Genomic DNA, 66,985 nt, shown 5'->3' with positions numbered 1-66,985 from the left:
CTCCTGCGCCTTTAAGATTTCCTTCATGAAGCCTGTCAAGCCTTCCTGGATCCCTTTGTCCTTCAGGATTGTCTCCCAAGGACTTTTTCAGTGACGTGAACAGGCTGAAGTCTGCCCTCTGGTAGTCCATGGTAGCAGTTTTGCTGACCCCTCTCCTTACTTCACCAAGAATTGAGAATTCTATCATGTCATGGTCGCTAAGCCCAAGACGACCTCCGACCACCACATCTCTCACCAGTCCTTCTCTGTTTGTAAACAGCAGGTCCAGCAAGGCACCTCCCCTGGTGGGCTCCCTCACCAGCTGTGTCAGGAAGTTATCCTCCACACACTCCAGGAACCTCCCAGATTGTTTCCTCTCTGCCGTGTTATACTTCCAGCAGATGTCCAGTAGATTGAAGTCCCCCACGAGAACAAGGGCCAGTGAATGCGAGACTTCTGCCAGTCGCTTATAGACAGTCTCATCTGTCTCTTTGTCCTGGTTGGGTGGTCTGTAACAGACTCCCAGGAAGATATCTGCCTCATTGGCCTTCCCTCTCATCCTTACCCCTAAGTACTCTACAATGTATGTTGTACCTAAAGACTTCTCTTCTTAAATAAATATTTTCTTTGTTTTACTCTTAAGCTTGTCTGATGTGATGAATCCCTGTAAGTCAACACCAGGTGATTCAGAGGCTAAATCTTGCACAGCTGTTTCCTAATCAAAGAAGCCAGCTTGATACGTTCTTGCAGGGCTGCTCCCATGTATTTAAAGATTTAAAAGGCAGATGACTGTTAATTAGGTAGTGTAGCTCAATTAAATTTACAGGAGGTTGGTTGTTTGGTTGTGTGAGTTTTGTTTTTTGGGTTTTTTTTACTGTTTCTGTTAAGGTTTTTAGCTTTGGCTCCTTGCTGAGTTGGGTTTTTTTAAGTAACTTAAGAAGGAAGACAGCCCAGGATGAATCAGCATAAAGCAAACTTCAGTACTGTATATGAATGGCCTTGACAGATATATAGGAAGTGGCATATGCAAGTATTTTTTAATTATGGCTAGGTAACTAAGTAAGAAGAGCAGGTAGATGAAGCTGAGAGTAAGGAGTTTAGGTTTGTAAAAATGCCAAGTTGAATAGGAATCTTCCTCTTGTAAGCCAAGAGCTAGTGCTCTTCTTGCAAGATGCAGTTAGTTAACTACAAGGTATGTTAATGCCCTGAGTCTACTTTTAACCTTCATATGAAATATGAGGAATGGTGTAAATATTTAGTCTCCTTTGAAAGTGGAAAAGAGCATCTATATTTGTTTTAATCTAAATTTCTCCCAGGTGAAGGCCTTAGCATATTAAACTAAAGGCAGGGCAAACTCAATTGATCCTAGTAGCACTGTCAGTCTCATATTGTTTCTAACTTGAACATGGCAATTGAGATGAGGTTTCTTTGCATAAAGTTTAATTGCTATGCTTTTCTCTTGTATGCAAAGCTGTTTGTATGTGGCTGAAGAAATAGTGAATGTTTACTTAAATCAGGGTTGTAATTCAGATTGACTACTAATCTTGCCCCTTAGCCAGGTCCCAGTTTTTGGAACAAAGGCAGACGCAGGGACTATTATAGACCTGTTTGCTGTGACTGGTACAGATGATTTGGCTGACTCTGTCAGCTGAACCCTTAGCAGGGCTGAAGGCCAGCTGTGACACTCCCGTGTTTCCTCTGCATTAAGATTCCAATAGATTATTACTCATAAATAATAGTCCTTTAGGCCGATTTTGGAGGGATCCCGCGGTAGTCCCACAGATCTTTTCCTGAATATGCCTAGATTGTCTCAGAGCGAAAGGGGCATAAGAATCCCTTAGAACTGATTGACTCAGCAGAACCAACATCTTTCTGGTTTTATTTCGTTTTGTTGACGTTACAAAAGTGTCACGGATGGATGTTGTGTAAGTTTTTTCATCTGCTTGAATTCAAGGAGTTCGCTACAAAAAGCTGGTCCACAAAGCATTTATTATAGTGTTCTCTTGCATCCCCAGCAACAGCATTCATGTCTCTCACTTTTGTAATCCATGCACGGTATTGTTCCTATGTGTAAATGCGTCTTATCAAATCCAGATGTTACATAATCTCCTTTTATAAACTTGCCAAGACATCTGATGCTAGAGCTGTGATGGCATCCATCCTCTATCCACAAGCACATTAGTACGTTGCTCTCTTAATCATATGGCTAACCACCTTTTCAACTCACATTCGTACTAAACCAACTTCTACAAAATTGTAATTTTTGAGAATGTTTTTTTCTTCGCTGTTGATCTTGCACACTGAGTGTAGATGGTTTGATACTGGGGAATGGCTTGCCTAGCTCAAAATTAGGCTAGTAAGGGTGATCTGTTGTGTAGTCCTGACACAAGCTTGCAACCACTGGCTTTCCTGTGTACTCAGGTCCTCTGTGCCCTATGTGGGGCATGGGCAGGTAAAGTGGTTTAAAGACAGCTTTTAGACAGCTGTTCAAAGACAATACCACTGCTGCTTTACCCCCTTGAAAACAGTGAAGTTAGAACACTGCTGAATTCCTTCATGGTGACTTACTTGCATCTTGAAACATTTAAGAATCTGACTCTTTGAATTAGGAAATTAATTTAATAAATAACACAAACAAACCAGCTATGCTTTCCTCAGAACAGAGCAGATATTTATGCCCTCTTTAATAAACATTAGATCACCAGAGAAACAGCAAAAAATAAAAGTTCCTCTGAAAAACAACATAATATTTTTCATTTTTTATATGAAACTGTAATATTACGTTTCTGGCACAATGGGATGCTGTTCAAAGCAGAGAACTAACTGTACTTCCTGTATCACTCTGTCCCTCAGGAATCTGCCCTTGAGCAAAAACTGATTTTTCTCCAAATTTTTAGTGCAGATGAAATCCAGAGCACCCAGAAAAAAGGAGCGGGCAATACTGTCCTGCAGGAATGTATTATAGTTAGTTTCCCATCTCTCCTGGAACCCCTTACTAAACTTCAGACTCAAGTTTTCATGTTATCCAGATCATTTTTTTCTGCCTTTTTCCATTGAGCTCTCTCTTGTTGTGATGGAAAATCCCTTCCTTACTAAGTGTCTGTGGCTTATGTTTCTATTTATCTGTCTGTCTGTCTAGCTATACATGTGTGGGTATGTAATATATGGAAACATAAACCAAGGAGTTTTCATCTAGATTTGTTATGTAATACATTGAATTTATACATTTTGTTACTTGGATTTTATTACCTTAAGCTAGCATGAAAGAACTTAGTGGTTACAGATAGAAATTTTAGTCTGATCAACTATAGACATTTCATTTTCTACTATTTTTTCCTCAGTATCTTCACCTTGAAGAAATGTTTGGGATGCCTTCATATTTGAAGGTGTTGATAGTGAGGACAGCTGTTTACATACCTGTTATGATTTTTTTTTTCATTTAGTACACAGCTACTTATGAAAAGTACATGAATGTGAATTGACCAAAGACACAGACAAGTGAGCTTAGTACTATTTTACACCCTAATCTTACACAGACACCCTCAGGAGTAAAACACATAATTCCTCTGTGTTATCCACATAATTGCACACACTCTGTCAGAAGAAATACGGGGCAAATTGATGAACCAATATTTTTTATTATATTGCATATTTTACAGTGAACAGTTATCAAATAAGCTTTCTGAACTGTATTTCTTAGTGTGAAAATAAATACTGATTTATTTATTTAGCATCTATGGTGGCATGCGAGCTCAGAACTGTGCAAGTCCTCATTCTTAAAGTAGACTTGCCCTTCTGAAATTACTGTAAGTCTGACAATACTAAAGAAAAGGAATTGCCCATGTGATGATTTATTTTCTTCATACAGAACTCATGTACATCAGCAGAATGATGTACATTTTTCATAATTGTTAATAATGGTATAGGAACCAAATTTAGGCAGGTCAATAAAATTTCAATGTTTGTTAACCCTAATAATGAGAATCAGTAATAAAAATGTGCAAGTCTCAGGACTTCAGTTAAAACAACTGAGAAACTGAGCAAGTGCAAACGGCAGAGTCTACAGGGTATAATTTCATTACATGCAGCCCTTTATAAACTCAACCTCTTACAAAGTACTAGAGTTAATTGAAAAGTAAAGACAGAGAAGATTCCTCAAGCTTATTTTCCCCTTTCCTTTAAATTTTTAATGTGAAATCTACATTTTCTTGTCAAACTTAAAAATCCAAACACCGATGATTTTTCTACTTTAGGAAACTGAAAACTAGACATTTTTGTCTATAAACTTTCAAAATTTGTGCATGTTGCTGGCTAAAAAGTCAGCATTCTTGCCAAACTCAGTTGTTGGTCAAAAGAGTGTTTGAGGTAAATATGCACTTTTTTAATTTAATTGAAAACTAATTTTGTTATTGAAAAAATTTTGATAGAAAATATTTCTTAGCACCAATAATAAGCCAAATACTGTTTGATTTAAGTTGTCCACCCAAAGGAGCAACCACTTATTAATGTCTCTGCCATCAAACATAGTTTTGAAAGTATTTAATGACAGTAGTGGCCAGAATAATAAGTTTTCATGTTCTGCAATTCTATTCTGATTTATTAAAGAGCCTTAGAACCTTTCTCCTTATTTCCCTGCAGCTGAAACACTTCAGGGAAAAACTGGCTTCAAAAAGAAGGGAAAAAAAAAAAAAAGCAAGCCATTATAATGAAACTTTTGATTGCACACAAACACCAATTTGATGTTTCATTTTGTTTTAAAGTAAATACTATAATCCTAGAAAGCAAAGATATTTCTGAGTTTTTAGGTTATATAGTTATCTATCTAAAGTCCGTATAAGAACTTGACTTAAACCTGTATTTTGCTGTTATAAAAAAAGTGATAATTTAATTTAGTTTTTTCTTAAATAAACATTTTAAAAGCAACCATTTGTCAGTTTATAGAAGTACAAATACTAAACCCCACAATAAAAAAAAAATCTTTACAGTTTTGACCTTAAGAAACGTTTCACTGTGTGGTCTAGACAGGTCCTTCTGATGAAATTGTAATAATGTGAGGCAGATTTCATCTCTGCTTTGTGGTGTGAATGGGAAAAGCAATTAATGTGGAATTAAGCTGGGAGTCATCCTGTATAAAGCAATGTACTGTGCTACAGGAGGCTGCAAAAGATATGAATTAATTTAATGCATTGTTAATGAGACATATTCACCCATTCTGCCTCATGGCATGAAGGCTGGATAAACCATGCTGCTACACCCAGGCAATATAACTTTCATTTATGCTGTAGTTTTGGGAACACCTGTGTACCAACTTCATCATGCCAATAAAGCTTAAAGGTCAAAATGCTTAAATAATTAACCTGTTTTTCACCAGAAAGAGAGATATTCTGACACTATGATATAAGCTGAAATAAACAGAATATAGAGGACAACAGGAATTTCCTGTAGAATTCACTGATTACTCCAGATGTCATTGTGCAATTATAATCTAACAAACAAAAGCAGGGATCAGTTTAATGTCCAGTAAAATAAGTTGGAATATTTCCTTTGAACATCGTCCCCTGTCCCATGTTGCACAATGTGTATTCACCACTACATTGCCAGGTTCAGTATTAAATCCACTTCCTTTCCAAATGATGTGAAACTGAAATCTAAAAGGAAATACAGTGTTGTAGTAAGTGTAGATGAAATGCTTCTTAGACTTCAGAAATGGTTAATAAAATGCAGTCTTGAAATAGAAAATAGATTTAGAAAACAGGAATATAAGATCTTTGTCTAAGTCAAGAGGACTTTTCCAAAAAGTGTGAAATGTAACAGAGAACAAGGTTATTTCTTTGTCTCATTTTTAACAGCTTGAAAAAAAAGCAGTAGAGCCAAAATGTTGCTTTTAATGTTATTTTCAATATTCCATCACGATTTTTATCAGTCCTCTCCCTTCATAACAAGGCCTTTTTTCTCTTTCCATGGTGGGGCCAATTTTAATACAAAACCAGATTCTCATTTCCTTTTTCATTTTTAACACAGTGAAAATGGTGAGAAAAAACATGCCAGACAGACTGATATGTTCCCACCCTCTCTTTTTTCTTTTTTAAAATGAGATGTCAATAAAATTCTAAACTGTTTCAAAGAGTTAGTTACAGAAAAGCTAGCTACCTTACATGCTAAACATAATACGAAAATCATAAATGCTGTTTTAAAGAGCATCAGTTTTCGACTTTTCAAAAGCACTAGGCAAAGCAGCTGAAAATAAAACAAACTAAGTTCAAAAATAAGAAAAAAATATTGAAGGAAGGCTTCTTCCAGCATGGGGGAAAAAAGCTAATACAGTAAAAAACAAGTTTTTTTAATAGGTGTGGGGGAGGTACTTCCAAGCAGCTGAAAAGAATTGGAAAATGAGCAATCACAGGGTGAAAAAAGTTTAAAAGGTGAAAATAATGAAATGTAAATAAATGAAACATAAATCAGAACCAGACTGCCTAGAATAAATTGAGCGGAATTTACAAGGGAAGGAGGAAATAAAAAGAGGCAGATTTACTTCAGAACTAAAGGCCCTTCAAAGGAATCTGAAATGTAAAAGAAAGTTGACCTAAGTGAAATGACGTGTAGTTAAAACTGGAAACATAGTTAAAAGTAATGTGGTTGGAAATATTATTATGAAAAAAAATCTGAAGACTTAAAAATTGAAAAGAACTAAAGAAAAAAATTAATACTGGTGACTGAAATATAAAACCCCGAGTAAATAAAATTAGAATTTGATTCAGAGTGCAAAAATAATATGGCATGGAAAGCTGCAAAAGACTTGAGTTTGTTCATTTCTAAAACCTGCCCCAGTGGAATAGTTCTGACCTTCATTATAAATATACAAATGAAAATGGGAAACCATTCTTTTTCATAGGCAAAAAGAAAAGTTGTCATTTTTTTATTTGCCGTAAAGTTAAGATTTTTTTTCCTTACAATTTGGGAAACATAGAAGTTGAAGAAAGTCACAGTAAAAACACTGATTTCTTCTTTTATTGTTGTTGGCATTACATGGGCAAATAGTACCCTGAAAAAAAACCAAGATAATACTATTTCAAACCTAATTTAGGATAAGAGAGTATCCTCTTCCCTAGCACATGGTAATATCAGGCTCTATGTCTGTAATATTCACCTTTTCAGGGCAGTCACCTGCACAGAACCCTCTTGACTGTCAAGCAGCTACACATGGGCACAGGAGTTTGTTATAGGAGGTGGTGTTTCCTTTGCATGTGTTTTTATACCAAAGGACAAAATTATTATTCTGCTCATTAAGTGGAAGGATAAGTGAGAAAAAAAATCAAAGTTTTAGCAACTTTTCTGAAGACCCATGCAAGATGCTACTTAAATTAGACAGTTCCTTAACTGACCAAATGGGCAGGATCAAGTTCATTTTTATTTTACATAGTTTTATAGGCTACCTGATGTAGAAGCCTGTTCTTTTCCTGTACTCAGTAATTCACGGAGAGCTCTGAAGATTGCATATCTTTCTGAAGGTTCCTGTGGAGGAAGACTAGACTTTTAACTCATCATCAAAGACTTAGAGGTATGCATCTGGGCTTAAATGTCTTTTCACTTAAACTCTGTATTAACTTCAATTTGAAATCAGTGAAAAATAATAAACTGCAGTGTGAGTTTGGCGAAATGAACCTGCCAGAGTGTGTTTCAGATATTTTTACTTATTCTGTTTTTAAAGCTTTAAATTTGCCAGTGGTTTTTTTTATTCATAGCATTGCCTTGAATCTACTGCCTATATTAAGTATCTCTACAATAAATAGCTTTACTTCTTGTTTCAGTGTCATTTTCATGTTATAATATATGGATCAGAACTAAGGAAAAGCAACACTTCCAGAATTAAAATAACATGCCACCTTCATTTTCTTAAAATACCTTTAAGGATACAGCATGAAGTTATTCTGAGCCACATTTACAGTAAGTATGTGTGTGCGAAAGAAACTTTCAAGACATAAAATCTTATTAATGAGTATTGTATTTCCTACTATTGGAATAATAATATACCATTCTCTTTTTAAATAGAGTATTTTGTTTCAAAGAGTATTAACTTTGGTTACAATTATAGAAGCAACCCCAAAGGCTTTAAAGACCCTTTTAAAACTCGTTCTGATGACAATAACAGTGAACATGTGTTTCCTTTGAAAACTCTGAAATATATGGAACAAGGAGTTACTTGAGTAGATATCCTTAAATAGGAAAGATTACCTAATCCAACATGGAACAGATGATAGCTACTCTCCATTCCATGGAAACACTTTCTACCTTCATAGAAACAAAATGGGAGGGACACTGTTCTTTATGTTTGTATCCTTAAATGTACAATACCATATTCTAGGCTGGCACTGAGCAATGGAATTAGAGAATTGAACATTGCCTGATGATTTCGCTAACATTTTCATACTAAGAGTCAACTTCTTTCCTGTTCACTGCAATTCAGCTGGCACAAAGACTCATGATGGAGAAAAATGGTAGCCTTTCCTTTTTTTGAAAAAGACAAACTTCAAGGAGACCCTACACTGAGATTGCAAATCCTTCATGAATCATAGGGCTGACATATAGAGTCATAGGGTTGTCACAGCGATAAAAGCATTGGCATAGTAACAGGGCTAAGAAAAGAAGATTCTTACAAGGAGGGAAAGGAAAGATGGACATCTGTCAGTGCAGCCAAAGGCTGCATTGCTGTGGATTCCTGGACAAAATCCTACAGACTGTATTTCACAAGATATCAGACTAGGTGTCAGGGACATTCAGCTTTTTCTTGGTTTCCTTTTGTCATACAGTTATTATTTTAACAGTGTTAATGCTGCTGGGGTTTGACCTATTCAGACAGGGATTCTGCGTCCCTAAGTTAGATCCTTCACTGGGGAGGGGAGGGGGTGTTTTCTATGGACACTATGCAGCCTCCCTTGCCTCAAACACAGTTGCTGAAAAACTTTTGTGAAAATGAACTTTTCCTAAGCACAGGAGGGAAAAAAAAACATTCTTTGCCCTTCTGTCCATACTTATTGGGCCAGAGAGGGTTTTTGCACACAGTTTCACATTCTTAATAAGTCTGCCAGTTAAAATACGGCCCTATGCTTTAACATAATTTTGGTACTGTGTTTTCTTATCCATAGTAAGTTAAATCATCTGTATCAAATGTTATTATGTCGGATGAAAACTGTCTGAGGGAACACTTTCAAAGGTTTATGAAAAAAGGTATTGAAGTTCTAGAAAGATGATTAACTGCTGCTTGTCACAAAACTGGTGTGTGATTTGGAAGTCTTAAACAGATTTATTAGTTATTTAGGAAAAATGAGCAGATATGAATACAACATGCATTTGTCATTAAGCTGAGAGGACGGTTAAAAATAAAGAATGAGAATAAAGGGTACAAAGGAATCTAGTTAATATGTATGGGGCTAACGATATTTAGTATGTTTATCACTGAAATTAGAGAAAATATAACATTGCTCTTTATGAAATTTTTAAATGACACACAAAAAAAAAAGAGAAAAAGTATTTGTATGGGATTCACATGGCAGGGTTTTGGCAGCAGGAGGGCTGCAGGGGTGGCTGCTGTGAGAAGAGAGCAGGTTAACCCACCACGGTCCTTTCTGGTGCCACACGTGGGCTTTGGAAAAATTCCAGATAAGAACAGTTGTTGGGAGAGGTGATGAGCAAAACTCAGTCTGGACATTGCCTGAAAGTGGACCATTTGTGGGGGACTTTTTGTTGTTGTAATGTGGTGAAGGGACGAGGGGTGGAGTGTGTGTGCATTGTCCACCTTTGCTGGTGCAGTGATGATACTAGCTTGACTTTGGTGTGGGGAACTGTTTTTATTGAAGGAAGTGAAGTTTGTGCAGACTGTGTGATGAATGCATATTGTAATGACTATCCTTAAATATGTGTTTCTCAGAGGTGAGGGTGGATGTACGGGGTGCAGGTGCACAGGTTTTGTCAGCGGGGGCTGCAGGGACCTCTGTCAGGAGAGGCCAGGGCTGCCCCGTGCTGGTCACAGGCAGTTCCAGATGGCTCCAACGGACTCACCGCAGGGCACAGCTGAGCCCCACAACCAAGGTGGTAGTGCCTCTGGGAAAACAGATTTAAAGGAGGGTAAAAGATGCTACGTGGTAGCTGGGAGAGAGGACTGAGAAAAACGTGAGAGAAACAGCCATGCAGACACCAAGGTCAGTGAAGAAGAAGGTAGAGGAGCTGCTCCAGGTGCCAGAGCAGAGCATTCCCCTGCAGCATGTGGAGGACACCATAGTGGGGCAGGCTGTCCACCTGCAGCCCATAAAAGACCACATTGGAGCAGTTATCCACTCTGCAGCCCATGGAGGACCTGGTACTGCAGCAGGTGGAATTGACCTGAAGGAAGCGGCAGCATGTAGAAAGCCCATGCAGGAGCAGGCTCCTGGCAGGAGCTGCAGCCTGTGGAAGGAGCTGGAGCAGTTCTGGAAGAAGTGCACCCCGTGGGAAGGACCCACAGTGAAGAAGTTCACGAAGGACTGTATCCCTTGGGAGAGACCCCACAACGGAGCAGGGGAAGAACATAAGGAGGAAGGAGCAGCAGAGTTGAAGCGTTACGAACTGAGTGCAACCCCATTCTGCATCTCCCTGCACCACTTGGCAGGGAGCAGGTAGAGGAGTCAGGAGAGAAGTTGAGCCAGGAAAGAAGGTGGGGTGGTGGGAAGGTGTGTTTATTTTGGTTTGGTTTCTCACTATCCTACTTTGTTTTTAATTGGCAATAAACTGAATTAATCTTCCTCAAATTGAGTCTGTTTTGACTGTGAGAGTAATTGGTGAGAGATCTCCCTCGTTCAACCCACAAACTTATTAATCTTGTATTATTGAAGAGGAGGAGGGAGAAAGTTGACTGGCACCTGGCAGCCAGCCAAGGTCATCCCATTGCAGTATTGAATAATGAAAATTAGTCCTTCTTGATATCCACGTTGAAACACATCTATGCAAAGCCTGTGCACATAAAAACCAAGACAATAAGCTACACAATCTGGAGGGCAATTTTTAAAAAGTAGTGACTAAGATACTGAGATAAGCAGCTGAAGAATAATTGGTTGAAATTGCCTTCTGGCAAATGCAATTTTTGGGAATGTCACAGTGAATCTCTTAAGCAGAACATAAGAATTGGAAGGTGCAAGGGTAGATACTGTGATTTCCTACTGCATTTCTCAGCATGACATTTGTGAAATCATTATTTGACGATGATGTTCACATCTGGTGTTTATTCAAGAGAAAAATAAAGATGATTTTGCTACATTCTGTAGGTAAGTGTGGAATAAATTTCTTAAAGTATAAGCATCTTTAATCTAACAGGCAGAAACTTCACAGTATGCAATGGCTGAGGGCTAATGTAAGACAAATTCAGACAAATATTGAGGAATACATTTTTTAACACAGAATAGCTAACCATTGAAATAGCTTTCCTAGTGAGGCAATGAATTCTATATAATCTGCAGTCTTTAAATAAAGGCTAGACCGTTTTCTAAAAAATTCTCTAGCTCAGAAGTTGTAGACTGGATATATCATTTACCAGTTTAAAGTCGACAGCTTCTGCAAAGCAGGTCAAGCTATGATGATTCCTTATAGACTTGAAATCTATGCTAATTCTTAAGAGGGATAGTGAATGTGAGCAATGGGTTGGAAAAGCAATTGCCAAGAAGACCAAGGAAAGTTAGGCACGTATTTACAGCGAGGTGCTTGCACAGGTGAAAAAGGCATACACAGATTTGTTTTACAAACACAGAAGTCTGCATCCAAACAAAATGTGTGGATTCCGTGCATGACTATTGATTTCCTTTTAATACACCTTATTCTGGGCATTATCTTGTAAGACAAACTGGAAAGATTTTGGAGAAAATCAACAATTCCATAGAGTAGGGATTCTTTTTTATTGAGGTATTTGAATTTAATTAATCATGTACATTGCATGTCTGAATGGTAATTATGAAGTAAAGGAACATTTTACTAAATGGGTACAAATGGCAAGGAAAGTAAAGCTGAGATGGTTCAGGATACTCATCAACCCATTCTTTCTGTATAATTACCCTTACACAAACCTGCTTTAAAAGTAGGATCGCTAGCATTTCAGCATGTACAGATTCCTGATATCTTCAATTTTCTTAATTTAAGTGAGATTCATTGGTGAAACAGCTCCAAAAAAAGGGTGAAACCACATGCTTATCACCAATGGTATTGCATATATAGTCACAGGTTGTTTATTCTGATTCTAGATGGCCATGTACCTCCGTTCAGGCTGAAACTTTCACTGATCTGTGGAGAAGTTTACAGAATGCTTTGAGTAGTTACTAATGTGTCCAGCTCTGAATAACGAGCACAGAATTTCTCCCTGACCTTTTAGACAACAAGAAGCTGACTTTTATGCAGTTGCTGACAGCAGCAGCAGAAACCAGCAAAAATAAGGTGTCTACCATTAAACCTGGAGCAAATTTACAATTAAGCAAGTAATCCTAATAGACTGTTATGGTTGGCACCATGCAAATGTTTTCTTGCTTTCCAGTCAACGTCTTCCATCAGAGTAATCGTATGCTGTTATTATATTAACAATAATTTTCTGCTCCAGAAAATAAGAGCAATTAACAATTGATTAGCCATTGTTCCATATGCTACCATGTTGTTCTTACTCTGCTTCAATCTAAATGCAGGCTTTATTGCCAACAGCTTTTTTCCAGTTCTCTCAAAGCTTGCTTTTGCACAGTAGGAATCGCAAGGAAAAATGCCAGAGGAAGGCCAAGAAGAGCTGCACACCACTAGGCTGTCACAGGGCTGACCGAGCTGGTCAATACAGTTCCCTGTTCTTTTAAAGACACTGTGCCTTGCAGAAAAGCAGTGTCTGAAGTTTTACTGAATCTCTTTTGACCTCCTGTTATGCAGTTCCTAGTCTGACAAATAGAAATGAGAGTACTTCCCAGTTTATATCACGGCTGTTCAGATTTGGGAATCACATATATCGCAAGTTAGTTGGTATCAAGTCCATTTTCAACGAGTTCTGGTTCGATTCTTCCCCTCTCTGTCTTCCCCCAGGTGTTAGTAGCCTACCTGGTCTAGCCAACTGTGATCTCTCCTTTTCTGGATGGCATTTACAGGCAGCTCATTTTTCACCTCCATGCTGGAATAGAGGTTTCCTGGAACTGTTCTCGTTTCTCAGAATTGAGGATGACAGCTCAAATGTTCCTAGAGCCTTTGTTAAATGGATTTTGGATGGTCTCAAGAATAGGCAGAACTGGATACTCATCACGATGTCTTGCTCTACTAAACTAAGATGCATGAGTGTAGTAACCTTAACCCTTTTTTCATTTTCTCCTTGGCTGCAGGGAAAAGGCGTTGTGTTAAACCACAGCAATGTAGGCTCAAATACAGGCAGAGTCTGGTGTAATTTTATGGTAAGTATCACCTGATTCTCCCACTTCTTGTGCGGCCTATCAGTTCTGCCTCTTAACTAACCTGACACCAAATCCCCATCCCCGCATCCCTTAGAATACAAGAATTACTTTGAACAAGTTGAGCTGATGTTTCCCTTGTGCAATAGGTGGAGCAGCAGCCGCTGACATATTCCAATATTATATCCTAATTCTACACAATGTTTACCCTGCAAAGCACGTTCACCAGACAGAATCCTACATCATCATGAAGTGTTTTAGCATTCATATTCTATATCAGCTGATTTCCAATATCTTTTTCCCATTAAAAAAAAAAAAAAAAAAAGAAATCTCTTACATATGTGTTTACCCTGATTGCTGGGTGTTGATTATGTGGGAGTCACCGGGGGAAAGTATATCACTACTTGTGAAATTTAAAAAGATACACTAGGGTTCTCATTGGGTGATTTTATGAAAAACAGTGAATTGGTTTACTTCAAATTATTTATTATTTGTCCCTTGTTGTACATGAGGGTACAAGTACAAGAACAGAACAGACCATTTTCATATCAAATCATTCATCTCCCTCCACAAAACCAAAAAAACTATTTCCCTAGAAAAGTTGCAAAACAGACCATACAGTCAATTTAGGATAATTGAGTTTTGTTCATAGCAAAATGTGACCAGCTGGTAAGTATGTGTTTCTTTGCAGCAGCAGAGAGAATGGTATCTCTTTCTGCTTTATGCTTGTGGATTGAAATGAAAAGCTGCAAAGTTTTCAAGGTGAGGGTGTTGTTCACCTTTAGAAAAATGTCTTCTTTCATACCTTACAATTAAATTAATTTTCTGAATATGGAGAAAAGAAATTGAAGATCCACTGATAACTGGCTTCTTCTGTGTTTTGATGGGTTTCTCTAATCCCTTTTTACTAGACAGAATGAGACACCACAGCACTACATGTAATTATTTTTCTGCTTAACTTATTTGGCTAGCAGTACTGTACATTTTCAGCAGCTGCATGACTATGCTGCACTGTGTCTTTTCGTGTCCATGAGTTGGATCTTTCCAAAGCTCAGAAGTCTGATTCAAAGAAACTATTAAAATGCACAGGCAGCAGAAATGGCAACCTGCAGTATCTTCTGTGGTTCGTGATGAATTTGAGCCATGACTTCTGACTCCTATTACTTTGTGTGGGTGGTCATTCGACAAGTTATCTGCAGGGATATTACTAATACACTGATACTTTTATTTGAAGTCCAAGCCTATCAGTTAGAATGAAATCATTCTGAAGAACAAACACATTTTACGAGGGCAGGGAAAACTTACTTTCTAATGAAATTTAACCTCATGAAATCCACAGCTCTGGCAAGTGTCTCCAATTGGCTGACCTACCTATCACCGGCAGTTTCTGTAGTGGGTTGAGGAAAACTATCAACAAAACACCTCATTCCCATAAGCATCAAAACATCCCAGCTGCCAAAAATAGCCTCATTTTTATGACTGTATAACCTGCCAGAGTCTAAATATGACTATTAGCCACACCACTGTGGAGAAAACAACTGCTTTGATTTTGTGAGGAGCTGAGTACTCAGAGTTCCCCATGATATAATAGTCCTAATAGGAAAATCAGGCCTGATATGGCTTGCGGTTGTCTAAGAGCTACTCCAGCCGAGGTCTCAACATCTGCATGTACATTAACTATAGGGGTACTATTTCACTGAATACAAAAACCACCACAACTGCTTGCATCAGTCTACACATGGTAGAGTTTTTTTTAAAAAGAGAAATATAATCTCCCGTTATGAATAAAATCAGGCCTTAGTACAAGGTTGCAAAACCTGTTGTTCTCACCCTGTTTTTTTGAATGGTTCTTACCAGAAATAGCTGGAAAAAATGGGATATTTTCAAGAAAATTTCAGTACCAAATGAGCATCTTTCTTCCACAAAGAATTTCCAAGCAACTACCAACTTCAGCTTGTGATCTTTGCAAAACTACTACAAAAACCCAAGCCCTCCTTGAAACCTGTACATAGACTTTTATTTTGGTTCTGTAGTCCTCAATGAAAGCAGCCTTGCCTGCCTTCCCCTCACTCTATGTGACGTTGACTGAATCATATCTGGAGTAAGAGTGCCAAATTATGGTGTTAAAGTGCTTGAGAAGAGCTCCAGCTAATGTCCCTGATGTACTTTTTCAAGAGCTCCAGCTAACGTCCCTGATGTACTTTTTCTAGCTTTTTCAAGTTCCCATCCTGTATGGGCAGCAGTATGCATCATTCTAATTCACTTTATGCTTGATTTCCTCAAGCCTGTTTCCATAAAACTGAAATATTATGCACCACGTTGTATTGAATGGGCTGGATGCACACTTATGACTACACTTGAGAGAAAGAAATAGGTAAACACTGCCCAGAATATAGCGGTCTATACTACCGTAATAGAAAAAACAGATCAGTGTCGTAGGCCACACTGAGGCATTTCTGTGGCCTGAGAGAAATGGTTTTCATGGGGATTGACCTATCTCTGTACCTACCCATATTTCTGTCTCCATTAATCTATTTCCCAAGAGCTATGCAGTGTTCTGCCAGATGTGTCGCACAGATTGGAATCACCGCTCTTTTCAGCAAATCTTTGGACCAGAAGCACTTTAACAGTGTACAATGAAGGACTCGCCTACAAGAAATGGAAATGTACTTCTGTTAACAAATCTGCTAATCTCAGCTGCTATTTCAATATTTTGATTAGAATTTATGAGCAAGCTTTTGACTCTTAAAATCTACTTGAATTTCCCTCTGCCTATGAAAGGGCATAATTTTATTATTCTGCAGATCAGGTCATTATTATTGTTATTACAGTGATTGGATTCATGGTTGTACTATTCCACTCCCAATGTAGTAATATTAGTAGAAAATTGGAACCATATATCAATGACTTCTGCCCTTACGAAGAGGATTTCTGTCCTGACCAGCCATGGCCTAATTAAAAAGGAAAGTGAAAAGAAATAAACACCTAATTGCAACAGTACAAAGCCAGTTTCCTTCAGAGGAAGAAGGAGCATATATTCATCTCTCCAAGAGGCCTCCAGCATATCTGGCTTAAGATATAAACAATGTGAGCATCACCTGAGATACCAGGCTACAAAAAGTCTATGTTTTGACCAAGTTAGATAGTGGTGAATCTTTTCTGTGGAGAATAAATGTCAAAAGAATCCCTACTGTCTATGGAGCCTGATACTGACTGTAAGATACCTAGCACTTTATCACTGCTGATCCAATATAACTTTCCTTCACTTGAGTATAGCTGGAGTCCCTTATGCCTTCTTGAGAAGAAACTTTTAATGCTAAAAATAGTAAACTTTTGTTAACTAGAAAAAGAATACTCACTATCCTATTTTGACTGCCTTCAAAATATCAATGAAAAATTTAGTGTTATGGGAATGTTAAGATATGGGTTGCAACATATTCATACTTTATAGAGAAAATAACAGATATGAAGAGAGGTGAATTAAACGCTGTCACACAAGAAATCTGTGTCAAAGTTAGGTTTAGAATTGGTATTCCCTGATGCATGATTCTGTACTTGAACCTTAACAAATTCTGTCCTGTCAGTTATTTATAGCAATTGTTTTTAGATACTTGTTGCATATGCAAAATGGGCTTCAAGCTTGCATTGGATGCCTGTCATGGTATTCTTGGTGCTCAGCTATTTGGACGTTTATTCACCTTATGTGACATGCTCCACATGTACATCATCTCTATAGCATCTGCTGCTACACAATCTCATTCTCCCAAAGGACAGACAAGTACTATACATAGCAACACACCATCAGGAAATGTCAACATGCATTTAAATTTTCTACTTTTAATGCAAAAAGCCCCAATTATTTTTTTTCCACTTTAAAAGAAAAAGCAATTGGAAAAATTATACTTAAAATCCTCAATTGAACTAGGTAACTGCCTGCTTTTGCTGTTAGTTCAAAAAAGCTATAAAACAAGCACAGAAGAAAACCTAAGGTAAACACATCAACCAAGGGCTATAGCACTAGCCTGCTCTGCCCTAGCCACATGAAATTGTACCAGCACCCAGCATCTACTAATCCCAGCAAAATACATTTTAAAGTAAGGATACCGGTCACAAGCAGTGTTCCCCAGGGCTCAGTTTTGGGGTTGGTCTCGTTAAATATCTTTATTGATGACCTGGATGAGGGGATCGAGTGCTCCCTCAGTAAGTTTGCAGATGACACCAAGCTGGGTGGGAGTGTTGATCTGCTGGAGGGTAGGAGGACTCTGCAGAGGGATCTGGACAGGCCGGATCGATGGGCAGAGGTCAACTGTATGAGGTTTAACAAGGCCAAGTGCCAGGTCCTGCACTTCGGCCACAACAACCCCATGCAACGCTACAGGCTTGGGGAGGAGTGGCTGGAGAGCTGCCCAGCGGAAAGGGACCTGAGGGTGCTGGTTGACAACTGGCTGAACATGAGCCGGCAGTGGGCCCAGGTGGCAAAGAAGGCCAACAGCGTCCTGGCCTGTATCAGGAATAGTGTGGCCAGCAGGAGTAGGGAAGTGATCGTGCCCCTGTACTCGGCACTGGTGAGGCCGCACCTTGAATATTGTGTTCAGTTTTGGGCCCCTCACTACAAGGACATTGACTTGCTAGAGCATGTCCAAAGAAGGGCAACAAAGCTGGTGAGGGGGCTGGAGAACAAGTCTTATGAGGAGTGGCTGAGGGAACTGGGGTAATTCAGTTTGGAGGAGGCTTAGGGGAGACCTTATCGCTCTCTACAACAACCTGAAAGGGGGTTGTGGTGAGGTGGGTGTTGGTCTCTTCTCCCAAGTAACTAGTGATAGGACGAGAGGAAATGGCCTCAAGTTGCACTAGAGGAGTTTTAGACTAGATTTTAGGAAAAAATTCTTTACGGAGAGAGTGGTCAAACATTGGAACAGGCTTCCCAGGGAGGTGGTGGAGTCACCATATCTGGAAGTCTTCAAAACACGTGTGGATGTGGCACTTCGGGACATGGTTTAGTGGGCGTGGTGGTGTTGGGTTGGTGGTTGGACTTGATGGTCTTGGAGGTCTTTTCCAACCTTAATGATTTTACAATTCTATGATTCTTTCTTTAGCGTCATAAGGAAAGTGTCAGCTCCTTCCTTTCCTTTCCAGTGAGTATGATCGATCTTTGTGTCTAGATCTGTCACAAACTTCATTTGTGATCTTTCTAGTCTTTGTCTTCCCTGCAAAATGGAGATCACGCATTCTATTTCATGGGAGCTTTTGCAAGTACAGATTTAAAGTGAAAAAGAAGAATTAAAAAAAAAAAACCAACCAAAATGTGCATCACTGGCCTCACTGTTCTGGAAAGGAGCTAAAATGATATAAACTGTTCTTGCATTCTCCCAAGTTTGAACCGGTGGAGAGTCATTGTCATAATTCCAACAAACAAGGAAGTCTGATGTAGGTTGTGCAACCCCCTTTGCACTCCACTGTTGTTTTCAGCAGCTCTCGCAACCCTCATTCCTTCATTCCCAATTGCTGGCAGTGCCCTGTCTCCCAGAGGCTGGTACCTGACCCTTTCCAGGGCTAGTGTATTTGCTGGGAAGGAGGTGTACCTCATGGAAATAGGAAAGCTCTGTCTGCACCAGAAGAATCCTTATCCATGCTGGTTTGGAGGTTTTTGCATTACCAGGCATGAAGGACTCATAACAAAGATAGCAATCTCAGAGCTTTGGTAACAAATCTGCCCTCATTGGAATCACTTCCCAAATCTGTTTTTATTCCTATCTTTAAAAAAAAAAGATAGAGATGAAAAGTTAAAGGTGGGGAAATGCCACGTATACAGCCAATCTACAAGTTATACTCTTCTTCCCTCCCATATAACATATAGTCTTGGCAAAAGTGTTTTGGGTTTTTTTTACAAATAGAATAATTTAGTCTTAATAGCACCTACCAATAAGTAGAACTTACTCCTCCATGCAGAAAGGAAGCACTTGCCAGCACTGATGAATTTTTTCTAATGCTGTTGATGATGCAGCTATATTAGTTCAAAGCTAGACTGTCAACCTAAATTAGGGCCCAGAACACTGAAAATGAAAAAGATACTGGCACATACTGCACAGTTTGGCTTAAATATGTGACATGTGAGCCAGGATGCATAGTACATGAAAGATTCAAAAATGAAAATCTTCTTCCTTAATGGTTGCACAGGGACACGTTTTCACAGGGTTAAGCTGCATGACACCCATTAAAGTAAACAGAAGTTTAAAGCTTAAATCTTCTGTCCCACTTTCAAGACTTTCCTCATTGTAGCATATACAGAGCATGAAATATCACATTTTCCCCTTAAGACCTGCAGTTAACAAAACGAGAGATTAATTAATTTGTTTTATTATGCACCACCTGACTCACCTTAACATCACACAAGCAATAAAAAACTGAATAGAGGACTCCTTTTCTCAATTTTTGGGGGGTTTAATCCCGTACTTTGTCTGCTAAAAAAGGAAAGTGGAGAGGAATATAACTGAGCAGCCCATTTAGTGTCTCATTTTGTTGCTGTCACATTTCCCTCCCTTTTTCAACAACTGTCATAAATCTTCTGGGGTTAGGGAAACGCAGGCTGGGAGGACAGAGTGATGCTATCCCACAAGTTACTTCTGTCATAAAAGGCAATTGTAAGAATGTTCAAAATCTCTGAGACCAGATGAGGTTTCCTTGGCTTTTGTTCTGCTCACATTAAAGAATCACAAGTCTCACTAAAACCGAATATTTGTTTCTCTTTGCTCGGTAAAACATTATCATGAGAGAATAGTAGGTATCTCCCACTGTATCTGTTTACCTATACCACTGTCTGCTAGGCCAGACTGTGAACTGTAGGCTACAACCCTTTGTTAGCAGAGTAGACTTTAAGACAAGGGACCGACCTTTTTGTGCCTGTGTGTGTTGGGGGGGTATTTATGGCTTTATACTGCTTTCAGCAGCGCAGTTTGTACCCTAGCCAGGCTGCTGAGACATGCCAAGAGAATGAATAAATAGCTGTCTGGATGTGTTTGTCCCCTGTGAGGTTGCATTTTGATGAAGGAGGGTCCGGAAGCATGCACAGTGCATCATGCATGTAGTGTACGTGAGGGTGTACGAAGGTAGAGCACAAAGCCAATTTTTGCCCTCTCTGTTGCTGTTTTCTTGTTCCAAGCAAGAAATACTTATAAAATGCCCTTTATTTCTGATGATGACAAAAGTTAGAAACGTTGGAAATTTTTGACTCATTAATCAAATTGAAGCAAATTATTTTCAGGTCTATATCTGATGGTTTTGCCTGGGACAGAGTTAGTGCTGGTTTTGTCTGGGATAGAGTTAATTTTGTTCATAGTAGCTGGTATGGGGCTATATTTTGGAGTTATGCTGAAAACAGTGTTGATAATATAGGTGTTTTCATTATTGTTCAGCCGTGCTTACACAGAGTCAAGGCCTTTTCTGCTTCTCACACCACCCCCCCAGGCTGGGGCTGCACAAGAAGCTGGAAGGGGACACAGCTGGGACAGCTAACCCCAACTGACCAAAGGGGTATTCCATACCATATGACAGCATGCTCAGCATCTAAAGCTGAGGGAAGAAGAAGGAAGGGGGGGACGTTTCGAGTTACGGCATTTGTCTTCCCAAGTAATCTTTACACGTAATCATTGAATCATAGAATCTTTGGGTTGGAAGGGACCTTTTAAAGTCATCTAGTCCAGCCCCCAAGCAGTGAGCAGGGACATCTTCAACTAGATCAGGTTGCTCAGAGCCCGATCCAACCTGACCTTGAATTTTTCCAGAGACGGGGCATGTACCATCTCTCTGGGCAACCTGTTCCAATGTTTTACCATCCCTCATTGTGAAAAATGTCTTCCTTATACCTAGTCTAAATCTGCCCTCTTCCAGTTTAAAACCATTACCCCTTGTCCTATTGCTACAGGCCCTGCTAAAATGTTTGTCCCCATCTTTCTTATAAGCCTCCCTTAAGTACTGAATGCTGCAGTATAATCTCCCCGGAGCCTTCTCTTCTCCAGGCTGAACAACCTCAACTCTCTCAGCCTGTCCTCACAGGAGAGGTGTTCCATCCCTCTGATCATTTTTGTGGCCCTCTGGACCCTCTCCAACAAGTCCACGTCTTTCCTGTGCTGAGGGCTCCAGAGCTGGACGCAGGACTGCAGGTGGGGTCTCACCAGAGCGGAGTAGAGGGGCAGAATCACCTCCCTCAACCTGCTGGCCACGCTGCTTTTGATGCAGCCCAGGATACAGTCGGCCTTCTGGGCTGTGAGATCGAGCCCTGCTTTCCTGGAGATGCCTGCGGTTGGGAAGTGGTGAATGAATTGCTTATTTTACTTTGCTTGTGTGGCTTTTGCTTTACCTATTAAACTGCCTTTGCCTCAACCCACAAATTTTCTCACTTTTACTTTTCTGATTCTTTCCCCCATTCCCCTTTGGAGGAGTGTGCAAGCAGTTGCATGGTGCATAGTTGCCAGCTGGGATTAAACCAGGACAATATCATTGAGATATTAACGTTTGAACACCATTTTTTTCTCTGCATTTTTTTTTCCACAACATTACTTCATAGCTCCCTTTTTATTAGTTGGCATTGTCCAGTCATCTGAATGTTTACCTAAGTACTTTTTAACTTCACCAGCATAGGGTGTCTTGTTGTCTAAAGATCACAATATTGTGATCTCAGTGAATTTCTGGCTATTTGCACACTTTCCACAGAGAACATGCTCTTGAGGAACTGATTCACTCTATGGTGATAAAACGGTTAACCTTCTGCCCAATATCTGCTCATGAAGCTGCTAAGACAGGGTAGGCTTATACCTCTGTGAATAATGCGATACTTTTTGACATTTTTCTTCAAATCTTCCTTCTGACAAAACTCAACTGTCTGACATAGCTGCAAACCTTTCCAGTTTTATTCCTGATGTTGTGTCTTCAAGTAAGATCTTCTACATGTTGTATAGCATATAAATAATTATGCATAGAGCCAGCAAGGACAATGAATAGCATATAAATAATTATGCATAGAGCCAGCAAGGACACTGAAGTGTTACATTTTCATTATGCATTTTTCTTCATCTCCAGATGCAGTCTTAAAATCTGTTACACCACATGCTGAGTTTCTCAAGTATTTTGCCTGGGCAGCACTCAAAACTTCATGTATGCCTGTAAATTTGCTAGGAGTCAAATCTAAGCTATGACTTAGACACATTTTCATTGTCTCTGAAGAAATGGGTTCCTATAGCTAAATAATAATACTCTGTAAAATAAAGTTAGTCATTCAGTATTATGACTGTGATGATGAGAGCTCAGCAGCACACCCAAGCACACATCAGTACTGGGAAACCTACTGAGGCAATTCAGCAGCAGCAAGTAAGCAGAGTTGAAAACTAAAGGAGTGGCAAGTTATTATATTCACATTAAAGGCATGATAAGGCACTAACATTTCCCTCACAATTTGTTCTAGAAGATTATTAACCTGCTTTAATAAGAATGAGCTTTATGAATTCAATTCGTAACACATCCTGTGAAAGTTCATGTACACATAATATAGACTTTTTAATGATACAGTGGATCTGAGAATTGTTCCTACTAGGCCAAAATTCAGATTACCCAGTCATGCATCTCCATCTTGGGATAATGTTACTGTTAATGATCGAGCAATATAATAATTTCATTACTACCAAAGAGAGAGGTCCATCCCCCATCCCACTCCAACTATCTATTGCTCTCCTGACTGTACAGTCACCTCTTCCCTCCTGCATCTGTGCTTGCACTCATTTCATCCTTTGACAAATCACTTTAATTCACCACTTAACAAAAAATAAACTGGAATAAAAATTGAAGCATTTTGCTTTGTATCTGTTCTATGAAGGTCTGATGAGTGCCAAAGAGGGCAGGAGTGAGAGTAAGAAGATAAAAACACCCTCCTCTTCCTCCTCACTAAATTGCTAGATTTGTTCATTGCTCTTTGATATCACAACATCCCACAAGAAGTGCTTGGCCTAAAAAGTGTTTCAGAGAATGAGTAGATCCTCAGGTCTTTTACAAGCCATTTCAGAGAGATGCAGCATGCGCACACAGTGTGATCTGGACCCGCACAGTATTGGCGTGTTGTCTGGCCAGCATAGCAATGCAGACCGAGCTTCTCTGCATTCAAACTGCAAAGGCAATTAAGAAATCCAATGCAGATAGTTAGAATGTAATTTGTATGTGTGTGATAAATGTTGTTAGGCTGCTTCTGCAAATTCCAGGTACTTCACCAAACTGTTAAGTGAGTCCTGAATGTTGGTGATTGTGTAATGGGAAAAAGACACATATGGAAGGCAGAAAAGGTTATCCCAAATAACAGAAGGAAAAGGCTGTGAAAAGAAGTTTAAGAATTGCAGTTCAGTCCATTTGGTTGTTTTTTAATGATTGTGATGAACTCATGATTTAGCGTCACCAGTGCTTTTTGTACAGATATATGGCCATGTATACGTATGTACACCATGTGTTGGCTAATTTTCAGCTACCTGCCAACAGTAAATTACATAAAACCCTTAAGAGACTGCGGATATTGTTTAGTTGTTCATATCACAGTTTTCATACAGAGAACTGAATATTTCTAAGGTTGAAAGCGAAATTACACGTTTCTTTTTTCAGTGGCAGTGCAGGTTTAAGCAATTTCCTCTCCCAGACCTTCCTTCCTGTCTCCACACCACCACATCCATTGTGCCAGAACAGCTGTTTGTGCAGCCTGTGGTGAAAATGGGAACCATCTGAGAAGTCCTGGGGCGGCAGGGAGGAGTCAAAATCAAAATGAACCTTATAACAACATGTGAATTCAGGTATGAGGCATCTGCGACGTATATAGAGGCCTTGTTAAACTGACCCTTAGAGGATCTGAGGTCCGGACAAGATTTTACAGTTTCTTAGGAAATTTCAAAATGTGTCTCAAGAATCCTCTAATTTCTCTAATTCAAAAGCTCTTTCTTTATCTAGTGACCCTACTCTTAGCCATTTGCCGCTTGTAAAACTCTTTATGGAATAACCTCAATGTTACCTGAAAACAAATCTTCTTGAGGAGTAAAGACAGATCCTAAAGCACCAACTGTTCCATCCCTCTTTTGCTTTTCTCTCAGGAAGCAAATTTAATTGAGGCTAGATGTATAGCTATAGGTATAGTGTACATATATGGCTTACAACATTTTTGAAAGCCACTCTATTTTTTATGTCAGGTAAGCAATTTGTCTTTTATGTTTTTGCTGCCCAGGAGAGAGCATAACATTCATGACATCTTCGTTAAATACAACGTCCATGTTATTAAACACTTTTTTATTCAAAATATTTTATACTTGAACAGATCTGAACACTCAATTTCTGTAAAGACCTACAGACACTAAGACACTAATGTCTCACCTGTCTGATTTGGCAGTTTCTCCAGAGTGCTTCAGTTTCTCCTTTTTTGAGAACAAGGGGTTCTGTCACACTTAAGTGCCACACCAAATATTGCCCATTTATAGATCTATGATTTTGGAACACTTCACTCTCCAGATGCATTGCATATGGGAGGCTGGGTATCTGGTTTCCATTCCAGGGACCAGGCAGTAAAATGCACATCATTTAGGTGCTTTTGAGTTTTTGGCTAATTTCAAGTCTGTGAGTAATGGCTGGGACTATTCATATCCCTGACACTAGGCAAATGCTCAGGAGATTTACTACAATGTTAAATCACAGTAACACAGTGGTCTCCGACTCAGAGCTTTTAGTCACAAACTCTCTTTTTATCCCCACCTCATATCCTCATATATTGAGATTTCTGTGCTTTTAAGTAATTATCTTTCTTCTTAAACCTTAAATTCATGGCACAATTTACCTGTTACTTTACCCTGATAGTTTTGTCTTCAGATCAGACAGCTAAAATAAAATAATTTTGGAAGGCTGCATTTCTTTAACATCTTTCCCCAGACCATCTCAAAATGCTTTATGAAAAATAACCAAGCTTTTCAGAATGTAAAGATACGTAAGTACTTAAAGGGAAATTGATTCTGACACAGCCCAAGTCTTTCTTCCCAGACCAGCATTCTCTTGTCCTGATTTATTCGTCCTCTCTCGCTCTCCTCCTATGCTAACAAAACTTCAATGAATCTTGATTAATACTTCTCTTCAACAGCTATATCTAACTGTAGACTATTTCTTCTAAAGGCTTGATTACACCCTACTTCACATAGCCACCAAACCCTGTTGTCTTTCTGAAGTCTTTTTTTTTCCCCATACCTCTTTATCTTTCTGGTCACCTACTACCTATTCAATTTACACTCTCTCAAAAATTGAGCGAGTCTTACTTCTGCGGTATCTTTTTCCTCCTTCCTTCTTTTAATGAGTTCCATTTCAGTTCCACCCCCTTTCACCACTCTTTTAACATTTTTCTTAATTATTTATTCTTTGGATTGCAAACCTGACTCTTCCTTTGCCTGTATTTCCTTTTTGCTTTAATCAAAAATCGAAAATAAGCTAGACTTGCTTTGAAGCAAATTTCTTTTTTCTTTCCACACCACTTTTCTTTTTCCTAATCAGTTCTACTTCTTTTAGTTAAAAGAGTATTTCTTATCCTTGAACTTCTAGTGATGGAAAACATATTCTTCTTTTTCCACCTGTTGAGTTTGGATTGAATATGAGACATCCAGAGGACATCTCAAAAGCAGAAAAAGATATGGGACTGAATAAAAAGGGAGAATGTCTAGATCTGTTTTTCACTGAATATATTATTTCTATTAACACCATAATCTAAAGACTATGGCATGGGAGCTTGCATTGCCATTCTGTGTACTTTGCTGGGAAAAAATCAACAACAAACACATGTATTGATGCTGTTGAGAGAAGTGTCTTAGCTGATATTTTCACTCATTTAGTGCTAAGTAATGATGAATTCAGTACAGATGGAAGACATGGTGGTTCTGTCAGACTGACTGAGCAATTTTTTACACACTCTTTACGAAAAGGGTTAAACAGCTGCCCAAGGCATGTTTTAGTAGTCGTGCTACTTTTAAAACACTACCAGATATCACAGTAGTTGCTTTCTTGAGAAGCAAAGTTACAGGCTTGAGTCAATCCTTCAGCTGCTGTCCCTTCTTGGTGCTTCTTGCTGCCCCCTCAGCTCTCATCTACCTCATTGCAACTTTCAGCATTTAATGATGATGGCAGTGAGAAGCATTGATGCCTTTAATATTATTATTAGTGTAAGTGTTCGTAGTAATATTATAGCCTGAGATTCTCTTATTCCACTAATTAATTTGCCAACTAGTTAATATGCTAATTTCAGAAATAAGAATGGCAAGTAATAGTACATTTGAAAAGACGTTTTGAAAATTACTGATTTCAAAATATTGAATCAAGCAGATGCTGCTTGCTCTCAAGACCCAAAAGTGTACCACTTGGCACTGGGATATTGGCAGTGTGTTGTTGCTTTTACCAGCGTTAAAGGTTTGTTGCATCTTTCTATCTTGGGTATAAAAAATCGAATATCTATGAAAGCAGCTGAAGGTACAGAAGATTAGTAGAGTTCTGAGTTTTAGCAAGACCGTGATCATTCTGAAGAGTTCTCTGTCTTGGTAGAGAGTAAAAATACAGCTTTCTCCCCTTTTAAAAACTCCTGAACATGCCATTTTACCAACACACATGAAATAGGAGCACCATCCAGTGGCAAAGCAAGTAAATCACATCTTATATTTCCAATTTCCTTCTCTTTTTCCTCAAACTACAGAATATAACAACACATTTAAACGTTTATATTAAATTTCCTGCATTTTTTAAAACTGGCATAACTATATTTCTGCTAATTTCTCGAAGATGTTGTAGGATTAGGAAGCTACTTCTGAGTACACTGCATCTCAGCTTGAATAGTATGTGTTAGTCTTTCATGGAGGTCAATACAGTTAAGTATTTTCAGGGTTTCTACAACCCTTTTGCAAACACATTCTTCTTTTCTCTGCTACTGCTATCACAAACATGACTGATTCCTCTCTAGTGTGATGAGATCATTGTTCCCCTTATGCCAGCATGAGGATTCATCAGCTGAGACGTATCTCTTGCTCCCTGAGAGTAGGGGTATGATTGTTCCAGGTTTTTTTGTTGGTTTTTTTTTTTTTTTTTTTTTGCTTTTTATTCTTAACTTTTTTTTTCTCCTCTTTTTTTCTTATCTGCATCACACTCAGTAGGGTATTGATAAAATTTTGATACAACAGAAAAGACTAAAAACAGGCAACAAGACTGTATAATCTCTGTCCTGCACTTCACTGAATTTGAGAACCTCTGTTGAACAGTATGGAGGTAATGACATGGCCTTCGTTTGTGCCCTACTGACACTGACTGACTGTTATCTTTTTTTTTGGAAATCAGATCTCACAAAACATACTGTTTTCAGAAACCTTAGGCTTTCTGCAATAAATTATATTTGAAATGTATTTTCACTTTCCACATGGATGATTTTGTTCTTAGGCTATTTCTGATTGTGTAAAACGCAATTAGGATTTTATTTAACTGTAAGCATGACTGCCTTTTGGAATGATCTTTTCCTTAGAAGACAAATTAATTGTGGTTTTGACTGACATGACACACAGACATTCTGGCTTTTAATAAATATCTGAACCCTCTCTCTCCTGCCCTCTTTTACTTCCATAAGGACAGCAAGTAGCAACTTGCTCCCAAAGTTGAAATATGAAAGCGGTGTGAATTCCCTTGGTTTTAACAGCAACTGTACATACAATTTCATACTTTGCTTCAGCAGTTCTTTAAAAAGAAAAGTCCATTAAAATCCAAGGACTTGGATGTTACATTTTATAGTAATTATTTTTATGTTTTTAAACCTCCGCATCTAGCTATTTTTTGGACCAGCCTTGCTTCTTTAGGCAGGACAGACAGTGCCTTCATTTTTAGCCCATCCGACTAAACCAGGTTAAAGGAATTTGTGCACTCCAGGGTGTTCAATCACGGTTGAGATCAAACTATGAATCAAAAATCCATCAGCAGACAGGACATATATTCTGGGCTTTCTCAAGCCTGAAAAATTTCATGAAGTGAGACGTGCTAATTGCGGCTATTAGGAAGCAACTGATTGAACAGCAGTGGTTTAAATGAGTGGAAAATCTAAATACTCATTAAAAGTGTTCAAGGAGACAGGCAAAAGGGCAGAAACAAGACATACATTCCCCAGCAGAATAATCTTCAGCAGTCTGCTTAAGCACCATTAGTCCCCTTTGTGATGCTTTAAACAGAAGTAGCTATCGCACTTTGATGTAAGATCTTGCTCACATTTTAACAGGTCTTGCATAGCAGTAGGCATTTGGCCATCACCTCACATTTAAAACTAGGGTCTATGTAACTAAAAGCATGCGTCACTACAGGCAAGAAGTCAGTAACAAGACTTCTGCACTCTGCCTGGGCACAGAGGGGATGCATGACAACTACCCTGAGCAGTCACTTGCTTTAGAAGCTTGATGTGATATCATGGTGGAAATCTGCTGCTGCTCTGCCACAGAAGGAATATTTTGTACATGCTTCCTGTGTCGTTAATGCTGATCTATTATACAAATACTAATATTCCCAGTGGATCAGCTATGAATGCACAACCTAATGAAATTACACCAGCCCTCTCCCATATAATACATGCATTTTTAAGGACTACTTTAAACTCTATTTTATATGCACAACTTTTAACAAATGTAAGATAAGACTGGTAATTAAATATAGCTTTTTCTTAACTAATACTACTAGTTCAACTTTCAGATCATAGCGAATAACTTCAAAAGCTCCCAGGTTAGAAAAATTATCTGGGATTATCCTCCCAAAGACAAAAGAGTTATCCCTAAGAAATTATATCGGGTTACTAAGATATTTTGATTTGTTTAAGATTTTGCTCCTTTTCATTTGTTTGGCATTGCTTTTCCATATTGACGTGCTCAAAGCTGTACTCTTGAAGCACACAGGTACAGCGTGTTCATACACCATTGCTTCCCATGTGGGCAAGCAGAAGGCATTTACCTCTTGGGCCACCAGCATCCCAAATCAGCCTTCACAATTTTTCTTCCTATGTCAGAGGGCAACAGGAGGGCAATGAATGATAGGGAATAATCAGAGCTGTGTAAGAGATCTGTTTCAGTTTTTGCCCTCTGAAATAGGGTTAAACGAGAGTGATGGACAGTAGGATAGTGGGACATCCATAACATAAGGGTTATGATTCTTGCATTTATCTTGGATGAAGTAATTTGGTTCTTTGATCCTGGGACAATGTAACTAGGTTCTGCCCTTTGCTTATTACAGAGAGTGAAACCAGAATTTATGCCTAACTTTAAAGCTCTTCAAGGTAAGGAATAAATCATGTACTATCTTCCAGAGTATTATGCCAGTTTACAGTGTTACATCAACTACTGTATTCACAGTAAAAGTACTTGTCCAATAGTTTATTAAGATGGCTGATTTAGCATTTCTTGTTTTCAGGTTCTTTTAGCATCTCTATTCAGCTGGTAAATGTTATCCTTTCAGATAGTTCAACTGAGGGAAAAGTGTGCTGGTTTATAGTAAGTGTATTGGGAAACTACAGAGAAAAACCTTGTCAATCTCTTTATTCATAGGTTAAAATGTAATGCCATACAGTTCTTAACAATTACTGACTGAAAAAAATTATCTGCATAAAACAGAAGCAAAACTGAAGGAGACTAATTAAAAAAGCCATCTTGCTTCAACTTTTGAAACGATTACATACAGAATAATATACATATTTACATTACAAGTATATTATATAAATATAATATATATGTAATCTTGTAACCACAATAAATATCAAGAAGGTCTTTTTTAGGCACACAGCATAGAAAAAAATGCAGAATCTGCACAATCCTTAAGATTCTTGGAGTGACTCACTCTTACATTGTTTTCACACTGAAAAAGCAAATATTTTACACAAAATATACAGCCTGTTTATGCAGTCCCCAGTGAACAGGGAATCTTTCCTCACCTTCCTGTAAGTCTACTCCTTGATTTTCTAATACTATTGCTCTATACAGCTATTACATAAGAAAATAGTTTGCAGGTTTGTTTTTTACTCAGCTAGTAGCCTAAGTAATTATCAGTGCTAACAAAATAAGTACAGCGTATCTACATAAGGTATATACAAGTGTTTGCACAAACACGGGTTTGGTGAACTACTTCTGAGCTCACTTTCAATACTGGGGAGTTAACCTGAAATAAAAAACAAAAAAAAAAAGGATTTGCAGTCTTATTACCTCAGAAGTATTTGAGTGAGACCTGGGCTTCAGAGATAGAAAGCTTTAAATTTAGAAATTAATTAGAAAATCAAATTCTTGGCTATGCTGGCAGATGTAGACTTCCACTGATTTTGAATGTGTTCCCTTCAGTGCAAATGAAAACCCAGAGAATTAATCCAAGGGGAGTTTTCTCAACCTGTATGTACAGTCACGACATTTTAAAGACTGTCACTATGGAGCACCTGAGATTGCACCCTAGTAAGTGAAGCTGACCACTTCTCGTAGGACAGCCATGATCAATGAGAGAGAAGAAACAAACAGCATATTTTAAATGCAGTTACAAATCAGACTCTGGCATATCAGGCATATCTGCCATCAGGTACCCAATACCATAACGTCCATTTGGAGCAGTGTCCAGAGTTGGTGACCCAGTCTGTTTTCGGTATATGTTTTTGCCAAAATTCGGAGATGGCACTTCACTCGGACTCTTCCCATGAATCAGACTTGTATTATCTCCCTCCAGATTAACAGGTTCCTTTATTATCCGGCCTCTTTTGTAGGATACTGATGCTAAACTACCAGAGCTGTCATCAATAAGGTTGCAACGGCGCACCATGAAGACTATTGGAACCGGCAGTATGGCCAATACCATCAGCGATATACAGACAATCATTCCCCACGTTGGATAGCTGTGGAACTCTTCCGTAGCCTGAGCAACCCAAGAGAAAAACTATTAACACATCTTTTACTTAAAAAAGAGCAAACATGCAGTCCTCACCAAGACCTGTAATTTTCAAACACATACTTATCTTTTTGTAACCTTGCACCCACAATGTGGGCACCACCACGGATCTCAAATTTGAACAGTCATGGAGATGTAGGATTGCTGTCTTTCTGCCAGTGAAACCAAAACACTGTCCCACAGTTTCTGAAACACTCAGAGCACTCTAGCAGAGTCCAAATAAAGATTTTCACATGAGGCCTTCTGCTACATTTTTCTGTAGTTGTTCCCTGATCCTTTAAGGGATGTTCAGAACAGACAGGTGTGCAGTGGTATCTGTAACTATGCCTGCAAAATAAGTCCTTGCTCTGTAGGCTAATAGCTGGTCTGGAGAAGGACTGTCTCAGATCATCCTGTGGAACTGTTCCACTTTGTATAAACTTCATGTAAACTATAACACATTTACTGGGGCAGGGAGACTGCACCCCACACTTCTACTGCATCCATGAATCACTGACCAACAGACTCAGTTTGCTGTAGTAAATCAACTGACATTTAATTTTATACATGGAAAGGAACAGTCTGTTTGGTATTCTAAGGTATTTCTCTTCATGATTTTTGAGGGCAAGAATCAAACATAACAAGAGCGTTTTCTGAAAATCCCGAGAAAGTAGTAGTGGTTCTCTGGTTCGAGGCAGGTGTCTACCTATAGTAAAGCCAATCTCTTGTATTTACACTTTACCTGTCTTTGCCGTTAATTTTTTTCCACTGGCTAATTTGGACAATTGTCCATTCAGAAGGGTCCTAGAGATTCGTCTCTCTGATATTTTATTCTCCCTGTATTTTGTATGACAAGCCTGTAGACACAGCTGAGGGCTGATGAGCCTGCAGGCTAACAGAACTCTTTAAGAGTTCCCTTGACTGAATCTCTTCACGGAGCTAACACACAGCACTGACTCTGCAGTTCACACAGACAAGTTTTTTTACAAATTAAACATTCTTATCAGAGACAAGTTTTAATGCAGCTCTTACCTACAATGTGATATATGTTCCCAAAGGGGAAAATTTATGACGTAGCTAATCTCAATGTTTAATTCCATGTAAAAAAAAAATCTATGCAATATCTGAAATTATTTATTCAGTGTTATCACCCAACTATTTTCTGCAGTAAAATAAAATTTAATGAAAGTGAACAACCTCTGCCACCCTTAAGAATTTCTACAACACACATCAACAAACTAAAAGTCACAAAAAGCATGAAGGTTCATGTCAAGCAGTTATATTTTAAAGCAGAACTACTCTAAAATTTAAAAAATTGTTGGTTTTACATTAATGTTACTTGAGGTAAAAACAATCATGTCATTATTTATACTGATTTTTAATTTCTAATGGGAAATTTTTTGTCTTTTCATGTACTTCTGAAATACTTCAGTTACGAAAATTGTGATGGTGATGGCATCTGTTATATACGTACCGTATCTTCAATCCAAGCATTGTAGCCAGGAGGACTTAATCCCATTTGGACAATACTAGCTACCAGCAAACATAACAATACCAAAGGTGAAACATACTTCCACATGTAGTAATAGTATTGGCTTGGAGAAAAACCAAGCATATCCTTCAGATCCTCCATAAATCTGGGAAGGAAATAAAAAGCATACACTGAGATTTCAAGTACTATAATTGATATATAGCACTTAATTTGAGGGAACAGACACACTCAAAAAAATACATGTATAGAAATGTCTGCAGTTTTGATTACTTGATGGGCTGAAAAATAGATCCTGTATTACTAGTTCAGAACATATGAACAGAAGGAATCACTCACTACACAGGGCAGTGACTTAGTAAACTGCTTGCTGGACCATGCTGTAAAGACATTTAAACTCACCTTTCTTTTATAAGAATCTTTTTTACATCTTCTTATATTCTCTGCTGGCTTGTTTACTGAGGCGTGTGTCATTACTTTTGAGGACATATAAAACCAGCACATCTTACAGATTTTGCAAAATTAATTTCGAACCCACGTGTGCTGCAGTGTAAAAAAAAACTTTATGCATAAACTATGGTTTGCATCATGTAAGTTGCTGAAATAAAACTTTGTGAAGTTTTAAATCTTCCTCCTTGTGCCTCAGAATTGCAAGTTATGATACGAACAAAACTCCTATTTTTGTATTCTTGACGGAGGAGTGCATGGTTCCAGAGCCAGTAGAAAAAGAGACAATATTTTTAGAATTAATTCTTTTGGAGTGTGCACAAGCACCGATTCTGTTTTAATTCCCTTGTTGTCCCACTCCCTTTGGAAGTGTATGTCTCAAAAAAGCTCTTCTAGCAATAAATATGTTTTCAAAGCAGTTACATATGTGAAGCTACTGTCATATAAAGTCTCCAAAAATTTTTTGAACTGCATAGTTTGGGGTATTTTACCCTTTGTTTACACTGCAATGAAACACATCAACAATAAGGAGTTGAATTTACAAATGGTTTGTGCCCTATATAGATAGCCTTTTCTTTCTGGGATCTCCATCTCTTCAGCCAATTAAACATAAATCTGTTACCTTCACTTTAAAGTCTTTCATCACCTCCATCCTAATTATCCTCTTAAAAGCTACCAAGCTCCTTTAGCACTGATTCCAGTGTTTATCTCCCACTTCCATCTTCAAACAGGTATCTTCAGAAGCATTCTCCCTCAGCTATGAGTGACGTATCCCATAAATACCTCTGATTCTATTTCAGTTAGTTTTGTTTGCTGTGAGGTCTACACAAATTTTGATAGCAGCTGCTTTGCAAGGCCAGGGGTCATGAGGTTAACCAATAATATTTAATATTTTATGCCTTCTTGGCTTGGGATCCAAATGTTGTCTTTTTTCTATCCTTTGGCTGTAATCCCTTTGGATGAAATGTGTTGGTTTTTTTCTATTTGAAAAAAAACAATGTGTCTATGACGACATATACCTGGATCTTTACCTATGTGTATGACCCCTTGGTGCCACGACAACCAATGACAACCTGAGGTGGTTGATTCTGGCAGTTTTTGCAAAGAATGCTAGGTTCCTGAAGAAGAGTATTCTGAAGAAATATACATCAGAAGAAATATTAGGAATACTCCAGAGGGAGGTTCAGGTGGATGTTATGAATGGGAAATCTGTCTGTTAACTGTTCGCTATACCCTGTCAGAACCCCTTCTGCAAACACAAATCATCCGCAGTCTGATTCAGAAGCAAAGTATTACCGTATTTTAGCTACTCTTAAACACCAACTTCCTCACAGGTCACCTGACTTGTGGCATGTCTACCTCCCTTCACAGTGGAACTCCACCTAACTGGATATTACCAACCTGATATCCAGGTCATGTTTCATCTTTTGTCTCCATGTATAAAAGCATCTGCATGATGTTTTCATGTCTATGTGATCAATTATAGGATTATACATGTGGCCCAAGTGGGAATTCTTCCTTAATGAGTAACTAGACCAGGCACTACTTGCGTAGACCAGAAACAACGTCTGGAAACCATAAAATTAAATTTTCTTATTAGAGTTTTATTTCATTATGGCGAGGGACTGGCTGCTTACTCAGAAAGTGAAAAGTCAAATGAAAAACCACTCATTCTGTGTCACCCCTCGTATATGCAAAGGAATCACAGATGCTTAAATTACTTCAGCATGCTAGTATAGCATACTCTCTTTTATCTGTGGATGGCATGAGTATTTTTGATACAAACTCTTCTATTCCTTAAAAACGTGGCACAGATCAATCTCGTTTAGTGAATACATTCTGTCATAAGACAAAAAAAATTAGAGGGACTTGATGGTCTTTTCAGCCATCAGACAAGGTCACTTAACTTCATTGTCAACTGTGCTGCTTCCAAGTAAATTCAGACACTATTCTTTGCTATCATTTCCTCTCTCTCTTCTCTCACAACTAATGCAAAGAAAAATTAATTGCTATAGCACCCCAAACTAAATCTAGTTCATAAACTAGAACTTTCTTATTATTACTGCCATTAGAGTTTGCTTTGTTCCTCTCTCAGGTTACCTGAAACACTGCAGATCTGTTCAGAGTACTCGTCCTTATCTGCTGCTTAGACCATGGTTATTACTTCTTGAAATCTTTCTCTTGCTATCTTATTTCTATACAAATTCTTCATACTTGCAAAGCCTTCTAGCTCTCTAATTTTGCCTCTTTTACTGCATTCCTCTCTCTTTGGATCTGTGCTTTGAATTTCACTACACCGTCCTGATACAGCATATCTTGCTCCAAACCTGTTCTTAAAAGCAGACTAGATTCACGTCCAGATTGACGCACCTTATACTTACTTGTATTTGTGTGTACATAGCAAGTACTTTGCGCTATATAATTAAAATAGTAATAATTATTGTTATGAATACTGTTGCTATGGTCAGGGAAATACATTTACTTCACTTACTTGTCTATTCCATAGATTCGGGTGACTGCAATATTCTCCAAAATGACCACAATAAGCAGGGGCAGAGTAGCTGAGTAGTCATCAAACATGGTCACAAAATAATTTCCGGAGCGCTGCACAAAGATCAGGCCAATAAAAAATGCTACCAAGCAGCAGATGACTGGAATAAAGGACAGAAGTGTGAGCTGTAATTATAACAAAGTTCCACAGACAAAGAGGAAATAGAGTTTGAAACAGCAAAGATATACTTTAACACATTATTTCATACTGTCAAAATTGATAATATTTTCTTTTTTTTTAGGGTCTCAATTTTGAGACTATTAGGAATTCTACACATTTCCTACTTAGCAGAAGAGTTATGAAACCAGAAGTAATTATTGGAATTACCCTGATTAAGCAGCAGAGACTAATCAAGTGACTATTTCTCAGTAAACATTTAACTTAATGTGAATGCAAGGCTAAAATAAACAGAACTGGTAAGCTAAACATCATATATCATGTTATTTGGTCACTAGATCACTTTTGGGAATTTAGAAGTGAAAAGAAACAAAGTTTCAGACTATGATTCTAAAAAATAAACAGACTGAATAGGCTTCCCTTAGATCATTCACAGCATGAACTTCCATTAGGATCTATCTGAACGTATTTGTGCTCTAAGCAACAACATTTCTGTCTCTTCTTTTGTTTAAGGACAACTTGAAATATACTTCTTGAATGCTTGACCCTGCATAATGCATCTCAATACAATTTTTTCCTACTAAGTTCACTGAGAATGGGATTGAATGCTTAAGTAGCCATAAAATAAGTCAAATTTCAATGAATTGTGAAATCAACCATAGGTTGAGCACCAGTAAGACTGATTCTCCCACTTCAAGTGCCCTTTTTTCTTCCCCACTGGGAGCTCAGGCCAAGGATACACATAGGCAGTCTAAAATTAGGTGAGAGGAATCTGGGCCAAAGTAAAATATCCAGAATACACCCATTTTATAAATTCCAGATAAACTATTAGTATTTATTAAAGTAGTGAAAGGAAGACAGCGGCACTTTTTTAAATACTGGGGTATAAGACCAATCTCTTTTTTTAACCTTGTAGTAACTATTGTTATAATGACTTACAGAGAACAGAAATCTAGAATTAAAAAGATCATTACAAATCGATGTGAACTCCTAACGCAAGGTGGCAAAACCAGAAGAACACAGATAAAATCTCCTCAACCTGAGTCTCATTAATTACACTGAATTTTATTACTGACCCTAAGAAAATAATTAAACCATCAGAATTGCATGTATGTGAATTAAGAAATCCTTGTTCTTAGGTTCTCCCATCATGTCTTATCATTACACCCCAAAAATATGCATCTTTAGTTGTGAACTAAGGCTCTGGTAGGTACACTCCCCATAACCCAGCACATACACAGGCAGATTCCAGTTTGGAAATAACCGAACACAAAATAAGTTTAAGCACATGAGTTGTTTTCCCTGAACTCAACAGGGACTGAACTGGAACCACGGTGCAAAAAGTTGCAAATGTGTTCACACTTCTGCAAAAATTGAAGACTTGTGGTTTCTAAGCACAAACTCTAGTGCAGGCATAATCCTTGTTAAATCCCACTGATACTGCTTGAAGTTTAACCCAGGCATTTCAGTTTTGTAAATTAATTATAAAAACACCACATCAACTTGTAATCCTTTGAGTACAACTGAGTTTAGCAAAAATCATGCATGCATAACACTCAAAAAATTACCAGAGAAAGGCAGTTCTTGAATATTCCTTTATCTTAATAGGGGTTTTTTTGTCAAATGCTGTAACAAGGAATTACTGTAAAATGCTCCATTAGTCCAGAGTAATGACTATGTATCATGGTGTTCGCACACATACATAGGGAAAACAGCTAATTTCTAAACGTTGCACTGGTCATTCAATAAAAATTCAAGAGCTAATTTTAAAAAAGAAACCTACAAAAAACAACCCCAAGTGTTCAATAGGTTAGGACTTCTGAAAAATCAGTTGATTAATCTTTATGAAGAGTTTTATTCTTAGATCTAACAAAGTAAAAAAAAAAAAGTCTTCTGTTAAATATTACTTATTAAGTACTCAAGCAGTTTGGAAAGAGCCATGCTTTTCTGCATCAGGGGTTGACTCTTAGAAAATATATTATTGTTTCCTTTATAGAGTTAGATAATGTTAAAGCAGGTTTATATTTTTTTATTTTCTATCCCTCCTGTCACAGGTATTGATATGAAAACCGAATTTGTGCGTAACACATCAAGTCCTTGCAGCTGTCCTGAAGATTTTCAGAAACCTAAGTTTCACGTTTTATGCTGTTGTTCTAGTTCAAAAAGAGAAGTTGCTACAAACAATCAGAGCTACATGAACAAGCTACATCTCACATAACTTTAGACATTAAAAAAAAAAACAAACCCAAAATTAAACAGACATTTTATTTAAGACCCTTTCCACATTCAACAGGGAAAAATGCATTCCTCTACAGAGTAGCTGTACCCATTTTTAACATAATACACATTTCATCATAAAATAGGAATTCATTGGCCTACTTAGGAATAATTTGTAGTAATTTGCAATGTATTTTCATTCCTTCCTTTTGATTTGTTTCCCTGATCTGTGAGAAGCTGGAATGGAAAGTATTCTGGAACAGCTCAGAAGGACAGACCACACAGGAACTTGTAACAGAAATCCTCCATTAAAATTGAAGTTCTAGGACGTTCCTGCTCTTGTAGCATTCAGGGAAAGGTTTCACTTACAGATATTAATGTGCCTGTGCATGGAAGTACAGTCTGGAATACAGTGATTTACTGCTCCATAAAATGTCAGCACTGAAAACTTTCATGTCAAAAAACAAGACTTCATACTCTCAAAAAAATTTTTAGCTTACTGCTCTAGTGAGAAAATGAAAGTTTGTGCAACTCACCAGTAAGAATTTCTTTCCTGACTTTGAAGGTATCAACAATGGGTGTGATGATGCCTTCAATGGTTCCAAACATACTTCCAAGTCCCAAATTTACCAACATGAGGAAGAACATGACTGACCAGAAGGGAGAAGCAGGGAAGTGGGTCATTGCTTCTGTAAAGGCAATAAAAGCTAAACCAGTTCCTTGAACCGCCTGTCAGTGAGAAAAAAATACACATTATTAGTCATGGACAGTATTTTTTTTGTAGTGTGACAGTATGACTTCATGTTCATGCAATGTTATTGATTAAATCTTGAAGGTAGAGTGGGAAGCTGCTATCTAATATCTCGTTCTTCCAAACCTGCAAACTTAATTAATACTTTTCACTGAAATATAGTATTTGGCTGAGAACCTTTAAGTTGATTGATATTAAAAACACACTTCTTCCTCTCTTTCACTGGTAATTTTTCATGAGAGCTATTATACAGGACTGCTACAAAACACACACTGTTTTCTCCAATAAGTATATAAAGGACTTAATTTCTATAAGCATTTGTTTCAAATTTAAATGGCAGGAATAGCATAGAAACTTTTAATGTCTAAGTCATCAATTTGACATTTTAGCCTGAGATGCTGGTGCAAATACATAGAGGTCAATGTTTAAAACTGGAAGTCTGTCTGAAAAAGCTAGAAAAATGTTTTTTCTTTTACAGATCTGGCTTATTGGAAGATTGTAAGAATTCAAAACAGGATGATATTCATTAAACAATTATCTAATAAGTAAAGAGTAACTTTTTTACTTTTTAGTGAAGTAGTATTTATATTTAATAACTGTATCTTAACATTAGAAGACATCATGGTCTGAGATGTCGTATAGGTACACTTCTGTTTAGTACTTGGAAAAATCCTTACGCTCAACTCTTCTAAAAAACAGAACTTTAAAAACTTATCACCTCCTGAAAAGAGTGATATAATGATAAAAATATATTATAAACCAGTAAATACTATATTAAAACATCAGACTCAAATGTCCTCAGGTAAGCTGGAATGGGACCTTGCACAGAACCTTGTTTTCCCATGGAACTCTATAGGTGCACTGCTCATAGGTACACTGTACTGATACTCCATGTAAGTATACCTCACAGGCTTAACAAATATTCATCCATTTACAATGTCCATATTTAAGACATACTTATTGCTCTCACCTTGTTAAGTTCATCTTCAATTTGACAAGATTTCAGACCGAGAGAATCAAACTCTTCTTCTTTAACTTTCTGAATAATGTCATAAACTAAATTGTAATCTTCTGCTGTAATGCTTGAGAAATTTATATGATGTGGGATCATATCCTGGCTCAGATTGCCTATTTTCAAAAGTTTTAAAATCTTCTCTGAATTTCTGTAAAACACAATAAAACAGAGAAATCAAATTTGATGATCTGTTTTAATTCATAAATGAAATATACCATAAAAATAATTTTAAAAAAGAAATTGATATTCATACTGGATAACACATTTTTCATTTATGATATTGGCTTTGAAGCCCAGAACTGCAAACACCACCAAAGTTGCCAGCACAGAAGTGAAAAAATTGATGAAGGACACCAGTACAGCATCAAAATGGCAGTTGTTGTCTCTCTTGTTGTAGCTTGAAAAGGCAATGACTCCACCAAATCCAAGCCCTAAGGCAAAGAACACCTGAGTAGCAGCTTCTCTCCAGACCTTGGGCTCCAGCATTATTTCAAGCTGTTTGAAATTAGATATAATATATGTCAGCTATAAAATGCATTTCTATTATATGAAAAGACAACAGAAAAAAACAGGAAGACAACCTATATCACAAAATGCTAATACTCCACTACAAATGCATTTTCATTATGATACAATGAAAGCTGAATGTGACACCTAAAATTGAGCGAATTTACGGGACAGAATTTCTACTGATTTGATATGATACAATCCTTAAAGAGAAATAGCGTATATTCCCAACAATGCAACACGACTGGAGCTATATGGTAACCGAACTAGCAGATAGTTATACTGTGAAATAAGAGAGAATATCTGTCTTTTTTTATTATTTACAGTATTTACTGTTTTTTCTTTTTACAGTACCTGTGTCATCAGTTGTTAGAATTAAGATTTATTTTGGGATTATCAACTCTCTTATAAATGTAGTAAGTATGTTAAAAGTTGTTTTGTTGTTATTTTTCAAAAAGGAAAAAGAAAAGTGACCATGAGATACACATGCTTATATGGAATTCTATTATGTGCAAATATGTAAAGCAAAATGCAACATATGAAATAAATACTGGCCACCACAATCTGTATAGTCCACAAGGCAAATGTCCCCTGAACTAGATGCCTTGAACTTACCCTAAGTTAAATGGGTGATGTGTCTGAGGGACATTAAACCTTTTGTCAAAAAAATGAACCTTCTCTTTCAGATGATCATACTTCAATAAATATCTTTGTTAAAATTATAAGTCATCACCTGCCTGTTTCAGGTCCTTCTAGACACTGAATCATAAAAAAGAAGTACATGTGAATTTTAAACACTAGATTTTCTCAAGTTGATTCGGAGCTTCCATTCATTTAACAGTGAAAGACCTTAATGCTGCAAATGTGTTCAGTTTTTTGCCGGTTTGTTTGGGGTTTTTTTTAAATCCTAAGCTTATCAAAAAGAGTAAAATTAAAAAGCACCAGCATAGATGCCAGCATCAGATGACTGATGGTCTTACTCTGAGGGGGAAAAAAAAAAAATCTGCTATTGTTATGGTAACATTCTGAAAAATTTTCCAGTTCCCCATAAAGGTACAGTATTTATTATAGATAGGTAGCAGATACCTTCTTTATTCTTTTACATATAGATAAAATACAACATATTTGTAAAAAAGAGCGTTTATGACAATAAACTTGTTTCTGATTTAAAATTTTGGTTATAATTACAATGCACAGGTAGCTATTGCAGGTAGTTCAACCTGCCTTTATCACAGAGTCATGCCAGAGCTTTTCCACTAGAGGGAGCCCGAGCAACAGTCCTAACTTTACTAAAGCTGTAAATGGTTGAAGTACCGGAACGTTTCTTGCTTTCTGCAGCGTATCATTTGGTATCATCAAAGGTAGCACAGATACACACGCCCTAGCATTTCAAAATAAACTTGTATATTGATTTGCTATTATAAGATATTTTCTGTGAAATTTTGGGAGCTCTGTATTTAAGCTTCATATGGTTCTACAGTTTCACTGAAGTAGTTCACTTCAGCTGGTTTTTCAGTCACCTTTATGTTTTTCATTAAGCTTATTATTTAGAATTTCTGCCTTGTTCATCAACCACACCTAAGAGAAAAATTCTCCCCTTCTTCATTAGCACTGTGCTTTCACACCTACACCAATGTGTGTCAGTCCTCTGCTGTGCTGACGCAACTGTTCTGTGGGAATGTGTTGTGATCATCTGTGGTCAAAACGTAGTCGTTGCTGAACTAACGATGAAAAGATGTCTCCCCCTCTCGTGTCTATCTACCTGGATTATTAGCGATAGGACGAGAGGAAATGGCCTCAAGTTGCGCCAGGGGAGGTTTAGATTGGATATTAGGAAAAACTTCTTTACTGAGAGAGTGGTCAGGCATTGGAACAGGCTGCCCAGGGAGGTGGTGGAGTCGCCCTCACTGGAAGTGTTCAAAAGACGTGTAGATGTGGCTCTTTGGGCACGGTGGTGTTGGGTTGATGGTTGGATTTAATGATCTTAGAGGTCTTTTCCAACCTTAATGATTCTGTAATTCTATGATTCTGTTTTATTTTCAACGTAGATCAGTTTAGCAATCTTTTTTACAGTTTGCCTGCCCAAATAAACTGTTAGCACAATGGAGCGAATAGAAACATCAACAGGTGGGTGAGTCTGAATTCGTTCAGGTAGTTTCATATGAACCCACAGTCCAAACTAGTGCTCAAGTATAGAAGCAATCGGAGATTATAATGAAAATACTTTTGAAGATTTATATTCACATATACTATATGTGACGTATAGGCCTCCTAACCTCAAATATATGCCACAACCTAAATTTTGAGACACAGAACTGGAAACCAGTAGAAGAAATTAAAAACAATTTTTCTTTCAAGATTGTTTATCTGAACACTTGAAACAATTGTATGATTAAGATATAAAGTAACTATAAAGTAAACATCAGCTGCAACTTATTTTAGGTCTAACTCATGAAAGATGAAATAGTGAAGGGTGAAGAGGTGTTGGTATCCAAGGGGATTTTCAGTGTTTACTTTCGCTCAGCATTTAGTGGTACTTCTTTAGTTAAAGAAAAGATTAATACTACGGTTGAGAAACCAAAATGTAACTTCAAGAGGTCTGTATTCCCTCTCTGCTATAGACTTCCTCTTTGCCACTAAGCATTACATTTCTCTGTTCGTCGGATTTCCCCGGATCTGCCTGAGTAGCCTGCAAGTTTCTGCAGAACCACAACTCTATAAAAGTGGTGACAGCCAGTGAAGCAGAGCACAACTGCATATCACGATGCGAGAAATAATAACGTGATAGCTAGCAAAGGTCATTTTTATAGAATGACAGTTCTCCACAAACTCAAATCACCTTGAATCAAAACAACAGACAACACCCTGTCATCTGGCATTAGCCACTATGTGCATTGATTTTAATCATCTTATTATTTGGCTTTTATTTTTGAAACATCAGTCCTGTTCTGCTCAACTGTATTATGAAATGGACTTTCCAAGAAGTCCATTTCATAACACAACATGAAGCCCGGCATTATGCATTCCTGAGCCAGTATGGCTCTGACTATTCAAACATGCTGTTCCTATAGTATAGATACAGTTAGAAGCATCTGAGATGGGTATAGGTAGAATTTAGATCTCAGGCTAAACAATGATTCATAACATCCCATCTCAGGTCCATAGTTATAAAATCTAAAGTTCTGTAACACACACTGCCAGTAAAAATGTTGACAGTAAAAAACGTATGCTTAGACCTGCTGCTTTCTTGGCATGATAACCATAAGGAACATGGTAAAGAAAGCTGAATGGTGAGTACTTACACTACTTTTTAAAGATCAGCAGAGTATTAGAGACAGGTCTCCTGTACTTTTGGGCTACTGTGCAAACAGCATTAATATATTTCTAAAAAGGGACAAACTTGTCCCCTTTCAAAAGGGAAAAGTTAATTCTGCAAACTCATGACAGCATTCAAGGTAAGGCATTTCACTGTGGCATCCCAAACTAGGTATTTCAGTGCTAGAGAATGGAAAGATTTAAGATTCATTTCTCTTTTCAGTATTTGGAGGTTTCTAAACATCCTAAACCCTGGAAATAGCACTTCCAGTTGCTTAGCTTTGTAAAGGCATCTAACTCTGTGAATTTGTCACATAAGGGAGGTAACTCTACACAGACCCTTGGAACACTTAGAGACTTTGGACCTTAGGGCCTGATATTGTGCCGCTGAGGTCAACAATTTTGTAATTTAACCAAACAGGAAAATGGTCAAATGTTCTATGGAAACGATAAGCTTAAATGAGAGCATTCACAAATGGTCAAATTGCCACTGAAACTTTAATACACCGCAAAATAAGCACATACCTTAGGTGTGAACATGTGACGAATTCCATCCACTGACCCATTAAGGAGCAGTCCTCTGATCAGAAAGCATAGAAGTACCACATAAGGAAAAAGAGAACTAAAATACATGATCTGAAAAACATTAAGAAGAAATTTAACATGACATCCACGGACTTTATTTTCAATAGCTTCATTTGTTAGTCAATATATGACTGAATTGATAATCATATGCTCTAAGAAATGTGCAGGGCACTTCCCATTCCCCTTGTCTCAGATGGACTCAGATGCAAAGGGATGGTTAGTCATTAGTCAAAAGAAACAATCCAGAATCCTGAAAAGCAGCTGTGTTAATGACAGAAGCATGGATACCATTGACAGTAACAATAAAAAGCAACATGCCAGGAAATTTTGAGGACCTGAGTGCACTGCAATCATAGGGTGAGTTTACATGAAAACCTAATTCCTTAGACATTCAGAAACATGCAGATTTATGCATGTTGCATTAACAATTCCACGAAGCTGAGGTACAGTTACTTGAAACAGTTACGTTGATGAGAATAGAAATTATTCTTCTTCCTCACATTTGTGTTCCCACTAAATTACCACAATTTTAATGCTTAACTAGTAACATTCCTCTACTTGATATTATACAAATACTGGGGTGAGTCACAGCTTCTAACCTGCTCCTGCAGATTTCATGAGAAAGTAAATAGAGGGTGTGGTGAACAAAAATGTCGTGAAATGTTTCAAAGTAAAACACTTACATTTAGGTAAACAGTATACTCACTTTGCCTGAAGACTGAATGCCTTTGATCATGGCTAAGCATACCATGACCCAGGCAGCCAGCAAGCAGATAGTCATCTTCCAATTTAAACCCCCACTCTCTGACAGAGAGCTGGAAATATTCAGTGCTTCTCTGTACCAGTAATAAGTGGTTGCAGAACTTTTTTCACACTCTGGCTCCACGACTGTCAAGAGATGTTAGCAAGTAAATAATGGGTTCAGGACAGAAGTATTTTCCCCACATTTCATAACAATACTCTATCAATTCCCCAAATCTGCAATTGTGCCCTCATCATTTACTGAGAAACTAAACTCACAAAGTGTCTGAAGTCGTTCTCTAAAAGAAAAAGTGACTGCTAGCAATGAAAGGTTCCTGGTATATCTTTTTGAAACACCCTTTTGGGATAATGTATTCCTCTGCATATGGTCAATCCAAGTCTCAAGCAAAATTTAATTTTCACTTAAGTGCGCAACAGTAGGCAGGCCTAGATGAAGACATAAATTCCATTTATCACACACAGCATTAGATTACCTACATATGACACTGTGACTTATAATACTATGAAAAGCATCTCTCTGAAACTGAACACTGAATTATATTAGTTTTGAAAATATATGGAAAACAAATTCTCAATTCTGTCTGCTTTGATATGACACTCAAATCAACAGGCACTTAATTACTATTATAAATGATAACATAATAAAGTAATGATACCGAAGTGATGAGAAAAGCAAAAAATAGCTCCTACACAGCTATGTTAAATGAAGGTTGCTATGTGTATCCCAGAAATTACTTTTTGATTATAGCGTAATTCTGCTTTACTCATGTTACTGAACACTTTAAGAGATTGTGTGTATCTAGACATATAACACATATAAATAGAAAGAATTCTTCAAAGAAAATATTTACTTAACTTCTTCATAAATGGAAGAATTGTATCTGACAATCAATCGTATCTCTAAGCTAGGGCCTGAGTCAAGGTTAATTATTGAAAAGAAAAAAATATACACTAATTTTAAGAAACAGAACACAGGTGTCAGATCTTCACTGAAATAAACTACCAAAAATTAGAGGATGTTATCAAATATAATACTTAGCTGTTTTTAAGCTTAGTTCAGATGACCTTAAGGTAGGCTGACACACTATATCTTATTTAGGCAGGATATTTAGGCAGGATAACCAGACAAACACTGTGGCTCGATTAATGGACAATAGCTTATGAAATGCAGTCAATTTGACTGTGTGCCAACATTCACATATACCGGTTATTTCAAACAAATGAAGCAAGCAACTCTGCCAAAACACTATAAAAATGTTGTACAGCTTTTCAGATATGTCTGGTTATGTTCTTTATTAAAGAGGTAAAAAACCACAAAAGGTAAATAGAGAAAATTTAAGATCTGAAATAAAAAGACAGATTTCATATTTCAAGAGCAAGAATAATGTGAAGTGTGTAACTATTATGAGATAACCAAAACCAAGGGATAAGGAACTTTTAATGCTGTTGTGTAGTTATGTCCGTGTGAGACGATCTCATTATAGCAACAAACAAATAACAAATTATCTGATTTCTATTGGTTGACAGACGAAACAATGCTTGTATCACATGCATTTCATTGATGTTTACATTGTTCCATTTTCTGCTTTGTTAGTACTGCAACGCTTTTTGCTTTGTTGCCAGAAAGTATCCTACTAATTGAAATGTAGAAATATGTTTCTTCCACCTTTGTTTTTCATCAAGAAAGCATAAAAAGCAGTATCAAAATAAGAAAGTAATCAGCATTTTTTTTTCCTTGCAACACACTAAGCAGCACTCTCCTAACTTCATTACTCTTTAAAATGCATTTGACAGTGATGTTGCTTTCCAAATACAGTACATTTATCTTAGATTAGGTTTCTTTGTTGTACTTTTTCCAAGTTTTATAACATGACATTTTATTAAGATGCAAAACCAGTTTCACATACAACACTCTTCCCCACAAACTATCTCTTTCAGTTGTATTTTTTCTCCTTTTTGTTTGAAACTCTAAAATTTTATATATTTTATATGATTTTTACTAACATGAATATAGACTTACAGGTATGAGATGTATTTTTAACTAAAGGACATTGGTCCCATGGTAATGGATGCTGAAAAGACTGGGAAAAGTAAAACAGACTCCATCCAATAATAACATTGTAGTACAGGGCCACAAAGAAACATACCTATAAAAAAAGAGACATATCAAAAAGTTACATTTATTAACTACAATTGTTAATTAATTAAAAAAAATCCCTACTGAACTTCTGTATATTTCTACACATCAGCCACTGAACCTAATTTTACCTAAAATAAGTCAGAATAAGAACTGAATGGCTTGCCCCATTAAAGTACCTGACACTTCCTAAATTTTCACTTTTGTCTGTATTTATCATGTAACACCTGTATTTTTCCAGGTTTTTTTCTCCAGAAAACTACTCTGTTGCCTAGTTCCTAATTTCATGTCAACAAAATACATGTTGACTGGTTTTACAGACACATCTGTGTTAATATTTTTTAATATACTAATTTAAGTTTTAAGATCTTCCAAAACATTGTCAACTGACCTTGAAGCCCAGCTACAAATCAGTGGCCTTTTCCTGCAGCAAAACAGTAAGTCTAAATCATACAGACTGAAAGCAAACCACATGATTAATGTTAAAAACTTACTACACAGCTTGCAAATCCAATTCCTCCAAGTCTGGGGCTGATATAATTCCACACACCAATACTCCCTCGGCGGATCCTCTGCCCCACAGCAAGCTCCAAGAAAAAGAGTGGAATGCCTATTATCAGTAGCAAGATTAAGTATGGCACAAGATAGGCACCTATGGAAGGAACAAAGTATAAATTAGCGTGAGATGAAGAGCCAGAACTTGACACAACAAATGTGAAACCTTCTAATAGCTTTGTGTTTGAATTAGTGTCATTCACTGCAAAGCTTTTTTGATCACATGCAAAGACTAATTTTACCGGAATCTTTGCCATACATCTTGTAAGATATGAAAAGCCCAGAGACACTGGATTTCTAAAGCACTGTAACATTCTGAGGCAAATCTTACTGAAAGTGAGTTATTATCTAATCTATTTGTTTGCTTGTGTGAAATTTTGGGCATTTGATCAAACTTTTTAGAGATATAGTGATGCAATCAGGAGCTGAATCAACATTTCTTAATAAACTCTACACCTTGACTCATAACAGAGCAGTGAGACTGAGTTTATAAAAAAGGAAATATAGAACATACTGTGCATACAACTTTCTGAATTTCATCCAATCTGAAGCGGTTTCAGAAGACCGTCCTGGGGATTTCTCTATGTGCATCTCAGATGGTCAGAAAGAGGATTTCACAATGTTCAAAAAAATGATTCTATCCAGCTAAATAAGAACACTGTGTCATCCTATTTCTACCAGGCTCCAGACAGAGACTAGAGACATGAGGTGAAAATGAAATGAAGTATTGTAGATCCAGATCTCCTTAAAGACATATTTGAAAATGTAACTGTTACTTCACTGTTAGACATGTATATGTAAAACAATTCCTTTTTTCAAGTTCTTATTCCCAGGAAATGGTTATATACAATTCTAACTTCAGGATGTTGTCTTCATTTATTTCAGTAAAACTAATTGCAAGCAAATACATCCATACACTAAGTGCACTGACAAGTCCAGAGCCAAACTTCCTCCTTGCTGTTGCAGAGTATTCAGGACTAGAGCTAACAAAACATTTAAGGATCAGCAATAAGCAGTGTCACACCTAAATCTCAAATGCGTGGCTCTTACGCTGCAATATAGAGTACTGTGCTGGCCACCCAACTCAAAGGCATTAGGACTTTGGATTACAACCACTGTAAGGCTAAAGAAAAGCACTTGAGAGATGCAGACTGCGGCATGTTGGAGCAAACTACAAAGCAAAGATCTAAAGACCTCAGAAGCTTAGACTCAGAGCTATTAAGTTGTATAATCAGTCTATTCATCTCCATGATGAGAGAGAAGCTGAGCAAAGTTCAGAAACCACTTTGGGATTTATCTTCACCTCCAGCTAAGCCCTACTTTAAGTTTCTTCATTCAACATCAACTTTCTAGGACTTTTTTAGGAGTCTATCAAAATACACTGTCATTTGCGTATCCTTAGTAGATAGCTTATCTCATGGAATACGGTTTATTTTAGAAAAGATAAACTCTCCTATGCTGTGCAGGAAGCCTCAGATTTTCTGGTACCATCCACTTCTATTTAGGTCTAATTGCTATTTAGCTCTTCATGAAATACACACAAATTGGACATCACTTTCCATTATAAAGATCTTACAAAGATCCTAAGCATGGAGCACTAACTACAGTCTCGAATCTAAGAAAAGTAGGAAAAAAGACAGAGGACAGTGTATCTGAGAAAAATTACTGGTGGACCAGACAAAGTATATTGATCTTATTTACTTGACAGCCTATAGGCTGTTGTTAGCAATGCAATAGCTCCTTATGTTTTATTTTTATGACATGATATGCAATGATACTGCCTGAGCAGCATTTGGGCAAAATCTATGCCAGGCTCTGAACAATGTACTGGTTTTGAGGTTACAATACTCCCTCATAGAGCCGAACATCATGGTCTACCTACCCATTTCGGCACAGTATAGACTGTCTATTTAAGTATTATTTCTACTGAGGTAGCAGCTACATTCCCATTCAGTAAAGAATGCAAAGGACTTACTTTCCTACTATGGAAAGAGAGACAACAGAGACAGAAGGAAATAAACGTGAGGAAAACTGAGGATTAGAGTAACAACCACATTCCAAAATGAGGGGGATTATCTGTCTTAGGAATATAGAAGACAAATAATACCATTAAATACCCTTGCTTTATCACTGGCATTCTCTCAAAAATTTTGTGAGACAGAAGTATATTGTAAATTCGCATTGCAAATGAGAAGCTTTCACATCACTATCTTTAAAAATTTGGTCACACAATTAATTGAAAGCCAACAGTACATAGTCCTTTAAATAGTATAACACTACTGTAAATGATACCTGAGGTCTTAATTAGACAGGTGTTGCATAGCTGAGCAGAGACAAGCCTAAACAGCTAAAAAAAATTGGGGCCTAAGTGACTTACCCTGTGTCCCACTGGATGACTGTACTAGAGCAGGAACTGAACCCAGCTCTTCAGTGTCCCAGTCCACAACCTTAATCACAAGGCTGCAAAGTTAAGCACATGTTTAAAGACTGGGCTGACGTGGGTGTTTTATGGTGCAGTATCAATGTAAGTTGCAAGATTTATCAGTTAGATTCAACTAAATGAGTTAAATAAATGTGGTGTTAAATCCACATTACATTATCCATGACACAACCCTGTAATTCAGTGTGGGTAGCCAGCAGGGTTCACCTCTATTCTGCAGGGCTTCTGTAGAGCACCTGAAGCGCTGGTCTTCTGATCATTCAAACCTGCTGAGCTCTCTTCTCATCTTGTGCCCCTCCCCAAAAGAAGGAAATCATAGAAAATAGTGCACATGAGTTTCAGTGCAATATAGTTTGGACACGGATGGATTATGCAACGGTGTATGACAGCTGCAAAGGGCGTCTGTGCCCTATAGTCAACATGAAACCACAGCATCTTTGGTCAAGTATTTTGTTTCAGCCTTCCCTTGAAGCTAGACATACTTCAAAGAACTGTAAGAAATCTTCACTTCATCATAAAACAGAATCACTATGGAAACAGCTCACCATGTCTCTTATTTGCCAGTGCATGAAAACATGGGTCCTTGGAGTTACAATATTGAATAAGGATCATTTTTATTTGAATTAGAACAATAAACTATACATGCTGGCCTTGAATGGCATCCTACAATTAGTTATATTGGCTGCTATATCTGCAGCCTTCTGAGCATTACAATTCTGTGTGGTCCAGGATCCCCAGATCTCCTTTCTCTTTCTTCAAAGTATTCTACTGTAAAGTCACTTTTTTGCATATTTTTGCCTTAAACACTGGCTTTCATATTAAAAAACTAATCTCAACTTCATAAGGAAAAAGAAAATCTAAAAAAATATACCTCATCCTTCTTCAATAGAATGAATGACAAAGATACAAAAGATTTCAGGAACTGATGAATGTTAATACTGTGCACAGCACTGCTTTGATTTCTTTATTTTTTTATTTAATCAAGCACCGTAATGAGATAACTAGTAAATTGTCTCTCTTGACGTTACAGTATGTCTACATTTGGCAATATTATTGATAGAAATAGAATATTAACTCTGGTTTTGATTTAAGTTCTTATAAATGCTCACGGGGCAAAAATAACATAAAATGACATGATTCATAGTGACTAAAGAGTTGGAAAATAATTTCAGAAGCAATAATGCAAGACAACATAACTATTGCCATCTTGATACTACAGAAGAACTTTTCTTCTCCTAGCCGTTCTTGATGTAACCTTAAAAATTTAGTAACTTTCCAGATTCATTGTAACTGCTGCTGTACTAGTTTTCAATTAAGTGCTTAGTGTCTGATTTAACTCTTAATCAAGGAGACATCCCAGTTCTTACAGCTTACTGGACACTTACTAATAGAAAGCTAGCAAGAAGCTGATATTCAGATGAAGATCAACCTTTTTTCAATGTCAAATGTTAAAATTTTTGAAGTTATGACAAATGGGCAACAAAACACTATAGGTTTACAGTCTACTAAGCTCCTATGAATGAAATTATTTGCCATTACAAAATATAAACTGCTTTTATCAGGATAACTCTGATAAAAGGTTTTATGTTTTATCTGTATGTTGGTAGTCTATCTTACTGATTGGACAGTCTTCCTGTCACTAGTCTTTCACAGTTTAAATATGTTCATGTGTGCCTGTTTACAAAGCTGTGCTTAAGGGATGCAAATCCCCTTAGCCAATAAGCTTTAATGAAGAATTACAGCTGAAAAATAAAAAGAAGACATTTTTACCACACTGAAGTACAACTAAATTTTGAGTCTGACAATACAGTGTAAATCAGAACTCACAATATAATATTGAAGTCATCAGTGAATTCAAGGCACTTATTATAAATTATTGATCAAAAGCTAAATAATGAAGCCACTGAATCCGTACTCAGTTTTGGAATACAAGGAAATACTTGTTTTGTTCCCATTCTGCTTGTATTAGACAACCAGAATGTAGTTTCTAATGACTACTCAGTCTTTATCAGTTTACACCCTATTTCCTCAGCACTTCTCAGCAATAGCTGCTCTGCTTTTTATAAGACCACAGAACTTAACTGTTCAACCTGCTGGTATTTCAGTATAAAATCCAGACTACTTAACTGTAAAAACTCATTATGTGACTCTACCTACGTCAATCTTTTCAAAACATAATGGCAAGATAATCTGCTATAGATTTCCCTATGCTGCTCAGAGCTTTTATCTATTTATCACTGTTTACTAGCTTTTTTTAATATCTCTGCGATGCAAAAACTCAAAAGACTGACCTTAAATAAAAAAAAAAAAAAAAAACAGGAAAATTATGTTAATGCTCACGAAAATGCAACACAAAATCTTTGGGTGTGCTGTACTTTGTAGACTCCCAATAACACCTGCAACATTGGAAGCACCTTTTACATAACTGTGTTCACTTGTCTTCATAATAAAACTGAGACAAATATCACTCATTCTAGCAGAACAGCTAATTTAGTTTGCTTTTGTTACTTCTAATATGTGAAAGTACCATTTTACTTCTGCTAATCCTAAGGGAAATGACAATCAAACAGAATGAACTTTAAATATTTCCTGCGTTTGAAAAAAGTAAAAGGTGTGCAAGCTATTCACCAGATGATAGCAATGAGCAGCAGGAAAATATAGGTCTAGTTTGTCACTATTTATTAGCCTCACAGCAAGACTGGGTAGACCTGAGCATTGCATTTTTAAGGTTTACTATCAATCATAGGAAGTTGAGGCAGCTTTGAACCTATTGCATGTTAACATAGGTTATTAAATTATTATATAGGAACTGTGCCTATCTGAAAAAACACACATATATGTCTTCATATAGCAAAGGAGTAATAAACTATATAGTGTAAAAATTATAAATGTAAAAAACCTTTAAAGCCAAGTTAGGAGCATACCCAACTCCAATGCAAATCAACTTTGTGAGGCATCAAGAAAGAAACAGATTTTTTATCTGTTAGGCTGCAAAGAGTGGAAGAGGTCCCTTAAGTGCCAGATGGGGACTGGGCATTGCCTACCTGGGAGAAGGGGAACCTGTGGTGAGGACAGAGGTGAAGGTGGCAGGGAGATCTATAGTCAGTTCCTCAAAACTTTACTGAACACCTTCAGCCCCTCATTTGCAGAACCTAAAACTCCTTTGAGCCCTCACTCTCATCCCAAGTCAAGAAAATTAGCACCTTTGAGTGCTCTCAGTCTCTTCCCAGACTTTTTCTTTCTCTTGATACTTCCTGAATTACAGCTACATCCCGAATGCGGATTGAAGTTCATCCCAGCTGCGTACTAGCCTCTCCTTTCACCTCTCATGACAAACTTTTTTGTGGGAAAAAGCCAAGTGTGAAAGCCAGCAAAGAGCTACCCAGTCTAGCTGTAACTTAAATGAGCATGAAAAATACAAGATATTAGCCTAAATATTTATGAGTTTATATGAATTAAAGCAACAGGAAAAACTGTTGGAAGGAACACAAGAAAGAAATCTAAGGCACTTATTTTGGCAGTACAGACCAGACCTGGAAATAGAGATTGGAAAGATCTCTATGGATGTCCAAGTATCAGTGCAGTGTAGTGATATACAAGTTATCTTTGAAGATGATACCGCAGACACGTCACTGAAACAGTGCAGAGCTCTGAAGTCAGAAATGTTGGCATACCACAGGCCATAGCCATAAACAAACCCAATCTCTCTAGAAAACAGAGCAGTAAATACCCAATTTTTTCTCCTCAAAACCTTCTAATAATATATAACTATTTGGGCTATCTTTTCTGTGTCTTTTCTATGTTTATTTTGTTGCTTTTGTTGTTTATGTCACAGAAGTTTAAAAAAAAGACAAAACTGATTACTACATGGTTAGGATTTGCCTTCTCTGTTTGCCAAGTATAAGTTGCTTAAACATAGGGAAGAACATGAAAAACATTTGGACAAGACTGAAGGTGGAGACCCAGCCATACGCTCCACTGCAACAGTTCTAATGAAAATCCACAGAAAGGCTGTTTACCTCATACTCAGAGACTTCAACAGGAATTTATAGTACAGCTTTCTCAGCAAAAGAAACAGTTCTGATGCTGACAGTTAGAATGGGTTGCATAAAAACACTCGAATTTTACCTAGAATGAAACATATATGAAATAGTAGCAGAAAACTGGAACCTCATATAAAATGTATGTAGTTTCTTTTACCATGCATTTGAACATTTCCCTCCCTTCCCCTATTCTTTTATGCACTTGTGAGATATATCTGTCCATCAGCATATATATATGCAGGCACCAATGTCCTTCATATGTTTCAATGTTTTGTGTCACCTTCGCTATCTTGCATTATGGTTAACTTGAAAACCAAGAAAGCTTTAGCTCTAATGATCACTTGTTTTTTTCTCTGTTGTGCTGAAGGTTGCAATTTGCTACAATAGTGCAAAATTATTGTTAAAAGCCAAATACATCCATGTCTCAGTCATATGCAGAAAACATTATGTCTCCACAGATTATGTTATATATCCAATTTCCTGCAATAACAGTACAGGGGAAAACATTTAACTTCAACCTGAAGTTACTCCTTTTTTTTTTTTTTCAAGTTTGATTAATGAAGTGCCATAATCCCTGAAGGTTGTTTTGGCTTTTTTTCCTAAAACATGAAATTATTAAATAATTTAGTACATTTATATTTTATCTGAATTAAATTTACACTCACTGGAAGAGTGCCTGACAGTATGAATCCACCAGCCTAAGGAACATACCAACAGGTCCTTTCTGTTATTCGAAGGAGAATCCAATGGGCTTGCAAAACTACTAACTAAGTATATTAAACACAGACTTTCCGAAGTGACACAACTACACAAAAGAAACCATTCTAATGCATTATCCTTGAGACTACATCTTGACACCAGCCGTAGGATGAAATGATACAGAATATAAACATTTTAATAGCCACATCTTTAAGTATAAATCAGTTTGTTTTAAAAATTGTTCATTAACAAACATATTCTTTTTTCCAACTAGTAGTGATACATGATCAAGCCTATACTGTGTCTAGACGACTAGATTAACATCCACTGAAAAACAACATTAAACATATTTTCTCGGTTAATACCACAGTTACAGATGAAGAATACTTTAGATTCCACACAAATCACTAAATCAACCATTTAATGACTTTCTCTCCAGAATAGAGGAGGAAAAAAAGGAAGCTAAATGAGAGTGAAAAAATAATCTTATAACTAGATATAAAAGAATTTAGGCTTTATCCTGGAGATGGAATATTTGACAGTACGAACTCCATTTTTACAGCTTGAACTGAATGAGAGAAAACAAACGGAAGTACAAAATTATACTCTGATTATATCCTAGGCTCATTTCTGTACTCCTCAGTTACATCAGTTTTACCATTCAACTTTTAAAATCCAGAATAAAATGTTGTTCTTTGTTTTCTATTCTGTAGTACAGTTTTTCTGTTTGTATCATAAAAAGTGACAGTTTTGTTTTGAATTCAGCTAAGTAATTAGCTACAATAGGGTGAGCATTAATGTAGTATAGTAGGGTACAGTATAGCATAGGATAAAACACTAATCCTCCTTTCATAAGGGAAAGTCTCCAGCCTCATACTTCATACTACATTCAAGACCATAGATGGACAGCTAACAAATAAACAGCTTGATGTTATTGAAGTGAAAAGTAACTTGTTATTTAGGAAAATAGTTAACCATTTAACAGCACAAAACAGATGTGTTCCCTTAATGTAAATGTTATTATTTAAATTATTCATTATCAGTAAAAAAAATCCTTTTCACTCCTACAGTATTTTGTTGTTCTTGCAGAAAGTAGCTTATGATCAAATGGCTTAAGAGCTAAAGGCAATTAAAAGTAAAGGTGTGAAGCTTAGTAACGGTAAATACTAAAAACCAAATACCACTTTGGTCTTTAAAGTGGATGCAGATTTAATGCCGTGATTTATTGTCCAAGTACTGTAAGGAACACTTTAGCACAACAATAATCATGTCCTAAATAATAACCCCTCCATAAAGACGTGTTTTGCTTAACCACTAGTTTGGCCACTAGTTAAGGTCACACCAAGAACTTTCTACCCTAAAATAAGGAAATGAAATCTTAGAAGAATTTACTACTTTAGCAGATGTGTCTCTCTAAATAAAAAGAATATGCGTTTTTCCTCATAAGCTCTGGCAGAAGTTAAAAGAAAAACCTGACATGCTGGAGCAGGTTTTACTGTGGATATCTTTGCTAACCTTGAAATCTGAAAGGTTATCTTCATCATTTAGCTATAACTAGCTACCGCAAGACTTACCTCCACCATTTTTCTGACACAGATATGGGAATCGCCACACATTCCCCAACCCCACAGAAAATCCAACTTGTGCCAGAATATATTGAAGTTTGCTGTTCCAAGCAGGTCTTTCATCTTCTACATCTGAGCCTTCTTCAACATCTACATCTTTTTCTTCTTGATCATCAACCATAAGTTCACTCTTCTTAAAGGCATCATCTGAAGAGTCTTCATTAGAGAGAAGGTCCTTAACTGACTCAATGACCTCATCATCTAGTTCTCTTTTCACTACCTTGCTGTTCTTAGGCATTTGTAATATGAGAAAACGGTAAAGAAGTGAAGTTCAGCTGAGACCGATGGACAAGTGCTGAAGAAAGCTCCCCCTCTGCTTGACCAAAAATATTGAAGAAATTGACTGAAGATGGGGCCTGATGAGTCCTTAACACCAGGGAATCAAGAGTAAGACCTTCTGTATCTGAACGTTTGTTCAACTGAAAGTATCTGTGAAAAAAATAAAAAGGAATATTATACTATTATGCAGAAGAAACGTAATTTAGAAATCATATGCTTTGGTTTACCCATTTCTGCTTATTTCAGTGATTTGACAGAAGAAGAAAAGAAACAGATGTTAAACCGCTTCCAAATTATAGGAATTAAGTCCACTTTTTGGTCTTAAATGTTTATGTAGAATACATTTCACTCACTTGCTAAGGGTTTTGTTTTGGTTTGGTTTTTTTAGTTCCTAAAGACTGATAGCCTAACTGGTCATATTTTGACAGCGTAACAAGATTCTTCTTAGCAGGCATAATGGGGTATTGCACTTTACATAAAATCTATAAGCCAAATTTCCATTACTTCCTGACTTAAAGCTGTACCTGAATTTATTAACAATATATTTTAAACAAAGTAGATTAAGTTTTTCAGACGATTTTTGAAAGTCATGCAGCAATTAAGATTTTGATACATAGGATGCACCTAGTGCTTCAAAAGCAAGGGTGACTTATTTTCCTGCATACTTCATCAAGGAATAAATAATCACAATCATTTTTTTCAAAGGAGAGATGCTCATCTCTTATGAGCTTTGATGCTTTAGATAGTTTCTTAGAAACAGGAAATAATTAAACATACCTGAAACATCTGAAAAGGTGTAACCGAGTCAATTTTAAAAGCCTGCTGTTTCAAACATGTATGTACAGGCACAAAAATGCCTCCATTTGAATATGTTTTTCTTTTAAGACAATGAATCATTTAAAAACACAGATCAACTTGCTTGCAGCTGCCATACTGAAGGTAACCATAAGGTTTTGGGGAGGAATGTTTTTTGACAAATTCTTCACTAAACACATGGGACAAAACTAGTATGTGCAAAGCCATCTGCACAATTAAGAGTCTTAAAAGGGATTTAGATTACGTGTTATGCTTCATGAAAATCCTAAGGAGGGAATACACAAGGAGTCTAATCAAGAACTGCTAACTGATGAGAATCAGAAATTACTCCGGGATATAGAAGATCTTTCAGCTTTTGCTTATGGACTTGCTGCAACATCTGGTCCATAGGACAAAGGTTGTACCATGTTCTGATAATGTCGCACATACCTGCAAGGTATTACTGGACTGTTAGTACAACAATTGAGAGATCAAGGACCTCACAGATGCTTCAGTGACAGACCAGAAGGAAAGACGTTAAGCCACTGGAACCTCACAGATTATCAAGATGAGACTTCACTACAGCAGAACTCAAACCTCTGTCACCACAAGTACTATCAACACCAGCCTTGTGGCTGACAGGACAATTACCTTTTTCAGTAGTTTCCAAGGATTTGGAAGTTGAACTTCACTCCAGTTGTCTACTAAACTCCATTCTAACCTCTTTCCAATCATTTCCTAGACTCCCATCACTGCCTTCTCCCTTTTCCTCTGCCTCCTCTCCGCAACTCCAGCTCTGGCAGTCAACCCAAATTTTTTTAAGCACAGTAGAGCCTACTAGCCTGTGATCTGCTTTGTGCTCACCACAGACACTGGAAGGGTTCAGGGTGCTATAAACCTTCCTTCTGGCATGTGGTGGAACTAGTATCAGGCTTTGTTTTGTCTGATACCAGTTCTTACATTAAAAAAATAAGCACATGAGCTATACACAGAAAAGTATAATGGGGACAGTTGTTAAGACAACAGAGAAATCTTAATACTGTATCCTCTATATCTGGGCTAAATGAATGTCTGCTCAGGCCTCTTTTTATCTGTTTTGCCTTTGTAAACTCTTCAAAGGACTACATCCTCTTCTACTCCATGTATGGTTCAGTAGTTCTTGGTTATGACTGAGATATCTAGGTAGAACCAGAATGCAAACACCAATATTACATTAAATTGAAGCATTTAAGCAGTCCTAATAGAGCTTCGGGACTACAAGCCACAGCATCTGATACTTCAACCATTACTTTTATTCACATTTCAAACTTTTCTTTTCCTTTTGTTCCACTGATGTAATTAGAGCAGTTTCTCAGTTCCAGTAATTAGTAATAAGTTCAGGGAATATGTTAAAATGAAACTATTTTCTCACTGTATTTAATACAACAGCTGCACAAGTGAAACTACATCAGTATTTGTCTGTAGGTTTGAAATCCTTCTCTAACTGTAATAAACAAAAGACATTTTCAGTCAAAAAGGCACAAACCAGCTATCAGTATTTCTTGAAATGCTTTAAAAGGTCATATCTATATTAATTATTTTAGATGTAGTAACTCACAGTGCAGCAATATGATTTACCTGGAGCTCTCACAGATGAGTCAATTCCAACAGAAATTGCATCATTCTGTCCTGTCATGCATTAAACATCGCATTACTACACTTCAGAATAAACTGGGCTTGGTACCTTTATTCCTAGCACAGTATCATATTAATTTCCCTTTCATTAGCCTTCCATTAAGCAGGATGTTATCAATAGTGCTAGCAGTGTACAGACTTGCAATACTTGCAAGGCTTGAGAAAATGTGGGCGGCATGCTCAGCAGACTAGTGCTTGGTCTAACAGTACTGGTTTTCTAACCGAGTATGTATCATTGGCCAGACTGCAACAAGGATGCAGGACAGTCCTTCAAGATACATCACAAATCCACAGGTGGTCTCCAACTGTCAGATTTAATAACTTGTTCTCAGTAGTAAAGGGGTCAGTACTAAAGCAAACAAGGAGTCCTACCTCCCCAGACACTACCATCGGGTACGAATGTTCAGAACGTGGTCCCAGCTGGTTTGTGCAAGGAGCTTGCCATTCTGCGCTCAGCACTCCCTGAACACACACTAAGACACACACAGAAGCCTCTCTCTTTGATTCAAATCACAACCCCACAGAAGTCAGGCACCAAACTACTCAGGCTGAGCTAAGTCTAGATATGAACGCTCCCAAGTAAAGCCTGAATAGGGAGATACCTTGTAAAGTTACTCACCAGCACAGTTTGGCTAAACACGAACCACTGAACAAGCTCTTCTTTTATATCACAATATTGAACTTTAGCACTTCGACCTATAAAATGGTATTTTAGGTTCCCACATCATTTGGATCTAGTACAGTATTGAAGTTCTTCATTAGCATCAAACAGTAATTAGGAAAAATCATGCCAAATTATGTTAAACTGCTCTTTCTACCAGCTATCTCCTACACAGCCTTGTGCAGTAATACAGCATTATGTGATAGGACTGTTTCTCCTAAATATCATTAAAAAGTCTACCTAACAAACCACCGTATTTACTAAAGAACTGCAGAATTTGGTATCATAGACTCAGCCATTACTGGGCTCATTTTAAACTCCAAGTCCTAAATCTTGTCACGTATTTTAAAATACTACTATACTGTACTATTACCAGCACAGTGGATTAAAAGTAAAATGTCTAAAATACAACTTAGCTTTAATAAAGCTGTTTGTTTGGGGGTTGTTTGTTTGGTTGTTTTTTTTATCTTAGATCCAGATCATGGAATTTGATCAACTTATTTAATTCTGGTTTCCGGGCAGTTTCACTCATCCTTTTCATAACTCAAATGATGTAATGTGTCAGGTGAAAACATTGAAAGGAATTTTTTATTATCACATTTACTGTAGAATATAATATTTCTCTGGACTTCTCCACAACTGAAATGAACAAGTAAAGATCATATCCCTTTTCTTATGTGAAATCCCCTTTTAAAAAAATCTAAAATTAGTATTAAACTGACCTGACAACTGTGTGTATTGTTTGAGGGACTTTAACTGAATGGAAATTGCTGAACAGTACATGGTTCGGTCAAAAGAACATTTAGAAAATTATTCTGTTACTGTATTAACAGTAATCAATGATCTGAGTTAGCATAAACAAACTTTTGGAATCAACTTTCAAAATCAAACAAATCAGCTAGATTTTTATGATGTCATACAAGCATTGTCCTTTATATGTCAAAAAATTCCCTTTCTTTCTCACACTGGAAGACAGAACAGTGAATCTTTTTTGACACATCAAGCAAACCGCAGACCCAAACTTACTTTCTCAAAACACAGTAGGAATTTTGTTTTTTTCTTCTACAAAAGAAGAATCAAGCCTTAATGCACCAGCATGCAGAATTAAAGTAACCTGATTAGAATAACCACATTATTAGCAGATTAAGCAATAATAATCCCTTGCGACAGGGAATTCAGACCCAAATCAGCTCCCTGGGAGATCTGGGCTCGCTACAGAACTTTTCCTTCAGCTTCAGGCCTGCATTCAGAAACGCTGGCACAGGGAGGTAAGACCTATGAAGCCTCCACTGACCAAACTGCATGTGTTTGCAATAAGACTTGGAGTTTAAAGTAAGTTTAAACTTAAACTTTAAGTTCCAAATAAGGAACTTCATTAGTCAAAGCACCAAAAGACACACTGAAAAATTAAGCTGCATACCCTTTTTGCCTAATCTTTCTGATATGTAATGCCTAGTAAGGGAGTTGTACTAATTCTGTCCAACACTGCCTGCTCCCCTTCAGCATTTCACCGGTAACGCATCTTACGGATCTTTATTAGACAGATCTGCATGGCAATGTACAGATGCTACTAGACCAACACCGTACTTCTATTTTTCTCAACTGTGTAGTAGTAGCAAACAATTAAAAGTTATGAGGCTGGAGATTTTCACAACATGTACAGAAAAATAGGTTAAAAAAAAATTAAAAAAAAAATTAAAATCACTTGCTTACAGATTTGAAAGTATAATGAGTACAAGTGCCCCATGTTCTCACAATTACAGCACAAGCCTCTATAAAAAGCCATTTGTGAAGAAATTTCATGTTTAAAAATCCCACAACACTATTGCAACAACTGATATATATAACTGAAGAACTTTTAGCAATGCTTTTCTGACATAAATCAAAACATTATTATTTTTACACTGTATTCCTTTTTAAAACCAGCACTCTTATCCGAAAAGAAAAGCCCAATAAACCCTCAATTTTTTCTAACACTGTGTAATTTATTTCTTTTATCTCATTTTTACATCTGATGAAAACACAGCAATTTGGCAAAATTATCTACATTCAAATTTTAATGCACTGCAAGTAATCCTCAAATCTTCTTTGACCAAAAATTGTTTCAATCTTCAATGTGAGTCGGAAGGAAAGGAAAGAAGGGGAGAGAAATAAAATAGTGTGTTCATACTTTCATAAAAGATTATCAAGAAAGTCCAGACAGAGACAACTTTCTAGAAGGCTACTGTAACATCATACAAAATAGAAAAAGGAAAGAATGGATACCTTTTTAAGTTCAGTGTTTGCCATTAAAGGGAGAAAAAGATTAACATTCTGTTCTTCAGAGCTCTTGCCTTCTCTGACGAAGCAGTCAATATACCACTGTGCAATATGGAATATAAAGCTGCAGCCAGTTCACAGTACTATAATCTCTGCTTTGAAGGTAGATTGTGATAGTACTATGTACCAGTCCAGTCCCACAAGCTTACGTCTTATACTCCTCTTCACAAAATCTCCACCTCAACCCCCAACAAAGAAACCAGTATGATTCAGCAGAGGACACAGAACTAAAAGTCAGGATTCTCACCACGGCAGATGTTCATAAAAGATCTTGACTGATATTCATGCCAAAGGTTTCAGTCTGTATGAAATCACTGGGTGAGATTTACATGCAAAAGTGAAGAAGAGAAGATTTTGCATCTTGAAGGAAATCTATAAAATGCACCTCAAATACGAGTCTGTGAGCTAGGCAGAAGAAAGCATGATGGGAACAACCAATATAGAAAAAGGAAAATCAAAGGAGCGAAGGACTGCTGTGAGTCTGCAGAAAGGAATCAGGCCACTGGTGCAGACAGGATGGGGGAAATAGCTAATGACCATCATATTTGAGTTGGAAAGAGAGAAAGAGGACTGCAGGAGCAAACCAGGTTCCGTGGGAGTACTCTGATTGTGAAGAATGGCTATCGCTGAGGGAATCTGTGTACAGATAATTATTTCAGCACGAGTTACACTGTGTTACAGTACTCATTGCACGGACTGAATTACTGCTGCAATGCAGCATCGTGTTCTTTGGCGGAAATAAGAATATGCACCATAGCCTTCTTGCCTAGTCAAGCCCATTTTTACCTACCTACTGAAGCAGCCATTACGCTGCTCTTCAGCGTGAACTACATGATCTAGCATTTTGCCCTGCCAATACAGCCTGTCAGTAACAGATATAGATTCAATAGGTACTTAGCTCAATCATAATGAAAGATAATTGTATTCTATGCAATGAAACTTCTCTGCATTCTTCATTGATGTTATCTGAGACATGCTAATACATGTTACACATAGTACGTTACGTCGTAAAAAAAACAAGAGCTGTTTGGACTATGGGAGACCCGAAAGCATTAGAAAGTGTGAATGTTTTTTATTCTGGCATCTCTATACTAAATCATTTAAGCTATAGCAAAACTATTTAAAGATGCAAGACTAAATTCACACCTGCTGCAAATACGGGTAGTTATACAGACTTCAGTGACACTGCATCTGTTTAATATTGCTGGGAAATTTGTTCTCAGCCTCTATGAAATGTTCTTCCTGACTGTATCTTACACCAAGAACCTGCACAGTCCCAAATGCAGACAATTCCTCTCCCAGATTAGTCTCCTTAAATTTTAGTTTCCAGAGAAAACTTTCTACTGTTATAAGACAAACACAATGATTTTACAAGAATAGTAAGATTTCTTTCTCGGAATTGTTCACTGTCAATAGATTTGATCTTAACACCTTGTATGACTTCTTCAGAATCACTGGCCAAACAGAAATATCTGAGAGAGAATGTTAGAATCTAGAGCTCTTGAATGTCAATTTTTTTGTTTTCACTGGATGTAATCTCTAAAGACTTTATTTGCCTTACTGTAGTTTCTCACCTGCTTTCACAGATTTCTCAGTATTTTTTTCTCAGAAATCAACTTCACTGAAATACTTCACAGATTTACATGATGTGCTAACTGCAATTTCCTATTCACATGGAGAAAACGTATCACTTACTCTGCAGTCCTTTCCTATATGTAGTGTATTAAAGCACCAAATTCGGTAGTTACCACTCCTCCAGCTGAAGCTGAGTGGAGTAATCTCAGAAATCCTGACAATACTCAACCATTGAATGGCCAAGTTCAAAAGGCATAACTGCTGGAAACTGGAAACAACATCTCCATTTTCTAAGTTTACTGTATAAGCGGCAACAGGACCACAACTCTATTATAAAATTTTATCACACTTCTGAGATGGGAGAGGATATAAAATATTTCACTCAAGTACTAAAGTTACTTAAGTTGCAAAATCAAATGCTGCAAGTTAGACTTTAACAGATATATAGTTGCCCTGAGACCTTAATTCTCTGCCCTGTGCACTTCTGGATGGATCAATAAGTAGATCAAGTTGTCCTTTGGAAGAATTTACGTGATTACTTTTTTGTCTGTTCTTTATACATAAGCAAAAAAACTGAACTGTTCATAGATAGGTTAGCAGAAATCTTGCTTATCCTCAAATCTGAATATTTAATTTAATTATATAAATCATGCTTTCAAGTTATGTTACAGTAAATCCCTATGTCTTCAAAAAGAAAATGATTAATACCAATTCCACTATAGAAGATCCACTACTGTAAACTTCCTATTCCAATTTCCCACACCTTCTCCATTTTGGCTTAAGAAGAGCATGCTGAATCATTAGCACTGCAGTACACATTTCTGACACTTGAAATGCAAAAATAATATAATTTGCCAACAGCAAAAAACTATTTTCCCAAAGTGGGAAATACACTACCGGAATTGTGAGTTAGATTCAAGGTGTTGTACACAGCGTTACACAAACTTTTTGTCTCTCCCATACAGAAAATAAGGAACCCCTAGTCTTGAGAGTGAAGGATAAGAATGAAGAGGTCTATTTCAGTGTAGTCTTCTGGGAAGCTCAGCCCAGTCACTGCCATTGCCTAAAGCAACTGTTCTGGCAGTTACCACTGCTCTTTCACACTACTTCGTACGGGCTTGTGAGGTTTTGTGCACCCAGCTCTTCAGTAAAAAAGTGCTCCATTACCATTTGTCAATGACACTTTTTGTCCAAAATTATTCAAGAATGTTTCCTGAGTAATAGCAAGGGTACTTTGCATCAGATTTCAAGGAAGAATGGAGTTGATTAAGTTTTGAGATGCCACCTGCTGATAAGTCACTCTGCAACCAACTGAGAATTCAGAGATCTTTTAAGTCACATGGTAAAGCTGCTACGGGTATTTTCATTTTTCACAATCCATTGCGATGCTCATCTATAAACCTTATGAGCAAAGGACACAAAGCTGTTCTTCCGAAGTCAACAGGTATTTTGTCTTTTGGAACATTATTCCTTGACATAAGTGAGTCAGTGCGATGGAAAGCAGCTGGGGACACAGGTGTCCTTAATGTTGTGGACACTTTTGGTTGTACACTAGAGAATCTCAGAAAAGAATCTGTCTTCCCAAAAAGATTCCTACCACAAATATTTCCCAAGTGGTAGAATTCCACACCACTTGGGCAGCAACTACACCAATATATCGTAACAATGCAATTTATACCAAAAGGAATAGCTGTAATTAGTAAATTGTGTTTCTGAATAAACTGTGATTTTTTTTTCTCATAAATCCAACATTTTAAAACTTTTGTGCATGCAGGATTTTGCAATATACAGCAGAGGAAAGACACTTGGCAGAGTTGTTCATTCTATATGGTCCTCATCTGCACTACTACCTTTTCGCTTGCTTGCCTGCAAGAAAAAAGAAAACTGTAAGAATGACAAGACATTAAAGGTCAACAGGAATCAGCTTATGCTGCACAACTAGTTTCAGGATGCCTTAGCCGTTTCACTTACTCAGTTTCACTATGGGTGGCACACTGAACAGCTATGAAACGGCCTGGTTTTTCACACACAGATCAAAACCAATGGGATTTTTTGTTCTTGAATCTGAAATGCAGAGCTGAGCCCAAAGGGAGTGTTTGATATGCACCGTATGCAAGCTGTAATTCTATCGCTATCTAAATATGGTCTACATGCAAACCAAAATCTTGTATATTAGTCAAGACAAAATTAAGCAATCTTTCCAATGCATTTTTTAATGAGATATTGATAATGGAAAACACAGTGCTAAATAGAAAAAAGAAACTGAGTATGTTGTCATCATTTTTTAATCAAATGGAGTAAGCTGTCTGCATAATACATCCAGTGCACATGTACGTGACATCTGATAACAAAATCTTTACTTCATTTATACTTTAGAGGGGGAAACAGCAATTTGGTCCCCGTCCTACAGTATGTCAAACATGTTGATGGTGACATACTATTTAAAAATAATTGGGCTTCTCTTAGAAATCAATACTACAGTGGTGAGCTTGTTATGTAGCAATACCACACAGAAAATAAAATGGCTGATGAGGATGAGTTGTCAGCTACAACATCTTTTACAAATAAAACAAAGTGCAATTTACTTATTTACTTAAATGGAACAAATCCCATTGCGACTTCTCATGTGGCAGGTCAGTGTGACTGTGCAAACATATCTCAATCATCTCATTTACTTCCATAACAAAAGCAAAGCCTTGCAAAGAAATTCCAGCTCACTCTAATACTAGCAAAATCAGAACAAGTCCATCCAATATGTACATGGGAAATAAGACGATTTCATAAGAAAATTGAGGGGGAAAAAAAAAAAATCACTAGGAGAAAACTGTAGGTATGAATCCACCCTGTGGATATGCCGTGGTACACAGAGGACTGCAACCATTAAAATCCTGAACAGTAAACAAATCCAAGACGCACAAAAGCTCAAGAAATGGTCCTCATTACCATACCCACCCAAACATGGCTGACACCAGGGTGCACCAGCCCCCAGCCCGCCTGGGGCTGCTCCAGCCCGCGCGGGGCGAGGGATGCGGGTGGCGGCGGTGGGAGGAACCTGCGCCGGTCCCC

General features: G+C 37.3%; 1 protein-coding gene across 1 annotated transcript; it reads right to left on the bottom strand.

Moving 5' to 3' along the window:
- Positions 1 to 30,929: 30,929 nt before the first annotated feature.
- On the bottom strand, positions 30,930 to 57,047 carry SLC6A15 (solute carrier family 6 (neutral amino acid transporter), member 15). Its single transcript, XM_010286671.1, has 11 exons — positions 56,566 to 57,047; positions 47,749 to 47,906; positions 47,138 to 47,264; positions 45,062 to 45,243; positions 44,296 to 44,406; positions 40,202 to 40,443; positions 39,904 to 40,096; positions 38,719 to 38,911; positions 35,789 to 35,948; positions 32,836 to 32,998; positions 30,930 to 31,349 (listed from the first exon to the last, which is right to left on the bottom strand). The coding sequence occupies exons 1-11, from the start codon at positions 56,852 to 56,854 to the stop codon at positions 30,978 to 30,980; spliced, it is 2,190 nt and encodes a 729-aa protein (XP_010284973.1). The 5' UTR covers positions 56,855 to 57,047; the 3' UTR covers positions 30,930 to 30,977.
- Positions 57,048 to 66,985: the final 9,938 nt, after the last annotated feature.

This window comes from Phaethon lepturus, unplaced genomic scaffold (assembly GCF_000687285.1).
Source record: "Phaethon lepturus isolate BGI_N335 unplaced genomic scaffold, ASM68728v1 scaffold1375, whole genome shotgun sequence".
Classification (NCBI taxonomy): Eukaryota; Metazoa; Chordata; class Aves; order Phaethontiformes; family Phaethontidae; genus Phaethon; species Phaethon lepturus.
The sequence above is the reverse complement of the archived record's forward strand: the minus strand, read 5'-3'. Positions and strand labels throughout refer to the sequence as shown.

Coding starts and splice junctions, on each gene's coding strand:
- SLC6A15 (XM_010286671.1), bottom strand. CDS start 56,854: ATGCCTAAGAACAGCAAGGTAGTGAAAAGAGAACTAGATGATGAGGTC. Junction 40,097..40,201: donor AATGAAAAATGTGTTATCCA/GTATGAATATCA, acceptor TGTGTTTTACAG/AAATTCAGAGAAGATTTTAA. Junction 38,912..39,903: donor TTGAAGATGAACTTAACAAG/GTGAGAGCAATA, acceptor TCTCACTGACAG/GCGGTTCAAGGAACTGGTTT.